Source organism: Dipodomys spectabilis, unplaced genomic scaffold, assembly GCF_019054845.1.
Source record: "Dipodomys spectabilis isolate Male_0828 unplaced genomic scaffold, ASM1905484v1 ptg000178l, whole genome shotgun sequence".
Classification (NCBI taxonomy): domain Eukaryota; kingdom Metazoa; phylum Chordata; class Mammalia; order Rodentia; family Heteromyidae; genus Dipodomys; species Dipodomys spectabilis.
The window spans coordinates 2,875,233-2,947,321 of NW_024870855.1; the positions used below are offsets into that span (position 1 = coordinate 2,875,233).

General features: G+C 39.4%; 2 protein-coding genes across 2 annotated transcripts; both read right to left on the reverse strand.

The window, feature by feature from the left end:
* Positions 1 to 25,745: 25,745 nt before the first annotated feature.
* Positions 25,746 to 26,464, reverse strand: LOC122120766 (zinc finger protein 706-like). The gene has a single exon (XM_042695005.1). It carries the CDS (start codon positions 26,286 to 26,288, stop codon positions 26,058 to 26,060), a length of 231 nt encoding a protein of 76 aa, XP_042550939.1. The 5' UTR covers positions 26,289 to 26,464; the 3' UTR covers positions 25,746 to 26,057.
* A 23,411-nt stretch (positions 26,465 to 49,875) lies between these two features.
* On the reverse strand, positions 49,876 to 50,533 carry LOC122120764 (small ubiquitin-related modifier 2-like). Its single transcript, XM_042695004.1, has one exon. It carries the CDS (start codon positions 50,531 to 50,533, stop codon positions 50,246 to 50,248), a length of 288 nt encoding a protein of 95 aa, XP_042550938.1. The 3' UTR covers positions 49,876 to 50,245.
* Positions 50,534 to 72,089: the final 21,556 nt, after the last annotated feature.

Here is a 72,089-nt window from a genome sequence, read left to right on the forward strand (position 1 = left end):
TGCCTGTGCTTAAACCTCATCCTGATCATCCTGCTACTAGAAGGAGATAAGATGAGGAGAAAGATGTATATGTATAATAAGCCAATGAGTCTGTTGAGATATTCTGAGAGTCAAAGGAGTTGTGTGGTTATAAATATATTCGGATGAAATGGGATGCTCCCAAGGATGAGAAAAAATGTTGAATCCAAGAGCTGACACAGGCTGTTTTCCTCTATGTCTTATCTACTAGTGATCCATGTGTTCCATATTACTCTATATGATTGGAATCCAATATGACTGGATAGTCCCATGGGTGAATGGTAATGGTGTGTGGCACATAGTCAACACCCTTTAATAAGAAAGTATATTGAAATGGGAATGAGTCTGATTGAATGTAAAGACCATCAACTTTAGACACATGCCAGGTAACATCTAGCAGTGCATTTCACAACATCTGCATTGGACTGTTGAGCAAAGCAACCTAAGTTTTCTTTTCCAGGGATTTTTTTTGTTTTGTTTTGTTTTTGCTAGTCTAGGGACTTGGACTCAGGGCCTGGGCGCTATCCCTGAGCTTCTTTTGCTCAAGGTTAGCACTCTACCACTTGACCCACAGTGCTGTGTTATTTCCAGCATTTTCTGTGTATGTGGTACTGAGGAATTGAACCTAGGGCTTCATGCATGCTAGGCAGGCCCTTTACCACTACGCCACATTGCCAGCCCATCTTTTTCAGTTCAAAAGGTGTTATATTTTTACCATTCAACAGGTGCTATATGTTAGGAGTCATGATTCTAATAGTAAAACTTTAACTATCATGTTCTGACAAAAATAACAGAACTTAATTCTATAATCCTCTTTATTATATTTCTCCATTCTTCCCCCTCCTCCAAAACCCTAAGCATATCATTGGTTTAATTAAAAACAGTAATAACAAATCCTCTAAATTTGCCCTAGTAGATTTTTTTTTTTTTGGTCATGGAGCTTGAACTCAGAGCCTGGGTATTGTCCCTGAGCTTTTTTGCTCAAGACTAGCATTCTGGCACTTTGAGTCACAGCTCCACTTCCAGTTTTCTCTTGATCCTGGGCTAGCTTCAAACCTCTGTCCTCAGATCTCATCCTCCGAAGTAGCTAGGATTATAGGCATGAGCTACCCATGACCAGCAAGAATTTTATTTTTTTTAAAGTTTTGTCTTAGGGCTTTTCTTTCTTCCTTCCTTTCTCTCCCTGAGATTTGAAAGAATGAAAACATACCTGTCAGGGCCCTTTATTGAACTAATGGCACCTAATTGATTTAGTGTAACAGTGATTAAGTAGTTTCAACTTTTTGTCACTTCTATAGCATGTTTTCTTCAATAAAGTTTAAGTAGTTGTATTCTCCTTATACAGATTTGTTCTAATTCTTGTAGACTCCAGTGAAAAATACAGAAGTTATCTTCCTAAGTAATGATAAAGGTTATGTTCTATGTTACTGTGAATACCTAATTGGGAGTGGCCTAGCATCAGATACATCAACTCTGGGGTCTTGAGTCTGGGTGTTGCAGGCGTGATGAGGGTTGAGATTATTATTTGTGACCCAGCAGTGCCTGGCATGAAGTCAGTGTTCTATAAATAAGTTTTTGATCTTTTATTGTTGACACTATATGGATTAAGCCACTTATTTGTGTAGCTACAAACTTTTTAATCAATGGAGGACTTGACCTTCATGAAATATTGACAGGGTTGATTTCTTTCTTCCTTCCTAACTTCCTTCCTTCCTTCCTTCCTTCCTTCCTTCCTTCCTTTCTTTCTTTCTTTCTTTCTTTCCCTCCCTCCCTCCCTCCCTCCCTCCCTCCCTTGCTCCCTAGCTCCCTTGCTCCCTAGCTCCCTGGCTCCCTGGCTCCCTTGCTCCCTCCCACCCTCACTCCCTCCCTTCCTCCCTCCCTTCCTTCTTTCCTTCCTTCCTTCCTTCTTTCTTTTTTTCTTACTTTCTTTCTTTTTCTTTCTTTCTCCCTCCTTCTCTCTCTCCCTCCCTCCCTCCCATCCTTTCTTCCAAACTTTCTTTCTTTCTTTGTATTTTCTCTTGAAATCATGGGGTATTACTATGTAGCCCAGCCTAGCCTTGAACTTGGGTCATCATGCCCAGCTCAAAAGTTGGTGGTGGCTCTAGGGATCAAACTCAGGCCTCAAGCATGCTATGCAAGGGTTCTACCACTGAGCTACATAGCAAGCTTTAATACAGTTTAAAACCTTCAATACAGTTTTTCAATTCTCCTTATATTCCCAAGGACTCTTTTTCCCCCCTGTAAGATGAACTTATTTAAATTCTGTGTGCCTCCATCTTTCTTATTTGCAAGGTGTCTGTGTAGGGTGCCCTATATTAGATGACAGACTCAGGGTGATGATGCTCTGAAACTTCTTCAAGCTAACATTCAGTAATTCTTTGGTTTTCTACTTAAGCAAGAAGATTGTGGACATTTGTGTCAAACTCTTTGATCTGGAAGCTTAGAACTGGAAGGGCTGAACACTGTGCCCTGAGGGAACTCTTCTATTCTGGTTACTTAATCATTTAGAGTTTCTGTTTTACTTTGATCTTTTAACCCTCCCCTCCAGCATTCCCTCCCCTTCTGTGTAATATTTATTTTAGAATAAAATTATTATTTATTAGAATAATAAAGTTTATTCTGTTTGTTGTGTCTATTTTCCTACTTGAATCTAAGCTTCACAAGGGCAGGGATCTTTGCTAGTTTTGTTCAGTGCCTGGCATTTAGCAGGTAGAGGGTCAAAATATACTCTTGGATAAATAGATGGATCAATTTTTGATATCTAGTAGATGTTTCAATTCATAGGTCAGTTCTGGTTCTTTGAAACCTTTCTTTTTTTTTGTCAATGGCACTATACCATGTTACCAAGAGCAAACTGCTAAAAGAATTAGCAGCTACATCTGAGACTGAAAATTGATGATTTTCAAGGGGATTAAGACAATCACTTGGTTCTAGGCACTTAAACAAGGATAGTACATTCTCATAGAAGGCGAGTGAGGCTTTATCTTCTCAGAACCTTATGAGCCAGACCTAGGAGCCACTGGCTAATTACTTCAAATTACTAAAATTTATTATTAAATTAATAGCTTGTTTTAAATTCATAGTTGGTCTAACATTTTGATATGCTTCTTGTGTCATATTAATTCTATTGGAGCCTCTTTGTTGCTTCCAAAGCCCCAGTTGCTGCATCTAGTGAAATCTCCAGAATTTTCCAGTGTTTTCCAGTGTATCACACTAGCGTCCCTTGTCCTTCTGCCACCCAGCAGAGGTCTCTTCCTGAGTACCTAATAAAGCATCATTGTTTCTACTCCTTAGTCCCTGTTCACATTGCACTAATGTCTTGCCCGTAACCATTTCTACCATGCTATTTGTGAATACTTCTTCATTTGTATATTTATCATTTGCCTTACTTATGATAACCTTTTGGGGATTAGTGAATGAGTCACAAATCACAGCTAGTGCAAAATCTTCTAACCTGTTCTACAAAACTGACCTAATGTTAGTACATGTAACTCTAATGAAGTTTTAAGGGATTTAGAATATTCTGAGATCAAGTCCTTTCTTCTTACCTTTTTTTTTTTCCCGTTTGTTTATTAGTTGTGGGACTTGAACTCAGGGCTTAGGTGCTGTCCCTGAACTTTTGTGCTCATTGCTAGCACTCTACCACTTTGAGCTGTAACAGTACCTTCCAGTTTTCTGGTGGTTAGTTGGACATAAGAGTCTCACAGACTTTCCTGCCTGGCCTGGCTTTGACCACAATCCTCATATCTCAGCCACCTGAGTAGCTAGGATTACAGGTATAAGCTACTGGCACCTGGCTCTTCTTACATTTTAAGAGTATTATTCTTTAAAGTCACATGATAATTATACTATATGTAATAATAGTGGGTTCAAATGAAGTATATTTACTTAGAAAAATAGAAAATTGACAGTTGAATAGGTCGTGTATGAATTGACATGTAGTTGAATATGTTTAATGTAACTTAATCCATGGGATCAGACACTAGTGACTGGGTGATTGCTCCAGGAAGGCATACAGATGTCTTTAGCTGGTGCTCATCTCTTGTTCTCCAGTGTTCATCACATCCAAATGTCTTGTAGACATTTGCTTAACACTTTCCTGTTGTGGTCTGACTGCTTTTCCAGCCACTAGATGTGTGAGAATTTATGTTTTAACCTTCCCTGCAGACAAATTAGGCTTTTTTTTTAACTTCAAAGAATATTTCTTGTTTGGTGCACCTTTCTAAGTAAATCAGCTTTTTGTGAGTTATCAAAAGAGAGATTTTTACATGGCTTTTCCATTTTTCAGGCCGAATAAAGAACTTAATGAGATACCAAAGATACTATTTTGCTCATTTGCTTTCCAAAACATGAACTGTTTTTTTTTTTCTTGCTCCATATTGTAAGACAAGTTAACATCTTCCCTCTCCTAATTTTTCCACAATTCCAGGTTTTTTTTGGCTGCTTCATCAAATTCACTACACATTTACATTTGGATTTTGACATGTAAATTATTGGGACTATTTGATCACATATAATCTTAATAATGCTCAACAGTGCCATACAACTCACATGTGTATACATGCTGTCAGAATGACAGTCAAAACTGTGCTCCACAGACTTAAGTGAAGGGATGGGCAAGGTATTCCCGTGTTGCTGGTTGCTATGCAGTTCCAGGCAATAAACACCTGATATCTTAGTTACAGAGAACAGAGGCCACTCAAGTAAACTTAAAAATCCCCTTAAAATTTAAAGATGTTGGACTTATCTACTAATCTAAATGACAATAACAGGTCTATGTCCTGGCTAGAAAGTCAGGGATCTCCTCTCTAGTTCTCCTTTTCCATGTTTTTCCCTTTTCTCTCACATAGAGCCAGTGTATCTATACCTGAGAGCATTTATATAAGTTTTTGTTTTAGGCACTTGGTAAGCCTTTTTGTTTGTTTGTTGTTGGTCATGGGGCTTGATCTCAAGGCCTGGGCACTCTCCTGGAGCTCTTTTGCTGAAGGCTAGTACTCTACAATTTTGAATCACAGTTCTACTCCTAGTTTTCTAGTAGTTAATTGGAGATAAAAGTCTCATGGACTTTTTTCTGCCTATGCTGGCTTCAAACTGTGATCTTCAGGTCTCAGTCTCCTGAGTAGCTAGGATTATAGACATGAGCCACCAGTGCCTGGCTTAGAACCTATTAAAAAATAATAAATTTAATTCTTAAGAGAGTTTGATTGGCTTAATACAGCCTATAGCTTCATTCCCTGGCTTAGGCAGTTATGTGGGATCGCATGGATAGGAATAGGGAAGAGTCAGGTTGGATATGGTACTTCTGCATTGGTTTGTTTATCATCTATTCTTTCATATGGTCTGTGCTTTTATCTCTTTGTTATTCATTTTGAGAGGTTTCTTTTCTGTTGTAGTTCTTCTTTGGAATTTTTATTTTGGCAATTCTGTTTTATTGTATCTTTATTGTGCCTTTTTCCCAGCACAGACTTTTCCAAAGATGAGGTTGTGGGAAATACCAATTTATCTATGGATCGATCAATATGTAGTAAATGTACAGCTATTTTCTTGAGGGAATTTTTGAAGGCATGAGAATTTTTTGTTCAACCCCAATGTGTTTCAATAGCCTGAGAGATTAGGATGAAAGATGTTGAGATGGGAATATTTATGAATACATCCTTTGACTTTTAGCTTGTGTGTGTACATGGAAGGGATTTTTGTGGTTTATTTTTTTTTTCTCCTGTTCCCTTGTAAGGTTCTGCCTCAATCTACCCTTACCCAAAGAGGAAGGATGATAAGTTAGGCTGGCAATGAATGCCATTCTCTGCTGTGGTTTGGAGTGAAGGGGCCTCCTTCTCCCCTTCTCCCCTCCATCGGTCAAATCACAGTCAGACTGCCATTCGAAACTCCAGTTCATATAGTTGAGAAGTTGACTCTGAAGCTGCTCAATTGAACAGTGACAAGCTTGTTGACCAGCAGCCGTTGCATCCAGGACCTTCTAAGATGAGTTTTATGTACATAACTCATAGCTTTTCTTCATGTGACTTGTATGCCCATCAGTTTAAGAATTCACAGAAGATACCATTAAAGCTATGGAAGCCAAAGAGTGTAGGGACGTGTTCCCTGTTATTAGGCAATCTTCAGTGTCACTGTGATAATAGCGCCTTGTCTAAGGAGGCTGGTAGCTCTGCCAGTACTTTGTGGGCACTGCTATTGTAAACTGAGCTAATGCTGCTGTCAGTAATGGAGGCCCTAGCTGGGCTTGGCCTGGCAGGAGCAGCTCCTCTTGCCTCCTGCTTTGTACCTTTAATTCTCTTTGCATTAGAAAAGCTGGGTCAGGAGTGTGGAGCCAACTGCCTGCACCTGGAGCAGAGTGGCCTGAGTTGTATTCCTGAGATGTCACACTCCACATCTGTTCCTCCACTTGGGGAGATCAGAGCTGGTTCAGGGAGCAAGCACTTCCCTTTGTTTTCTGGAAGCCTTCTCATCAGTGAGTCTGACTCAATGGAATGACGTCTCAGTCTTCATTAGTATGTAGAATACAATGTCCCTTCTAAAGTCAGGCTTTACTATTAATTGATTAATGAGTTGCTTGATTGTATTTATTCAGTAGATATTAGACTTTCTACTGAGTGATCAGTGCTGTGCTAAGCTCTGTGGAGGTATATAAAGTAAATAGATGTCTTTGAGTGGTTGGTGTTGAAAGCAGTGTGGGATATTAGGCAGCACTGAGTGCTGACATGTCCAGCTGACCACAGAAAGGACTGCACTCTGTGGGACAGATCTCACTCTGTGGAGCTGTGGGGAGGGATGCTTGTCACAAAACCTCTCAGAAGATGAAACAGACACACATACAGAGAAGGAATGGCAAATAGATAGCTGTTCTGTGTGTTACTCTTGGCTCCTTCCAGAACTCCTTGCGGGCTTTTTGTAAAATGTACCCTGAATCTTCAGTAGTGGCTCTAATGCAGTATTGTTAAAATGTAGAGTAGAACTTTTTCACCTGATAGCTTCTTTTTTTGTTATGTGCAAAGCTATTAGATAAACATGACAGGTGCATTTAGACAGGAAACTGCTAGGAGAGTAACCTGCATGTAGAGGAAATCTCTGCTTTCCTCTCCCTATGCCCCCTCCTCCCAGTACTGGGGTCTGAACAATACTCTACCACTTGAGTCATATTTCCAGTTCAAGTCTTTTGCTGGTTAATTGTAGATGGAGTCTCATAGACTTTCTGCCCCATCAGGCTGTGAATGGACCTCAGTCCTTCAGATCTCAGCCTCCTGTGTCAATAGAATTATTGACATGAGGCACTGGTGCCTGATTGTGACTCAGTGATGTGTTTTGACTTTGGACCACAGAAATTTGAATTGCACTGATTGGAAAAAGCTGGGCACTCCATGGTGTAGCTACTCAGAGTGTTGCTCTGCTGGCTTTGTGGTTTTAAAGGAAGCTACCAGTTTTCTGGAGCCTAAAAGAAGAGGAAGCAGCAGTCAGGTCTGCTGGAATGGACAGGCGCTAGAACATTCTTCACCTGATTAGTCTGGCAAGAAAGCAATAGTTTCTGTGAGGTGCAAAGAGATGTGTGGGGTGCATGCAGCAAATAAGAGTGGAAAATCAGACCAAAGGGAAGTTTCAAGGCAGCTTGTAAATACATTTGGGCTGAGGTGAGCAAGGTCTGCTGGAACATTTTTTACTAAGTTCCTTAGCTGTGTAGTAGGGACTACCAAGTACTGTAGAATAAAGAACAAAAATGTATAGGATCTGAGATTTACTCTAGGTCTTCCTGTTACAGTAAACCTTAAAAATAAATGAGGCTTTCGTCTGGCTTCAGGGACTGGCCTTTGTCTTGTTTATCTCATCAGGGATGGCAGAGTCACTCTTTTCACTCTTTTGGGCACTTCCCGTGCTGTGAGCAAAAAGAGGGTCAGGGAAATGTCTCTTTCTCAAGCCTTTGGATGTTGGACTAACCAGAACCACCAAATATTCAGCACCTTTAAACAAACAAGCAGCCCTCTTGTACCTTGTAGCTCTCAAAGCCTCTCTGTCTGCATGACTTTAACACAAGGAAATGGGAAGTAGAGGCAGCTGGTTGCCAACCTGCTTCACTGGAACATGAGCCCTGGGGAAGAACTGCCTCTGAGAGAGAGCTGTCTGGGCAAACCTGAGACAGCCTTAAGAGAAGCCGAAGTAAGAAAGTACACACACCCAGGAAAACATTGAAGGGCTCTGTCTTGAAATGTGAATGTATCACAGGAATATTTAAGAAAATCAGATTGATTGATGGAGGTTGTTTCTGCTGCGTAAAGGCTTTAATAAATACTTTAATAAACACTGAAGGAGGTGGCGGCAAAGTTCATTGCAAGAACTTAATACTACAGAACAAAAGCAGACTGGATAGAAGTAAATTAGAGCCTGGGAGGGCCCAGGGAAGCCCTCTGTGAATTCTGTCTCATTGCATGAAATGATCTGTTTTCTTTATCTTGTTTTCTTTTTTTTACTTTATACTTTTTACTTTTTTTTTTTTTTTTAAAGTGATCTATTTTCTTGAAGCTACAAGCCCAACTGGTCCAGTTTGTTTTCAGATTTGGAAGCAAATACTTGTGCAAGGAACTGCTGGCTGGACAGCATCTCCATCTGGAATATCATTTAAGAATTTGGCCTAATTTCAAGTGATTTATGTTTAGTAAACAAGATTATCTTCAGCTTCCCATTGTGAAGTAGCAAATGGTTTGGGGTTTAGTTGCTGCTTTTCAGCCTCCTTTAATTGCTTCTTCAAGGTAATACTGCATTAATCTCCCATAATTCTCTCCAGTGTTGATTTGCAACCCTGGCTTCTAAAGCAAGAAATGGGAACTTTGGTTGATGGAAGAATGGCTGAAACCTTAATAGGCTTGTTGTAGATTCCCCAGACTATAGCTGCTGAGAGAAGGCTGAGAAGGAAGAAAGAACTTTTGCTGACTTGAAAGTTAGCATTTTAGTTTCCTTTTTTTTGTAATATAAGACAGATGATCATTTATTTTATGAGTATATGAAATAAAAGAACTCTCTAGGTAGTTGTTTTGATTGCTTATGATTTTTCATGTTTTAAGAGTTTAATTTCTGCCCAATGGAGACAAACATTTCTGAAATTATAGGTGTCCAATGAACAATTACATTTCTTTTTTTATAACATAAGGATATATTATTATGATCACTAAACACTGGCATTTATTAAAGCCTGAATAACTTTTTAATGTGTTTCTGCATTTGAATAGTTTGTGGAGGTTCTAGAATAAAGGTTTTTTATTATTATTATTAGGTCTGACTTTATAAGAAATAAACTTTTTTCTGCAAAGAAATGATCACTTCATTCTTCAGGGCTGACAAAAAACATTACTGAAGTATTTCAGGGCCCAGCATTTATAAAAAGCTGTGTACTGTGTATTTGATGTTCTGTGCAGATGAAAATAGCTGCTTGCATATGGCTGCTGAGTTTGTATGCGGTACCTGCCACCATTCCTGTGGAGTCTTGAGTTGAAAGTCTCTTTCTCCACTTTCTCCACTTCTTCCTTAACATTTTAAGTTTTGTGTCTGATAGTGCAAACTAAGCAAAAGATAAAGTATAGAGAAGGTCACTCTGTCTCTCAGATTTTATCAGCAGTTTCGAGTCTCATTCTTAAAGTGTTCATGATACCTTGGCAACCAGCCATGCACTTGTCATTTTGTCTCCTTAAGTCTAGTCTTGTGAAGAACAGATTGACCAGTATTTTTAATCACTTGGCTAAAAGCTTTCATTTCCAATATCAACTGAAGAACTTAAACTGATGTTCAAGTGTGGATGGAGCTCGTGTGCAGTGGAAGTTGTGAGCACCATCAGGAATGCACTGAGGGGAGAGAAGAGCTGAGATTTTAGGCTCTTGTGGAAGATGTATGATTTGGGAAACCATCTGTACATAGGAAAATGGAGCAGTGCTTCAGTGATGTCATTGTGTGAAGTGGGTATGAAGTTGATTTGATTCATAGTAACAGTTTCTTTTGGTATACTTTTTTATGTATTTGAATATGCTACCTATTCTTGTAGGTCACTAGAATCTGTGTTAGAAAATTGGAAGTCTACAGAAAATCAGTTGAAGACTTAGACTTCTGTAGTATAGTATATACAGGACAGAAGAGGGACGGGAGTCCATTAGCTAAAGCATTGGGGGCATGGGAGAGGGCAGATACTGCTTATGAAAGAGCAGCAGAATCTGTGGTGGACATACAGAGGAAAGAAGGTTTAAACAAGGGAGATGGAGAGGTGTTTAGGATGGGAGTTTACTTGAGAAAACATTTGTTGCTGGAGAATAAAACCTGTGAGCATCTTGGGGACTAGAAGGTCAGGTTTCTCAACAGATCATTCAGGATAGTATTGTTGATGCTGCAGAGCAAGAGGTGTATGTGGGGGTGTATGTGAGGGGTAAGGGGTGTATGGCACTCATTCCTGTGACTGCAAGGAGGATAAAAGTGGAAAAGCATGTAAGGAGCTGTATTAGCCTGTAGGGAAACTGGAGTTTATGTGTCTCTGAAGGGAGTGGGAAATAGTAGCAATTGGAACTTGGTACTTAATTGGATCATCTAGTTGAATCAAATTAGAGTATCCTAACAGGCCCATCTCATTCTTCTGAGTCATCCTGACCTGCAGACTTTGGGTACAGGATCTACTTTGTGTTGTGTACTGAGTGGCACTGACCTGGAAGAACTTGGAAGATGTGACATTAGAGCCCCTCCTGTTTACTTCAGGCTTCTTCCTGAGATGCCTGTAGCGTCACATTGTTCACTGTCAGAACCTACTTTGCTGGGTCTGAGCTGTAGGATCTGGATTTTTCTTGATGTTCTTTCCAGCTACTATGTTACTTATTCAGTCTGTCATTCTCTTACTTTTCTAGAAAACCAAAGGTAATTTGCTAAAAACCTATTCATTCTTCTGTGCAGGATTCATATATAACCCTTTCCTTGTTCTATGATTGCATTCATCAAAAGACTCTAATATGACAGCTCAAAGAACTAATGGCACTTTTGGAATGATTTTGGGTAACTATGAAGATAGAGACATTTAAGAGGATTCATGATATACATACTTTACTCATGGGACGTATCTAATGCATGTGACTAAAAGAAGAAGACCCAGAACTGACCGTTGAAATGCGATGATCCCACTCCTGCAAGAATATGATGCAGGCAATGTGAGTCTGCTGCTTGCAGGGCGATTTGATTTCCTCCCAGAATGTGAGCATTTGGGGTTTAAACAGTGTGTCCATAAAAGGCAAGCCAGCCACTTCCTCTGGTGTTTACCAGAACAGACAATAGCTTTTTGCAAGGCAGGCAAACTGTTTATCTACAGTTTACCTAGAGATGGCTGTCTTATGGTACTCTGTGAGGAACTTGAAATTTTTTTCTTCTGGTCCTGGGCCTTGAACTCTGGGCCTGTGCACTGTCCCTAAGCTCTTTTTGCTCATGGCTAGCACTGAGCTACGACACCAAATCTGGCTTTTTCTGTGCATGTTTGTAGATAAGTCTTATGGGCAGGGATATTCCTGCCCAGGCTGGCTTTGAATTGTGATTCTCAGATCTCAACCTCCTGAGTAGCTAGGACTATAGGTGTGAGCCACCAACCACCAACCTCAGAAATTGAGAATTTTTAATTGAAAATTTTATAGTTTTCACTATAGACCTGTGTGGCTTAATGACACTGATATATGTAGAAAATGCATTTTTAGGTGATGCTTTCTTTATGGACTTACACAACCCTAGTTGCTGTGGCCTACACACACTAGACCATGTAGTACATCATTATACCAGAATTATAACAGTTATAAACAAATATAACAGTGATAAAGTTGTGTATGTGAGCATTGAAGAGAGAAATAAACATATGGTGTAAAAGATAGGAAGTTGCCATGGGGTGTTAGTGAGTGATTGGGCACCAGTGGAAGTGAAGGCATTACTGTGTGCCCTTGCATACTTCACAGTTTTAAATACTTTTGGGCTCTTTGTAAGAGCCCTTACTTTAAGATGCATACATGTTATATAGCTGTCTCCTTGTCCTACAGTTTTTTGTTGAAAAAAGATCTTCCATTTTTCTTGTATCTTTTTTCTCGTTAAGAACAAAGACACAGTACATGTCACAACTCAGGCCTTCTCCACCGAGCAGGATATCAACGTCATAGTAATAGTGCAATTGCTAGGTCAAATAAGAGAGATGTAATTGCTCCTAAGAAGAATTTTATAGAAAATGACGATCTCTACAGCTTGTCCTGCTGCAGGGCTTCAGGGTCATGAATGTAAGGAGCTCTTCCTCTGATAACTGTACCTTCTTCCCAAAGGACCTGCACGACAGGTTTTAACTTAATTCTGATTATTATTATTTTTTTAATTCTGGAGAGTTCTGCCTCCCAAATGTTGGGGTTGCAGATATACTCTACCATGTCAAGCCTTTTTTAAAAAAGGAGTTCACTCTAAATAATGATAAAACTAGTGTGGTAAATAAGTCAGTAGCCTAGTTGCTCATTGAAATCAAGCATTCTGTACCATGCTCTGTTTTGATACCACTGGCAGCTACAAGTAAGTTTGTATGCACCATCTTGCCACACATTACCCTGCACTCACTGTAAGATGTTGTGATGGTTACAGTTATGCTAGACAACTGGCATGTTTTAGCTCCATTATAATCTTATAGCACCACTGTTGTATGTGCTGTCTCTTGTATGGTACATGACTATAGTGGTTTGACTAGATTCTATCCCAGTGCCCTGAATCGTTAGGTCTGATTTCACTGTGCTGTTGGTTGAAGGGGTAACCCTTTTAGCACCCCTGCTAGCTACTTGAGATTGGGGTTTTGTGTTAGCATTATCGGAGGAGCTCAGAAAACGTTTTTGGTGAATGAAATAATAAATACAAATAACTTCCCCTGACAGAGTTCTCTGTCTGCTTTGGTTCAGAAGAGATGGGCAAAAAAGTATGAGACTTCATCTGAAAAATAGCTAAAGCAAAAAAAAAGAGACTATTTAGAGTGTGGCTCAAAGAGGCAAAGCACCTTCCTAGCAAATGTGAGATCTTGAGTTCAAACCCTAGAACCAGTCAACCATCCAACCAGCCACATCTGTGCAGGTACACCTGTTCTGTGCTTCACAGTATTGCCATGCCAGTTACTGAAGACTGTGTTCCTTGCAGGGTGTTTGCATGACAGGGCAAGGTTAGGTAGAGGTAATTACCCCTAAAGTTTGTTTGTTTTTCATATTACATTTTCAGGGTGAGTAGCTGGCCTCATCCAGTTTGAAAGCTGCTCTGTGTGATGTTCAGATCCTCATTATAGACACTAGAGTGATTTGAGTGCCCATACTTTGTGAACTTTTGTGTGTGTGTGTGTGTGTGTGTGTGTGTGTGTGTGTGTGAAAATATCTTACAGAGAGGTTACAATTACATGAGCAAGGTAATGAGTACATTTCTTATCAAGCATTGTTGCCTCCTCCTTTGTTTCACCTTCACATCCCTTCCTATCACCTCCCCCCTGTTTTTTGATGTAATGTCTTGTACATCTCATTGTTGCAGTGGGTCCACCTGTATCCCTATTTAAACACTTTGTGAACTTTTGTGATTTTCTTTTAATGTTCCACTGAACTTTTGATTGTTGTGTTGGTCAGCACTTGGTCCTTGTGATAAAATTCTTAAGACAATCATCTTGGAAGAGAAAAGATTTATCTTGGCTCATGGTTGATTATACGGGCTTCTGTCTAGAATCAACTGACTCTGTTGTTTCTGAGCCTGTGGTGAGACAGAACATCATAGTGAGTGACTCACTGTTTACTGCTGCAAGGAAGCAGGAAGAGAGAGAGTGAGTGAGAGGGGGTGGTGAGGAGAAGTGTGCAATATATAGGCTCCAAGACATACCCTCAAGGACCTGTTCTTTTCAACTAGCTCCCACCTCCTGGATTTCCATCACCTCCCAATCTCCCACTAAGTTATGAACCCATCAGTGGCTTTATCAGAGCTGCATTTTGACTCGGTGCATTGGTAACTAAGCCTTCAACAGATCTCTTCCATAACAGTTATGTTGTAGTAGAATCACAGAAGTGGAGGGACTCCTACAAGTAATTGAATGCAGTGTTTTTTGAAATCTTTTTTTCCCTGTGAAGGAACAGTTGTAATAACACATGTAAATCAGAGAGAAAGTAACCTTTTGATTCAAGGAGGAATAGAAGTGAAGGGCCAAAGCCTCTATCACTTCTCTACTTCTGTTCACTCCAGCACTTGAGACACTCAGGGCTCTGGGAATTCAATTCAAACTGCAGCTCTGAAGTGATGTGTGGATTACAGAGTGTTACAACCTCATGGCACAAATTGGCTGGTTATTGCTTCTTGAGAGCAAAAATTTGAAATGAAACCACTGCAACTTCTGCAGCTGTCTGTATTGTGACTTGACAACAGACACTACCAGGCATCAGAAACATGTTGAATGTTTGTCCCAGCCAACATGCACTATAGATACTACAGGTAAGAGGAGACTTAGATGATGGGGTAGAACCATACAACTCGATGAGTGGCCTATGGCTGACACCATGCATGAAGATGCTTAAGAGGGTGTTGGTATTCATGAGTAGTAGCATCAACACCTCTAAAACTCAGCATCCTAGCTCTTGGTATTACCCTAGAAACTTGGAGGGTGGAGCCCAAGTACAACAATTCATACTCAATAATTCCTAAGTGATTCTGTTGCATTCAAAGCTTGAGAACCTCTGTATGTGTTAATCCACTGATTGTGCCAAGAGTTGATCTCAGATGCCTTATCTTACCTTCTTCCTACAGCATGCTCCATGCATAGCTACAGAAATGAAATATTTTTTTTCAGTTTTACATGAAATCTCAAGAAGTTTTAGCTTCAAAACAAATTTCCTGTCTTAGACTTCCAATTTTATCACTACCCCAAAGCCCCTTCTGTGTGGAAAATTCTGAAACAGCCATTGGGTGTGTATACACATATATTTTTTAAAATGTTATCTTAGTTGAAACCTTGATTATTTATCAAAATAAGTTATTTGTTGCTTGACCTATAAGAGTCTTATTTATCTGAATACTGCCAAAGGTACCTGGGAAATAAAGATCTTCTGCTTCATGTCTTCATAAAGGATCTGATAGATTTCTTAAGTGCAGAACCCCTGTAATTGCAAACATCTTATCTAGAGGACTTTGTTATCATTATAAGTCTGCTTCTTTTTCCTGGGCCTTTATGATTAACTAGGCTGAGATTCAACAGGTTGTAACCTGAGATCTCAAGAACTATCCCTGATAGGAGAAAAATAAGCTTTCAGGCCTTGTGTTCAATCCCCAGCACTACTATAAAAACATAAGCAAACAAAGCTCACATGCCAAAACAAAACAGAATACACACTACCCCCCTCCCCCCTCCCCCCCCCCACACAGTATAGATATACTTTTCTGGATAGAGTTACAGGTTTTCATTAGATTCTAGAAGTATTGCTTGTCCTCTCTCTCTCTCTTTTCAAGCTGGTTAACCATTGTTTTAGGATAGTTTAAACAAGTTTTCACAGGATTTGCAGCCATTAGATGGGAAGAGCTCTCAGTTCAGATATGTCAGTCCTGTAGTCTATTGAGTGAAATAGAGCAAGATTAGCTCTATAGTGGTACAGTCTTGTTATTCTGACTTTGGTGTTTGGAAGGATGAACCCTTGTTCTTGTCATAAACAATAATGCATTTAGACTGTGCTTCTTGTTTATGAAGTAATTTCAGATAGAATATCTACTGGAAATTTGATCTTATGTTCTGAGGATGCTCACATGGTAGAGCACGTGCCTAGCATGTGCAAAGCTCTGGGTTCAATCCCCAGTACCATGAAGAAAATTCTTTCTTAAGGGGCATAAAGAACAGGTGCATATTGTCCCTTTTGGGGGGTAATTATAGGGAGGTTGAGAGCAAAGAGGGAAATGGTGTGACTAGGCTCATTCATCACCTAATAGCTATGGACTCACCCAGTAGGCTTCTGCTCTAGTTGCTCATAAATGTGCTTGAGGTTAGGGGAATAGCTTAATGCTTGAATATAAGCTTAGCAAGTGCAAAGCCCTGAGCTGTATCCTTTTTTTTTTTTCTTTTGGGTCCAGTCATGGGGCCTGAACTCTGGGCCTGGGCGCTGTCCCTTAGCTCTTCAGCTCAAGGCTAGCGCTCTACCACTTGAGCCACAGCGCCACTTCCAGCTTTTTTTTTTTTTTTTTGCTTATGTGGTCCTGAGGAATTGAACCGAGGGCCTTGAGTATGCAAGGCAAGCGCTCTACCACTGAGCCACCTTCCCAGCCCTGAGCTATATCCTTGAGCACTAAAAAATTAAGGAAAAAAACCTAGATAGATTATTTCCTAGCACATGAAGTTACTATTATCTCTAAAGGAAGCAGATAATGTTAAAATGGTGGATTTCTTTTGTGCTCTTTTTTATTTCATTACTTTAAAAGAAATCAAGCTTTATAGATAAAGATAGTATTTCCTCACTTCTGGCTCTTCTTCCTTTGTCCTCCACACAGACCTTACAGAATGCTGTATCATGCTGTTTTTTTGTTTTTGTTTTAGCACGTGGGTCAGGATATGGCAAACCAGTGGCTGCTGGTTGTATCATCTCATTTTCATGAGCTTGTTCTTTGGGTTACAAAGACTACTGCCCTTGTACAGATCACAAAGTCTTAAAAACTGTGCATGAGAGTTTGCTGTGGAGCAGTAGCAAATGTAAGATAAATTGAGAAGCAAAGGGGAAAACTATGCTAAGAGCTTCTCACAGATGAATTCCCATCATAGAGCACAGGACTTTCTCCACTTGACAAATGAACTTCAGAATTGTGTTTTGCATTTTTAAATAACGTGCAGTAGAGTAATTCCTTTGTGCTCAAGCCAGAGGCCTCGGCCTCAGTTTATTCTACTTATGCTTCTTGCTTGATGGTGTAGGGAAGAAAGCTGAGTATGTAGTCATTGCATTTACTTTTATTTTGCAAACGTGTTGGGTCTGTGACTCCATCAGTAGAGAAGTGCTATGTGTTAAGGCATGCTGGCGTATAAAAAGTGTTTGTGAAAAGGCTTGGGGCCAGAGGATTTTCCAAAAGGAATATTGTGCTTATTAGAACATGACTTATAAAGATCGTTGTTTTGACTTGAATTGCTTTTTCACTCCAGCAAGGTCACTGAAAAGAACATCAAGATGTCAGTCATTTATTTTGATTCCCTGCCATCAAGTGAGTAGACAAGGTTGTAACTTTCTGTGAGGAATGTGCATATTAATGCTGTTCAGGCATTGTTTTTGGCAGGTGGGTATAAAATATCTGTATTGGCTTTAGGGTTTGTGCATTTGTGATGTGTGGAACAGCAAAGAGAATAAAGGAAGAAGGTTCCTGGCCTCCTCCTCACAGTCTGTCAGTGGAGCCCAGGGGATCATGGGAAAACTCTGTGTTCTTCTAATCAGTGTTATGCTTTTAGACTAGATAATTGATAGTTATATCTTTGCCCTTGCATCCTTGTACTCAAGTTTTCATTTTCCTTTCTTTGGCCTGGGGCCACATTGCGTTTTGGTTCCAAGATTTTAATTTGTGGGGCGCCGACAGTTGGTATGATGTTAACTAATTGCCTCAAATGTTGGCTGATGTGGACTTGACCTTTCAAAGTTGAAGCAAGATGCCAAAAATCACAGTTTTACCGAAATGCAGTTTTTTGTTGCTTCAGTCTCAGGGATTTAAAGCTCCATGTCTGGTGATCAGGAGTGTACATGGGCATTCTGTTCAGGGACTTCAGGGCCCCACAGTATCCCAGCTCCCCGTGATGGTATCTTGGGAACAGAATTCTTTAGTAACTCAAGGATTTAGAGGGACCCTGAAGCAAAGCAGGGCTCTGGATTCCCCTGAAGTTCCTATCAATTCTGGTTCTTTCCTGGAATCATTTTTAAAATTTAACTTTAGTCTATTCTACTGCTCCTACCATAAGAAAACAAAACCAAAACAGTGCTCTAAATCTTTGTTTTCTGAGGTTGGATCAATGTGATATAGAGTTGATTTGCATCTAAGTAAATAAAGTAATCCTTGTCTCACTATAGGCCAAGGCAGGAGGGGAATGAGGTTGGTTTGGGAAATTCAGTGAGACACTGCTGTATTATTACTATTATTATTTTTGCTTGTTAAAAGCAAGGTGTTTTTGCATGTTGGAGTGACTCTGTCAAGCCTATTTTTCCTGGAAGTATTGTATTATCATCATTGCATAATAAACTCCAAATATACTTGCTTACTAAAGCCTATCTCACAATGAACCCAGTTCATTTTTGTTGGAAAATGGAAAAAGCTCAAACCTAATAAGAGTGCACTTCCTGTCTTCTTTGCCTTGAAATTTCCGGACACACACACACAGGCACGTGTACACATATATACACCCTTTTCTCTGTCTTGTTCTCCTTTTTTCTCTTTCTCTCTTTACTAAAATCTCTTTCATATTTATAAATGATTACCTTAATGCCTTTTATTGTACTGGTAAATGAAAGATTATAAAGATCTCTAGAATTGTTCAGAATTAAGTAAAGGAGAATGGTATTGCTAAGAAGTATAAATTGCTTTCCTGTATTCATCTGTGTCTTATTCAGGTGAGCTTTCCTTCCGTGCTGATTTTTTTTTCTTTTTTTTTTTTATTGTAAAGCTACTATACAGAGGGTTACAGTTACATGAGTGAGGTTATGAGTACACTTCCTCTTGAACATTGTTACCCCCTCCATTGTTTTCCCCCTACCATCCCCTCCCTCCCTCCCTTCCCCGAGGTTCTTTTTTTTTTTTTTTTTTTTTTTGATTGTGATTAAATGATTACATAATTTCAAAGTCACAAGTTCATTCTAACTTCCCTGGAGCAAATTGTCTCCCACAGTCTGTAATATATAACAGTGTTCACATGTTATATACCATATTTGTGATCAGCAGCATGAGGATATTTAGTAGTGGTTCAACCAGATGAGCGGGAGTTCTTTGTTTCTTAAGTCCTGTTAGTTTTGTCATATCACCTAACCTTTTGGATTTAGCATCCACTTATCAGGGAGACCATGCACCGTTTGTCTCTTCGTTCTTGGCTTACCTCGCTCAACATGATTCCTTCTAGCTCCATCCATTTCCCTGCAAATGCCATTATTTTGTCATTTCTAATGGCTGCATAATATTCCATTGTGTATAGATACCACAATTTTTGGATCCATTCATCTGTGGTGGGGCATCTGGGTTGTTTCCATATCCTAGCTATTGCGAACAGTGCTGCAATAAACATGGAGGTGCACGTGTCCTTGTATATTGGTTCCTGTTGTTCAGGGTAGATGCCTAGAAGTGGTATGACTGGGTCGTAAGGGAGGTCAATCTTTAGCTTTCTAAGGACCCTCCAGACTGCTTTCCAAAGTGGTTGTATAAGTGTACATTCCCACCAGCAGTGTAATAGGGTTCCTCTTTCTCCACATCCCCTCCAGCATTTGTCGTTCGTGCTGATTTTTTTTAACTCTAAGACTCTAGCCTCCTTGTTAAAAAGTTGCTACTGCTTTCCAAACTCACTCCCTTCGTCACTGTAAGGCATTTCCATATTGGTACCACTGCCATTTTCCTACCTAATTTTATAAAGTATGTTACCTTTAAAATGTTACTTAAAAAATCCTTTAATGTCTCTTCCTTGGCCCATGAAATGTTAAAGTTGACTTCAGTTGACTTCACTTTAATAATCTTGTTTTATTAAAATCTTGCAACATTTTAGTCAAGTGCTAGAATTTAATTTTCATAGCTAAATTTAAAACCTTAGACCTGAGTTTTATTTCACTACTTTGTGTGCAGAGCTTAAAGGGCAAGCTGGTTATACATTATGGTTTTTATATAGAAAGTTCTTTTTTTTTTTTTTTGGGTCTGGTCGTGGGGCCTGAACTCTGGGCCTGGGCGCTGTCTCTTAGCTCTTCAGCTCAAGGCTAGTGCTCTACCACTTGAGCCACAGCGCCACTTCCGGCTTTTTTCTTTTTGCTTATGTGCTGCTGAGGAATCGAACCCAGGGCCTCAAGCATGCAAGGCAAGCGCTCTACCACTGAGCCACCTTCCCAGCCCTCCTCACCTTCTTGATAGCCAAGAAAATAAAGAGAACAATCAACAGAGCTGAGATTTGTCCAGTGTGCTGGAATTTGCTTCCCTGGCATGAAAGCTTGTTTGTGGCTTGCAAAGTAATGCTATATACCATTGTGAAGGACAGGTGTTTACTCTGCCTTGGACCAAGGTGAGAATTTGAGAAGCTCAAATCAGGCTCTGCATTGGAGGTGTTTTGGCACTTGACCAGTCCGTCAGTTTTGCTACCTATTATTGAAACCAACGAGTAAGTGATGGCGATGTAATTTCACAACTTACAATACAGCTCTAAAGCCTCCTTTTTTTTGGTTGATATATTTTAAGCAGCTGAAGATATTTTCCATAAATTTTACTGTCTTCCATTTACCTTTGAATGGAAGCCAATGAGAAGAAATATTTAGAAGGTTATAAGCAGTGATCAAGTAGACTGGTGGAAAGGGCCTTTTGTGGCTTTTCTCAAGTGTGTGCTGGGGGAAGGATTAGTGTAATTTGATAGTGAAATGTTGGAAAAGGGTATTATTTACTGTTTGGAAATAATGCAAATGGGCCATGCTTTTTAAATCCAAAGTTGAAAACAGTTATGCCTCACTGGCTCAATTTTTGCTCATTATTGCTTTACACTGATGGAGTTAAATACAACACACTGCTATACTGGATCAGCCCACAGTTCTAAAATAGAGTTCGAATAAATTACAGATTCTGTTCATTATCATATGTGAAGGTTTGTGAAATTTTGTTTTTAGACTCAACTTGGTTTGAGGACAGAACCTATCCAAGTGATAAAAGAGGAAAAGGGCATAAAGAATACCTACTTGTAACTTCCCTGTTCAAACAAAAAGCCATCTCAGAATTGAAAGAGCTAAGGGTTTTGTCAAAGTTAGGTCCTTGTTTTCTGTACTGGCTGGAATATGGCTTGTCCCCCCGGGGAGGATGTATGTCTGCCAAGGGCTGTAGACACACATTAATTGGTCATTCAACCACAGTATCTAATTTTATCTTTGAGACACCTATAGATGAAGGTCAGTGGTTCATGTTGCTTGCTGTGAAGATCATAGGGTGGTGAGAGCAGAGAGAGAACTTAATATGATGACCATAATTTCCATGTAATTCTTTGGAGGCCATTTATGGATCTTTTTGGCTCACCTTATATAGGGACCTATACAATTTTCCTCTTGACTTGGTCAGTGTTGTTATTGACTTATGCTTTAATATTTATAAGATCATCTGACCTGAAGTCACTTGTCATTTGTTTTAACAGTTAAGGGTAAGGAATTGAAAGTTGGATTGGAGTTCCAGTCTCAGCTCTGCCACTGTGGGATCTTAGCTCTTTACTCACTTTCAGCTTCTGTTTTGTTGTTTTTATAATGGTGGTCATTCATTCATTCATTCATTCAACAGATACTGAGTACTTTCTATGAGCCTGGCCTTTTGTTGGTACTGGGAAACAATCAACCAGCAAAACAGGCACACATCCTTCTTCTTTTGTAGCTTCCATTTGATTGGGGAAAATGGAAGAGAATAGAGGTAATGCCTGTATATTCCACCAGGTATATGCTGGATGGTGGGGGTGCTGCAACCAAAATAGAATGATGTCAGGAGTAGAGAGTGGCGAGACTGGAGTGAGTCTTCTTTTGTACATGGGGTAGGGCAGGAAAGGCTTCTGTGATGAGGTCATGTGTAAGCTGAGTCATACAAAGGGTAGGGGGACTTAAGGGAGTAGGGATCAGTGTATGACAGACATTTCACATTCTTCCAGTGTCTCTGGCAGTGGTAGAGAGTGCACAGCAGAGCAGGTGTTACAGGGTAGCCAGCTTCTAGGGCTGCTTAGAATACTTAAAATACATGCTAATTAAAAGTATAAATCCCCACAGCCAAGTGAGGTTTATTTCAGGAATGCAAGCATTCAGTAGTGTGAACTTATTTGATATTACTTATTTTATTAAATATTAATAGAAATATTTAAATATTCTATTAAATCGTAGAAAAAAGTGACCATTTGTATAGTAAAGGCATTTGATAAAATTCAATATATTATTGATATAAAGAATCCTTTGAAATATGACAGGAAAATGTTCTAGCAACTAAGTTATGGTCATCTCAACCCCAAAACAATCTCAGGTAAAAAAAAAAAAAGTTGGTACATTGCTATTAAAGTTAAACGAAAAGCGGGGGAGCCTGGGAAGTTGGCTCAGTGGTAGAGTGTTTGCCTGGCATGCATGAGGCCCTGGGTTTGATTCCTCAGCTCCACATAAGCAGAAAAAGTTGCAAGTGGCTCTGTGACTCAAGTGGTAGAGTGCTAGCCTAGAGCTGAAGAACAGCGCCCATGCCCAGAGTTCAAGCCCCTGGACTGACAAATAAAAGTTAAACAAAAAGGATATGCAGTATTTTCATTATTTATTAATGGTGTTCTGGAATCACAAGGCAATGCAACTAGACAAGAGAAAGAGAAAATTTTAAAAACATAGAAATTAGAAAAGATAAATGAATTTTTTTTCAAATATTGGGATACAGGATAAAATAAACAAGCGAATGAAGTGAGAAACTAATGATTACGATTAAGATAAATTTACAAATGTTCCTAGATGGCAGTGTGTCAATGTTCATATATACTAACAATAACAACACATTAGCAGTCTTAATTGAAGAAAAGACCATTGACAAAAAAGGATAAAATACTAAAGAACAAACTGAAGAAATATATGTACTGTATGTGATGTGAAGATATTTAGAAATTCTTCTGAGGATTACAAAAAGATAGGAGGAACTTAGAAGGACTATCAGATTCTTAGATATATACATGTCCATTATCCCTAAATGTGCATGTTTAGTGTAATAACTCTAGTTTAAAAAAGCAACAGGTAACCAAGCTAATTCTGGGTTCACTTAGGAAAAATAAATAAGCATCAATGACTAAGGCAGTTCTGAAAAGGAACTTTATATATGGAAGCTAGAATTGGTTCATATATTTATAAGTAAATATCTTCTCAGTTTGCAAGTTAATATAATGTATTAATTGAAATAAGAGAGATTTAGGGGAGAATACAAACTGTTATTCCTTGGAAAGGCAGAATCATAGTTCAAAAAAATAAATACTGGGAAACGGGTACTTGAAAAGGGTAATGTAGGGTGAAGGAGAGGAGGGTAGATGAATGAAGAGAAGTGGTGGAGAATTCAGTCACAAATTCAGTGTATAACCTACAAAGGTAAGAAAAGGGAGAAAAGGGAGGGATAAGTGAAGGCGATGAAAGGGGTGGAATTGATCAAGATGCACTGTATTCATGCTTTATAGAATGGCAACTCCTTTGTACAACTACATAAAGATAATAAACAATAGAAGAGCCTGGTAACTCTGATTACAGTCATATCATTATCATTCATGAAAACATTTTGCACAAGGCAGGGACAGAAAGTTGGGAAAAATCCATGGGACTTATTTTCAGAGCTCCTACAAATCCATAACAAAGAGTCCAACACTGCTGTAGATAAAGGGACAAAGTATGCAAGTAAGTAGTCTACTAGGGGACAATAACTATGGCTTTTAAACATGGAAAGATGCTTACCGACTCATTGTATGAGATAGTTCCTACACCTGCAACCTCCCTGAGATACCAGTCATCACAGTTAGAAGAGCAAAGAGTTAACAACTCTTGTTACCTTTTCTTGGTTGTTTTGTACCAATGCAAAATGACACAGTCTCCTTAGGTGGCAGTTTGACAAAATCTATAATATGAAAAATCCCATGTTTCTTCAGCTAGTAGTTTAAATTTATAAATTTATAAATTTATCCTAGAAAAATATGCATCCATATATTCTATGAAAGATCTTTTATATACATATTTATTGGAACTCCTTATAGTAGTGTTTACAATGGTAAAAGACTGGGAACAGCCTAAATGTTTTCCAGGATATTAGATAAAAACATGTGTCACAGCTGTACATTAGAAAGGATTCAGTCATTGAAGAGATAGATGAATATGTATCAGTGTGTAAACATTATCAGTATATGTCATTCATGAAAAATGTGAGATGCAAAGTAGTGTGTATGTTTATTCGTGGCCCAATGATTCATATAAAATGTTTCTTTAAGTGAACAGATACGTCTTTTGGAGAGGATAAGATATACCTAACCTTTACACACACACGCACACACACACACACACAATTTAGCATATGTCTTGCACTTAGCCCTCATTATATACTAGTGGTAGTTATTATTTTCATTGTAATCACAGGATTCCTTTGTCTGCTGAGTTGATTTTTAACAGTTGATGTGGAAGAGAAGCCTATTTGCCCTGTAAATACTGATTAATAATTGTCATACTTCAGTAATTTGTTAATAATGTAATATACATTGCCTGAAGTGTGTGTCTTGGTGGATCTCAGTACAAGTTCTGCACACCAATAATGTCAAGTAACACTGGAACACACAGGGATAAACAAAACTAAGCTGCTTTTTCATGAGCCTTCTTTGAGATAAGACATTTAATAAATGTGCTTTCTGAGGACTCAGGAGAATATAGTTCTTTCAAAATTGGCAATGAACTTTAGACAGGGACTACTTTTTAAGGAGAAACGTCTTATGAACAGTTGCTCCATAGTAAAATATTGCCACTTTAACACCTGGGTTTAGTTGTGTTCACCTTTATTATTCTTTTTAATAAATCAGTATTCTTGACTCATCCCTAATATATGTATGGTCTCTGCTCGTTTTCTCTCATCTGTAACCTGCTCCAACTCATTAATTTGTTCCCTAGTGGAGATTCTTCCAGAGTCATCTGAATTGCACTAGGTTTCTTGGGTATAAAAGAGAAAGAATTTTGTATTACTAACATGAAATCTCAGGAATTAATTGAATGGAAGTTGACTAAGCCTCATTTGATTCAGCTTTCCCCAAAGCTTTAAAAGGTTTGCTTGTCAGTAGGAAGAAGAAAGTCCGGGTGGGATGTTGAAACTTTATTAGCTTGTTGTTCAGATGGTGGCATCGCTGTGGGAGTTAGGAGACAAGGCTCTTATCTCTGTCCCCTTCCATTTTCCATCTGCTGGCTTTGACTAGGTCAGGCAGCCCACCTGTGCTTCAGTTTCATCTTCTGTAAAAGTCAGGCATTAGATTTCAGTGATCAGTTCAGTTCTGTCCATTTTCTGACTCCAAGGTATTATTAGCGTGTCTAATGGAGTCAGTAAAGATTGGGAGCCTGAGTAGAATATTTTGTTCTACTCTGCAAGTTTCCACATGTGAATATAATAAAAATATCACCTGCTCCAGTTCGGCCCTCAAGGAGAAGGAAATTACTCAATAATTAGCTCATAGTCAGCTTTCTGTATTTGAAAACTTGTGGAATTGTTTGACACATCTCTCATTGTTGGTTAATTATCTTCCAGGTAATCCCTAGATATGTCTCAGGTCACTGTGCTATAGACAAATCTCACCTCCTGTGTAGAGGCTGCTTCACTGGTTGCTCTGATGGAGGGAGGGACCCAGGCTGCACATGATGGTCAGATAGATCCCGTTCTCCCCCCCCCCCCCCCCCCCCCCCCCCCCCGCAGTGATCATTTGGTGATTTTTGCTGTGGCTGTGGTTTTTAAAAAATGCACTCCTATCTCTCAGCAGATTTCTTTTTTTTTTTTTGTGATGTAAAATCAAAGTACTACTTTATTAAATGAGTTATTTTACACAATATGAACATCAATATAATTACATTGTAAAAAAAATTTTTTTAACAAGGATGAACTGATTTTCAGATTTCCAAATCAGAGTCAACTGTACATTTACACAGAATTGTCTTTGCATGAAGCTCAAAAGGGAACAGCATAAAAATGAGTGTTTCTGTAGCCCCTTTATTTTTGCTGATCAACAGTTTGTTAGAAAAGCAGCTGCAGGTTTGTTACCTAAGGTCTGAGACAGTAGAAGAATCAAGGTGTCATGAATTCACCTGTAAACAACTTTATGCCTGAACATCAGCCAATTCTGGAGGAAGTGGAGTCTTAGGATGCTTGCTCTCAAAGTGCTGCTTGAAGGTCTTAGGGTCTGGCATTTGTGTCCTACAGACTGTGCAGGTGTATATTAAGGCAGCTTTGGCAGCAGCCTTTTGATCATGTCCTTGTTTCTTCTTTTGTCCAGCCTGCTCTTTGGCATTTTTCTGCTGAGACTGAATCTTCTGCTGTCCACGAGCCATATCCGGGCCGGGACAGTCCTGCGTCTGAGAGGCCGCGCAGCTCCAGAGGGCCGCGGAAGACACGGAGGGAAGGAAGCTGGAGGGCGCCCAGAAACGCTTCGGCGGCCTCCTCCACCCGCCAAGGAAGGGAAAGAGGACAGCCGGGAGCACAACAGCCCCTGCCGCGTACACCCGCCGCCGCGACCCTCTCAGCAGATTTCTAAACTTCTCACAGTTGAGGTCTAATTCAGTGAATTTATGCCATCTGGAAATGAGCTTTAAATTTTGTTCCTCTATTGAAATTAGGGCTGTGACATAGCTATTAAAAGGAATGACTGTGAGAGTGAATTTGCTTTTATTATGTGGAGGTAGAATGTTTTGTTAGAAAGAAAGCACTTGCCTGGGGAGAGATCCGAGTGTGACTGAGTTGTTAACTGTCACCATCTCCTCTTTTTAGCAGGAGACAGATTTTGTTTTTAAATGAGAGGACAACCAAGAGCATTATCAAGACCCAGTGAATTTCAGTTTACTTGATTTCCATTTACCCTTGCTTCTCATGTCATTCTGTGTATTACTGTCAAAAGATCAACTTCTTTTGAAGCCAGGAAGCAATGCTGCTGGCGGAATCCTGATGGTAAAATACAAGTGGTTCTCAGTGTATCCGTTACTGATACACAGTGGTGCCTTTTACCTAAGTAAGAGCACATATGTGTGAATGCCTAAACATGTAGAGCGCACAAGCAGAGATATGATCATAGACACTGAACTAGGGGGATGTTTTTCTCATGAATTAGGGATGCCTATTCATTATTCATGAATTGCAGAGTGAGGAAAGGCTTGAAATCACCTGGAAAGCATCTGGAGGCAATCTGTAATTTTTAAGCGGCAACAGAAGAGCCTACATCTATCCAGGACACGACAATAAAACTGTTCATGCAGGATTATGAAATAGCAGTAGAATTCTGTTACTTGCACAACATGTTGTGATTAAATGCCTAGAGGTTTGATTATGAGGTGATAACTGCCTGGTCCCACGCTGTTGATAAGCGATTAATTGATTATAGAGAACGGTGATTTGGGTATATTGAGGAAATTTTAATATGAAAAATTTGTTTATCTGCATTGAGATGTTATCCTTTTCATAGGTCACGCTTTTCATGTCATTATTGCCACTACTGAGCCCAATTTTGAAAATCAAGGTCACACTCTGCCTCTTCCCTCCTTTCTTTTTTTTTTTTTTTCCTTTCATGAGAGGTTTGTTATAATCAAAGGTATTTACTCTAAGCTTTTGGAGCCATCTGTAGGTTGAGCACAGTTGTGTGTTGAACCTCTTTTAGTGAGTTTTGGGAACCTATTTTTTTATTTTCCTCTGCTACTGGGATTTGAACTCGGGGCCTAAGGCTGGTGAGGCTGGTGCTCTACTGCTTGAGCCCCACTTCCAGTCCTACTTTTTTCTGGTTATTTTGGAGATGAAACCTAGAGAACTTTTCTGCCTTAGCTGTTATCAAAGTTGATCTCCAGATTTCAGCCTCTTGAGTAGCTAGGATAATAGCCACTAGTTTGAGGCATAGGGAGCCATCTTTTATTATGTTAGAGAACAATTATGACATCAGTGAGTAACTCACTGATTGGATCTTAATAGATAAAGCTATTGAAAAGACTCTTACTTGAACTGCTTACCATACCTTATCTAGAGAAGGGGATTATTTTACCTAATATTTATACCAGTATTACATTAAGATCATAACAGTTAATACAAAACAGCAAAGAGGGGAACACGAGTTTTACAGAGTTGCCAATAGTGTGATGCTCCTAAAATGTCCCTAGACACCAATGGCTGAAAGTTCTATTTTTTGCCTTTCATGACAGTCTACTTTGGGCCTCCTACAATCAGGCATATCTGGCACCATAAATTTCACCACATAATAAGTGCATGGTTTCCTCTATTGTTAAACAGAAAAATGTGAGTTGAAAGAGAAGCGAGCTGGCAAATTACCCTACATGTGAGAAACACAGAGAATAAAAGCTAGAAGTATCAGGATAGCAATAAAAAGCTTCCAAAATAACTAACCCCAAATGCTAAGAGGTTCAGAAGGCAAAAGCTAATGCAAATACTAAGCAAAAACATAAGAAGCCATCACTCAACATCACAACAGGTAGGAGCTACAGAAAGTTTTCAAGAAAGAACATCTTTTTGAAAGAATAATAAATGCTATGGTAATTAAGAAGTTAGAAACCAAAGCAGTCAAATAAATCTATCACAATCGCATAATTTGCTTAAGTGCAATTTTACCAGCTATTAGAAAAATTTATGAGTTTATAATATAATGGTTAAGGTCATTCTGATGTGGATTTATTTTTATTTTTTTTATTCTCTTCTGAAAGAACCATGTAATTACTTACACTTGGAAACTGGAAGAACTCTTTGTTACTTTTTGCTATTCAGCAAGGTTTTTCACTTTTGGCTCCCATTCAGATTTCTAAATAAATATTTGTTTATTTATTTTCCCTTTTTAATGATGAAGATAAATGCAATTGAGGATAACTTGCTCAATGTAAAAACAATGGTAAATGGAAGGGAAAAAATAGAGAAATGTAGATTGGGTTTTACAGGTTCTTAACAATTGTGAGACCTTTAATTTCTTACTTTCTATAGATTTTGTAAGTATTCTGGGAGTTTCTGGAAGAGACAAATGTTGGAGAAATCTTTTCCAGTCCTCTGGAGAGTGAAGTAAGCAATCACAACCCAGCAGTGGGCTACAGAAGGAACAGAGGAATTACAGGCATGTCTCCTTGCTTGTTATGGTTGATGTGGATCATGGCTATGTGTTCAGTAATTTTCAACAACAGACTTTCTGAAAGCAAACTTAATTGAACTTACAATCTAGATGAACATTATCCTGTTCCTTTACTCCATGTATTTTAAAAATATTTGTTTGTGCTGGGTGCCAATGGCTCATGCCTGTAATCCTAACTACTCAGGAGGCTGAGAGCTGAGGACTGATTGCACTTCCAGTACTTGAGGAAAATCACTAGAGTAATTGGAATAGTTTTAGACTAGTTAAACTGTTGGAGAGAGACTTCATAATAGTACTTGCGTCTTTCGGTTACTCAGAGTTCATAAAAATATAGCCATATGACCAGTGTTACAAGCACTACCTTTAGCTTCTCTGTAGTTGGGAATTCATGTGCCCAAAGAGTATCCCTGTCATTCTGCACTCAAGGCAAATCCAATTCTAATTATTCAGGGTGGAAGATAGGGACTGAACTATCTAGGACCCTGAGGACAAACGGTTTGAGGTTAGGATTTGTTCGAGGGTATTCTGTGTTATGGAGAAAGTATAGAATTATCACAATAAAACAGCTAGGGCTTTGGAACTTAGTATGCCCAGAGATACTTGCCCTCAACTAAATGGAACCTGTAGAAAGAAAAAGAATTAGCATTTTTCTATCTGTAAGATTTCAGTTAAAACGTTCACTTATTTTCTCAAAGACAAACAAGGGACAGATGCAGAGAAACTGAATTGGCTCAGCCTCGTATCAGGACACGAATATGAAGTTAATGCAGTAAAACAAATGTGTTCAGAGTAACAGTCATTGAAATTCTCTAACTGTACTGAAAACGTGAGCCAATATCAACCATGTAATGACTGCATCAAGACAGGGAAATGACCCAACTCCACACTTGCTGGTGCACACACGCTGGGCTATTTTTAGTTGTGCTAGCAGGCTGTGGACTGAAAACAAAATTGTGGGTTGTTCAGGGCATTAATAATAAATTGAGTGGCCACAAGAAAACTCTCTTTTCCTACTCAGTGGCCAGCACTGAATAATTTGGAGTTTCTAAAAATGTAAAAGTGTTTGATAATCTTCTGAGCCGTAGACCATCAGCAAACCAATTCTGTTTGCTTAAAGCTAGACTTGAAGAGATTCAGTAGTCAGACTTGAAAAGGCTCTTTTGAAAAAGTAGGACAGATTATGCTACTCAAGAGAATGATAGTCTGCCAAGACTTGGTCAGCGACTTTTATTTAAAGCTGTTTCACCACATGGTTTTCTGAGAATGCTAAGGATCAGGTCAGAGTCTAGCACATATGCATTAATAAATCATGTTCTTGGACTAGAGCAGGTGTTAACCTGTATTTTGGGGGTAGAATTCAAATGGGGTGGGAATGAAAGAAGAGAATTGACCTGGGTGGTAATTTGGTAAGAAGGGCTATTTGGTTTTTTTCATTTTTAAAAAAAGGATAGTTAATAAAATATTATGACTGCAAAGCTCTGCTGAGTTTTCTATGGCCTTTGTCTGGGAACTTTTGGCAATACATTTTTTTTAAAAAAGGACATGCATACCTTTAAAATGCTGAATTTCAGGATCCCCAGAGAGAGAGAGAGAGAGAGAGATTATATTATTTTGGAAGTGATTTAGAACTGTGGTAATATTGGGCTGGGATGTAGCTTAATGGCAGAGCGCTTGCCTAGCAAGAACGATGTCCTGGGTTTAATCTCTAGTATCTAGAAAAGACACTCCCCCAACAAAAACAACCCAAACAGTTAAACAGAAACCAAAACAGAACTGTAGTCATTATTTATAAACCAGTGTATATCCTGTGACAAAGGGCACATCTTCCATCTTTATAAATGAGAAACCAAATATGACATCCCATATTAGTTTTAAGGCAAAAAAAGAGACTTCTATGATGTTAGGTGGGAAATATGTGGGTTCAGCTGATGTTTCCTACCCAGAGTAGCAGGGCTTCAGTCAGTGGTATTTGCAACTAGATACATCTGATTATTTATGAGAGGTAAGTAGTGAGTGGGAAACTAGAAATTAAGAAAAAGTTTAAAAAGTTATAACATCTTATGTGTTTTATAACCCCAGATTATTACTTCATTTCATCTAATAGGAAGTTTATTAATGTCAATGTATTAGAATTTGAATACATTAAACTGTTAGTATGTGCCACTGGGCTTGGTTTTGATTTCCTATATGTTTTTGGAAAATAGTATTAAGTGGGCAAGAGCTATTTGTGATCTTTTATTATTATTTATTTTTTGCAGTTGGGGATTGAGCCCTGCACATGCCAGGCAGCAAATGCTCTACCACTCAACTACAAACTCAGCTCTATCATTTTTTTTAAATCTATGCTAACCTATAGTAAAGTCCCACTGCTCCTTCCTATATGAGTATAAAAATATTTTGTGAACCACAGTTTTGCGTCAGGGAGAGGTGGAGACCTTCACAGGGATGGAGGGCATCAGGAACTGAAAGAGCAGTGTAGGCTAGAGCTTATCAGAGAGTGGTGGTATGTATTATTTAAACAGAATCAGCTGCCTATCCTGGAACAGGAGTATTAGGAACTTAAGAGATTTTTTTGTTTTTTGTTTTTTTTTGTTCAGTTTGAGGTGAAGTATTCAGAAGACAGAATATAGAGATACAAACCTAGGAGGTTTTTTGATGAGGACCGGAGTAGATAGAATAGGAAAGCTGGGCAATTAAGTGGGCCTCTCCAAGGCAGATGTACAAAAAGGCTGGGAAGAGGCAGAGATGGAACCAGGGAAATAAAGCTGGGTCTGTTTAACAGTATTATATGACTTTACATGGCTCGGTGTACTGAATAACTCTGTTTTTAGACTATCTCATAGGGGTACAGCATGTACAAGTGAAAAATAGCCTCTTGAGGACTTAGGATCTAGGAAAGACAAAGCAGGCACAGGAATTTAGGAAAGATTGTCTTACAGTTCATTGATGATCAGTGTATCAAGTTCTGAGCAATGTCTAGTATTGACTCTCCCGCCTTTGGGGCGGGATCTGGCCCATCTAGAGACTCCTCATCAGGGCACAAGAATGAAAAGTAAGCAATGGCTCTGGGCTGGAGCTGCTCATGAAAAGATGAGGAGTAAGAAAGAGCAAGCTGCCTTCTACACACTGTCTAAGTGAACAACAGTACACCATCCATCTACAGCTTTTGATTGAACCAAAACTTCATTGTATTTGTATACAAAGGCTCTTGGACTCAAGATTTGACTTTTTCTTTTTAAGCTTTAAGTAGTGTAAAAGGAGTTGCCATTCAATAATGTAGTTTATGGATATAATGCATCTTGATTAGTGTTACAGAAGGTTTGACTTTTTTTTAACTAGTAAAGCTTGGAATGATTGGGCTTTCTCAAAGTTAGTAATTTGAATTGCAACCCACGGAATGTGGGACCAGGTAAGGTTGATCTCTTAGAATTGGCATGACAGAGGCCACAGAGCAAATAAGCAAAGAGTGGGTACATCCATTTCCCCATTGGGTAGCCCATGACCAGCTTAACCAGCCATCCCTAAAACCTAGTCATCACTTTGACACACGATTGTTAGTAAAGCTTTCACTCCGAGGCAAATCTACGAAGCTTTTCAAGCTTTATTGGGGGGTCTAGATAAACAAATTCTTTCATGAAAGTAGTAGGCATTTTTTTTTACAGAGGTGGGGAGAATACAAAGAACTCTTAGTAGAGAGCTAACCATGTACAGATGAATACTTTATAAATATTACTCAAAGAGAGTAAATGAGCTGGGAAACAAATAGCATCACTAGAAGCATTTAGTAAAGTCTTTACCTTCATGGGGCACTTAGCCAGGCATGGTACAAAAGACATCAGCAGATGTGACTTCTGCCCTTGGAGACTGAGGGCACCATTTGTGAGTGCATTCTTGTGTGAAATGTGAAATTTACCTCCGTTGTCATTCTCAACGGACAAACAAGTCAGTAGTGGTTGGGGCAAGAAAAAAGGTAGCCAACAGAAGTCTGGCACATGGTTAGAAGGCACCCAGTGCCTCCATTCTCACTCCATGTTTATTTTTTCCCCCCAGAGCTGCTAGAAAAGCACCTAAATACTGTACTTTTTATTTTATTTTTACAGCTACCCACTTTATGTATCTCTGCTTGAAATGTTATGCTCTGGGTTGGAAACATCAGTCAGGTCTGGGATAATTTACCTTTCTTTAGGGTACAGGAGCCTTTTAGAAGCCAATGCTTCCATTACAACAGAAAACTATTATTAAAGCCTGACTTGGCCTAGCAAGGCCGGGAACTAGAAGACAAGTCTGCACCAACAGTTCCAACGCAAGAGTTCTTTTTGGTCAGGTCCTGCACTGTAGGATGTGTCTCTTTTAAAGCACACACACCATATTTACCCAGTTCATTGAAAATGCATTCCGTAAACTCAGACATGTGTCTGTCCATGTGAAATGCAAGCTGATTATAAATGAGTTGCAATCGGTTTAGCTCAGCAAAATCAAAATAGCACCTAGGGCAGGTTTGGGTACTCTGAGGGTCCATGTCAACCTAACCAGCAGTGAGCCCACAGCATATCCTGTCCATCAGACCATGTCTGGTATCTAGGTTTTGCTTTCAGTTACAGATGAGGTATAGGTATAGGTATGAGATGAGGTATAGGTGGCAGTCTGTCAAATATACATCTGTAATCCAAACATCTGTGGCATATTAAATCAAATAATTGTTTAGCAGTAGCAGCAAGCCCTGCCTTTGGATATGGATATGATTGTCAAAAGGAAATTTTTTCCTGATGAGCTGCCAGGTCTGACTGTGCCATCTTCAATGAAACCAACACTACATGCATATTTTATTTCAGACCAACTGTGACTGGGCCTTTTTTTTTTTTTTAACAGCTTTTGTTGCATATCTTATTTGCTAAATCCTACCATAAGGGCTGTAAGCAGTGACACCACTGCATGTATTTAGTTAAAAAAAAAAGAAAACATACATTTTTGTTTGTGTGTGTGTGTGTGTGTGTGTGTGTGTGTGTGTGAGTTTTGGGGCTTAAATTGAGGACTTGGATGCTGACCCTGTGCTTTTGTGCTTAAGGCTCCACTTCCAGCTTGTTTTTTTTTTTTGGGGGGGGGGTGTTTAATTGGAAATTGCAAGTCTCACAGACTTTGCTGCCTAAATTGGCTTTGAACCAGCAATCTTCAGATTTCAGCCTCCTAAGTAGCTAGGATTACAGGAATGAGACACCGAAGCCCAGCAAAACATAACACTTTTATAGTTTCTGTTATATAAATCTTTTCATATCAGTAAATATTTCTTTCATGCCATGTTTTCAACACTGGATCATGAAAATTTTATCACTATAGATGTCAGACATCAAGTTGAACACATTTTCCAGCAGACCTTGTCTTGTAATCTCAGTTCTAACATTGTTCTATACTTGACTTTTCACATTTCTCTCTATAGGTCCACCATTCTCTTTATCCGTTAATCCAACTTAATTTTTGATATGTTTCAAAGTAAATTGAAGATATCATGAAATATCCTCCAGGCACTTAAGCATACATATCATTAACTAAAATTAAAAACTTGTTGTGGCTTTTTAAAAAAATCTAGAATGTGTACTCAATGAAATACATATATCTTTGAAATATGTAAGTGCTGAGTTTTAACGATGACATATACCTACCTATATAACCCAAAGTCCATCAAAATGTACATAATACATCACCATAGGAGGTTCTCACAGATGGTCCCTACCTCCTCTCTAGCAGAGCCAACCTCTCTTCTATTTCGCCATCATAGTTTAAGTTTGCTTGATGTTTGATTTCATATAAAAAGAATCATATAGAATAAAGCCATAGTAATCAAAACAGCTTGGTATTGGCATAAGAACAGACCTCAGGACCAATGGAATAGAATTGAAAACCCAGAAATGAACCTACAGACCTATAGCCATCTAATCTTCGATAAGGCAGCTAAAACAATAGAATGGAAGAAAGACAGCCTCTTCAGTAAATGGTGCTGGCAAAATTGGTCAACTACATGTAAAAAACTAAAGCTAGATCCTTATATATCACTCTGCACCAGAATCAACTCCAAATGGATCAAAGACCTCAAAGTCAAAGCAGACACCTTGAAAACATTACAGGATGGAATAGGAGAAACCCTACGTCTCCTTGGCTCAGGCCGAAATTTTCTGAATAGAGACCCGGAAACACAACAAATCAAAGAAAGGTTGGACAAATGGGATTGCATGAAGTTGCAGAGCTTCTGCATGGCAAAGGACATAGCTAGCAAGATCAATAGAAAGCCCACGGATTGGGAGAAGATCTTCACTAGCCATACAACAGACAAGGGTCTCATATCTAAAATATACTTGGAACTCAAAAATTAAACCCCCCAACAACAAATCCTCAAAGAAACAACTGCCCAATAAATAAGTGGGCTAAAGACTTAAAGAGAAACTTCTCTGAAGAAGAAAGAAGGATGGCCATAGACACATGAAGAAATGCTCAACCTCCCTAGCCATAAAAGAAATGCAAATCAAAACAACATTGAGATATCACCTCACTCCAGTTAGAACAGCAAAAATCAAGAACTCTAACAACAACAGATGCTGGAGGGGATGTGGACAGAAAGGAACCTTACTTCATTGTTGGTGGAAATGTAAACTTGTTCAACCACTTTGCAAAGCAGTATGGAGGTTCCTCAAAAGACTTCACATAGAACTCCCCTATGACCCAGCAATCCCACTTTTGGGCATTTACCCAAATGTTTACAAACAAGACCACACTAAAGCTACCAGCACAACTATGTTTATTGCAGCATTCTTTACCATAGCTAAGATCTGGAACCAACCCAGATGCCCCTCAGTAGATGAATGGATCAAGAAAATGTGGTATATATACACAATGGAATTCTATGCCTCCATCAGAAAGAATGACATTGCCCCATTTGTTAGGAAATGGAAAAACTTGGAAAAAATTATATTAAGTGAAGTAAGCCAGGCCCAAAGAAACAGGTCCCATGGTTTCCCTTATTTGCAATATCTAGTATATGTATGAGTCAAGCGGAAAAGGTCAGATAATGTGATGTCAGGAAAATGAACCCTTAGATATGTATTTTAATGTTTTTTTTTCTTTCATGCATGTGTTTCTAACCCATTTATAAGATTATCTCTTTGTTGCTTTGTATGTCCCTCCCCCACAGTATAACCCCTGCTTTCACTATATTTGATGTCAGTATAACTTGTGGAGGAGATGGGGAAAAACCAGTTGTTTAAGGACCTGTTGCAACAATGAGAAGTACAAGTTCTCATGTCCAAAATGAGCTTTACAACGTTGGTGCAGGGGGGGAAGGGGGGAAGGAGAAAGGAGAAGGATTGGGATGGGGGGGGAGGGGGGAGGCTGGGAAGGGATGTGAAGGGTAAACAAAGGAGGAGGCTGCAATGCTTGGTAAGAAATGTACGCATTATCCTGCCCATGTAATTGTAACCCCTCTGTACAGTATGTTCACAAATAAAATTAAATTTAAAAAAAAAAAAAGGGCTGAGAAGTTGGCTCAGTGGTAGAGTGCTTGCCTTGCATGCCTGAGGCCCTGCGTTCGATTCCTCAGCACCACATAAGCAAAAAGAAAAAAGCCGGAAGTGGCGCTGTGGCTCAAGTGGTAGAGTGCTAGCCTTGAGCTGAAGAGCTGAGGGACAGCGCTCAGGCCGAGTTCAGGCCCCACGACCGGACCCAAAAAAAAAAAAAAAAAAAAAGAATCATATAGAATAAAGTTGGCAGTGATGTCTCATGCCTGTAATCCTAGCTACTCAGGAAGCTGAGATCTAAGGATCATGGTTCAAAGCTAGCCCAGGCAGGAAAGTCTGTGGGATTCTTTATCTCCAATAAACTACTAAAAAAGCCAGAAATGGAGCTGTGATTCCAATGGTAAAGTGCCAACCTTTACTGGTTAAAAAAATCATACACACACTAACTCTGGGCCTGGGCGCTGTCCCTCAGCTCTTCAACTCAAGGCTAGTGCTTTACCACTTGAGCCACAGCACCACTTCCGGCTTTCTCTGTTTATTTGATGCTGATGAATCAAACCCAGGGCCTCATACATGCAAGGCAAGCACTCTACCACTGAGCCACCTTCCCAGACCCATACACAGACTTTTTTATGTAGAGTTTCTTTGATCCAGCATATTTTTTTGTACTAAACCCAGTTGTCCTATGTTGACACAGTTTGTATAGATATACCACAGTTTCCCTATATGGACATATGGATATTTTCAGTTTTCCATATTGTGAATAATCCTGCTGTAACATTTTTGTAGGTATATACACATATGTGTGTATGTAGATACATGTTTATACACAGATATATTTCCTTTTCTTTGTGTGTCAGTGGTGGGGCTTGAACTCTGGGCCTGGGCGCTGTCCCTCAGCTCTTCACCTCAAAGCGAGTGTTCTACCACTTGCGCTACAATACCACTTCTGATTTTCTAGTGGTTTATTGGAAATAAGAGTCTCACAGACTTTCCTGCCGGGCTGGCTTAGAACTGTGATCCTCAGATCTCAGCCTCCTGAGTAGCTAGGATTACAGGTGTGAGACACCAGTCCTGTCTATACATATATTTTCTGTTTCTTTTGTGTAAATACATAGAAGTATAATGGCTTGGTCATGTGGTGGATGTGTGTTTACCTTTGTAAGAAACTGCCAGGTATATTTCCAAAGTGGTTGTGTGCTTATATTCTTACATTAATAATATATGGGAATTCCTGTTGCTCTATATCCTTGGGTTGTCAGTCTTTTTAATTTTGGTCATTCTTGTTGATATGTAGTAGCATTAGGAGCTGTTTTGAATGTCATCCTTCACAAAGGATGACACTTTTAATATTGGATAAAGTTGTTGATTTTTTTGTTTTGTTTTGGGTCCGGTTGTGGGGCCTGAACTCTGGGCCTGGACGCTGTCCCTCAGCTCTTCAGCTCAAGGCTAGCGCTCTACCAGCTGAACCACAGCGCCACTTTCGGCTTTTCTCTTTTTGCTTATGTGGTGCTGAGGAATCGAACCCAGGGCCTCAGGCATGCAAGGCAAGCGCTCTACCACTGAGCCACCTTCCCAGCCCCAGGTTGTTGATTTTTTTGTTGTTATTGTTGTTGTTGCTCTACTTTGGTTTGAACTCAAGATCTTATGCTTGATAGGAAGGCTCTTCTACCACCTAAGTCACACTCACAGCCCATTTTGCTTTAGTTACTTTTTTAGTAAGGTCTCATGAGTTTACTCAGGTTGGCCTGGATTGTGATCCTCTTACTTCTGTCTCGTACACAGGTGGGATCACAGGCATATGCCACATGCCAGTGATTTGAGATGGAATCTCACTAACATTTTGGCAAAGTGGCCTTGTACTGCAGTCTTTTCTATCTCTGTTTCCCAAATAGCTGAAAATATTATATCTGGAAACCAGTCCTTTGTCATATACATGTTTTGTAGCTCTTTAGTCTCATTTTGTGACTTGCTTATTCTTTTCCTTAACTATGTTTTTGAGGAGAATTAAAATTTAATAGTCATACCTACTATCTTTCTTCTTCTGCCTGAGAAATCTTTGCCCTTTCCCTATTATGGCAATCTTCTTCATTGTTTTACACTAAAGCTGTCTGGCTTCAGCTTTTACAGTTGTAGCTCTGTGACTTGTCAAGTCTGTTTTGGGGAGTGGTGTGAGGTAGGAGTCCAGGTTAATATGTCTCCATATGAATATACAGTTATTCTGCCATCATTTGTAAAAAATTTTTCTTCCATTGGATTGTGCCAGATCTTTTGTCGAAGGTCATGACTACTGTATATGTGGGTGTCTGTTTCTGGGGCACTCTGTTCTGTTGCACTTTGATTTCTAGTAATGTACCTTTTTAACAGTTGGGTATTGTGTAGGTTTTCATAAGTCATATGAATCACTTTCCCATTCTTGGCCATACTGAAATTTATGATTTTTTTTATTACATAGCAATATTATAAGTAAGTGTTACATCTTTGATATATAAGTCTTGGTGACAAAAATAATGTTAACTAAATTCAAGGCAATTATACACTACAAGGGCAATGTTACTGTTTGCCTTTACAAAGTACATAATATGATTTTTATTTGCTATTGATAAGAGAGTATAGTGCATGAGTAATATGATTAGTACCCATGGAGTTCTTGGTAGTGAGAAAGAGAAAACTCACTTTGCTTCTGGGTATGTAAACTTGCTTTTTTTTTTTTTTGGTCGCTAGTGGGCCTTGAACTCTGGGCTTGGGTGCTGTCCCTGTGCTCTTCAGCTCAATGCGAGCACTCTACTGCTTGCACCACAGCGCCACTTCCAGTTTTCTAGTGGTTTATTGGAGATAAGAGTCTCAGGGACTTTCCTGCCCGGGCTGGCTTTGAACCGTGATCCTCAGATCTCAGCCTCCTGGGTAGCTAGGATTACAGGTATGAGCCACCAGTGCTGGCTTTGGGTGTGTAAACTTTCTATCCCTGTAATGAAATATTGAAGAAAATTAAGTTGTAAGAGAAAAAGTTTAGTTTAACTGATAGTTTTGGAGGTCCTAATGCAAGATAGGTTGGGGTCTACTGCTTTGGGCATCTGGCAGGATAGCGTATGACAGAGTAAATCGCCCCATTAGAAGCCAGGAAACCAAACCAGAGAGGAATTGGGAGACCAGAGTCCCATTGTCCTTTTGGAGAGCACATTCTTAATGATCTGTGGACCTCCCACCAGACACCACCTCTTAAAAAGGTTCTATCACCTACCATTTACCTTGCCTTTGGGACCTTTTGGGACACTTATCCAAGCAGAACAGTTTCTGTTGTCTATTATACAGACAGAGTTGAGACTGTTAGAGAAGTATAAAAATGAACACTTCTTAAGAACTTTCCTAGAACCTACTGATCTTCCTGAGTCTCATATTTTATTTATTTTTATTTTTTGTCAGTTGTGGGGCTTGAACTCTTTGCGTGGGTGCTGTCCCTGCACTCTTCAGCTCAAAGCGAGCGCTCTACCGCTTGAGCCACAGCATCACTTCTGGTTTTCTAGTGGTTTATTGGAGATAAGAGTCTCACGGACTTTCCTGCCTGGGCTGGCTTTGAACCAAGATCCTCAGATCTCAGCCTCCTGAGTATCTAGGGTTACAGGTGTGAGCCATCGGCGCCCGGCGGTGAGTCTCATATTTTAAACATGTATTTGAACACATGACAACAGATTTAAGATGAGAAGCAGGTATTTGACCAATTGTCTGCAGGTGATCACTCTATAATGGAAATAGAAAAGCAATCATAACTTGTGTACTGTCAGATATGAGAAGTTGTACTAAGCTCTTTTATATGGTAATCAGAAGGACATTTAGTTGAGTAGATGACCCTGAAGTATATGCTTTTATTTTATTTGAGTGTATATAAAATCATAGTTTACTGTGCAAAGTGTTTGTAAACAGCTTCTTTATGTGACCATTTACCCACTTAGAAGAACAATTTTCAGTGGAAAGGCTGTGAGCTTTTTAATATTTAAATATTTCTGAGCTTTTTTTTTTTTTTGGAGAAGATGGGTTTTAATGGAGAAGCTGTTATTTTGGTTGACTATTTGATTGTTTTTTTCACAGTCTCTTCGCTATGAACAATAAAATAATTGTATATCATGACCATTTAAGAGAGTTCCTTGTAGTTACCATAATAAAAATGAATATCTGTGCTGGAGGGACTACTCTGCTGGTAAACTACAGTTTTCATAAATTATTTAGCCATCTCCACAATCTAATCAAGGTCTGATAGTTGCAACTTGTGGTGAGATATTTGCAAAGCGGGAAGACTGAGACCACTGGGACCCAAAACATATCAGAGGATCCTGTATAAAAATGGATTTTTTAGATTTTCACATATACCTTTTTTTCTGGTCAGTTGTGGGGTTGAACTCAAGGCCTGGGCACTGTCTCTGAGCTCTTTTCTCAAAACTAGTGCTCTATCACTTTGAGCTACAGCTCTACTTGATTGGAGATAAGGTCTTACAGACTTTTTTGCCAGGGCCAGCTTTGAACTGCAATCCTCAGATCTTAGCCTCCTGAGCACCTGGGATTCTAGGCATGAGCCCTTACATATGCCTTTTATTTGTCAGTAAATTAGAGAATTTCTTTCTGGGCCATGTCAGTTATTTTTAACAAAGTAAAAACTCTTTTTCTGAAATTTTATCCAACGATGCTTATGAATAAACTATAGTATGTCAAAGCCACTCGCCCTCCTTCCCTCTCTGTCCTCTCTTGACTGTGAACAACACAGAAAACCACAATGTGAATGCAAATCCATTTACCTTCAATCCAGCCCCAATGCTGACTCCATTGTTCCGGCAGACCAGTTACTGGATCACTGTGAATACAAGACAGGGAGGAGACACTCTATCCCAGATCCAACTGGATTAAATCATAGGATGGTTTCTGATAGAATTATTGTATTGGCGCTAACATTTTGAGGTCCGATCCAGCCCTGGATTGAACTTAATCCCTTATCCTTGATGAAAACATTTCTCCCTTCCCGGGGAAGTGGCTGGACATCCTCCTTGGTTCTCTGTCCAGGAATTTCGCTGTGGGAAGTTAATGGAGGGCTAACCAGGTTGGAGAGAAAATGGTTACAGCTGCTTGCCGACTGCCATATATTCCAGTGTTCAATTGTTCAGAGTCCTCCTAGTCCCCTAATGCAAATGAAATGAGCCAGAAATGGGCCAAAATATATCACAGGTAGGTGGCCAATCTAGGGATTGGATCAAGTTCCTACTCCTGGGTTGGTTAGGTTATGTCCCATATGACTAGCAGGTAGACAGAGGGAAGAGAAGGAGAGAGAAAATAATTGTCGAAGTCTGCCCCCAAGCAGTGGCTGGGAATATTACCAGCATCTCTGGGAAGGGGCTTTGGGCAGGGCACATGCCACACTCTGTGAAGAGTGTATTCTCACCGGATGCCAGGAGATAGGAGTCCTTATCCTTGTTTTGAAACAGAGGAAATTGGGGCCATAAAAGGTTAAATACTTTGCCTCAAGCTATGGATGTAATAGGAGTAGAGCTACATTTAAGGAGAGATTTATTTGACTCTAGTAGGCCCTAACTTGTCCTTAAATGATGAGAGGGGGCCATGATGAAGCATCGCGATACTGCTACCCCTTTCCTGTAAGATTTCAGAACTGTTTTTCCTGGTACTTGATAACCAAGAGAGCTTTTCAATTTTCCATCTCTAGGAAAGGACCATCTTAGAAAATACAGAGTTTTCAATGATTGAGAAGTGCCTTAGAGTGCCTACCATTCTTGATTAGGTATAGTGGAATTAAGGACTAGATAGCGGACTTCATGGGGGGACACTGGTGAGCACTCCTGAGTAGGTTCCTTCAGTCTTCCTCAGGTTCTGTGCACCATTCTCTTACTCACTTAGGAGACCCCTGGGGTTCTTCCCAGCTTGTGAAGACCTACAACCAGGGGGTGGCATGGCTGCTGACACAGAGCAGGAGCCAGTACCTTTCCTCAGATGGACACCTAGATGAATCCGCTTCCCCAGGCCACTCTTTGCCACTCCTCTTCCTTTACTTAGGTCTTACCAGCCCTGGGAGAGATAGGACGACTGTTCTGATGCCAGTCTGGCTTTCTCTAGTGGCTTAATGTGAAACTTGCATGATTCTGTTTTTGATCTTGCCAGTTGTGCTCTGGGGACATGTTTGCAACTGGAAACTCCTTTATTTTCCTATCCATTTAAAATATTACCTCTTTGGCGGCATGGTAGTGATTAACGATACAGATTTTGGAGGTAGACAGACCTGGAATCAGCTCTCTACTGTGATATGTTGTGCTCTCTCAGCCTGGTTGGCAGGTTACTGTGTTTCTCTAGTTTGGGGTATATAAAAGAGTACTTAGTATGGCATGTGGCACAAGGTAATGACTTAAGAAAAGTCAAATATTGCTAAAATGATGACGATGACAATGAAGACAATGATGAGAATGATGAAAATAATTGTATTCTTTCTCAGCCCTGTTAATATTCCTTATTTCCAAAGGGGGAGCTCTTAACTTTGATCTGAGCATTGTGGTAATGGAGAGGAGCTTTAGTATTAGCACTTTTTGTTTATATTCTGTTGTCATCCTAGGGTTCGAAGCATTTCAAGTATTGTAAAGCAAATTTTGTATGCAGATAATTATCATGCTTCTAATGTAGTTGGGAGATGAGGTGTTTTAATTAATGATGTGCCAGACACCCTTTCAAATAGGGTGTAGTATGACTGTTAAGGCCTTTATCTACTTGGTCATAATTAGGGACATTTGGAATGCACCAGCATAATGTCTGCTGATTTGATGTCTGCTGATTTGCACACTTTCATTAAGCAATCAGGATTGAATGACCCAGTGGCCAGGCTTCTTTGGGGATCAGGTTCCAATTTTGTTTGTAGACAAGGTGGCTGTTCTTTTTGTTCTCTCCAGCCCTCTGTTTTCACAACCTTTACTCACATTCTCTGCTTACCTACAATGCCACTGCTGTGCTTTTTGTTTGTTTCATTTTTCATTTTGAGGCCATTAGTTTTTTTTTCTTTTTAAAATTATTATTGTTTTCGAGGTGATATACAGCAGGTTGCCTTTACATATTCAAGTAATAAGTCCATTTCCTTCCTTTTGCATAGTATCATCGGTTCCCTCCTTCTCTCCCATTCCTACCCTCCCATCTCTGCCCATGAGTTGTGTGGTTCATTTTCATCAATGTCCATTGCAGCCAGTGGGCTGTGCTGCTGCAGTTTTTTTTTTTAACCCGTTTTCCACCGATTCTGTAAGGCCTTTAGTATTGTAGACTCCCTTGCCTTCTGAATCAGTTTGGCAGGAGGATTATGAATTTGAAGCCAGCTGGATTGTAACAAAAACAAAGTTCATAAATCAAGAGGGCCAGAGGCATGCCTGAAATGGTAGAACATTTGCCTAGGGGGCTTGAGGCCAGGAGTTCAATCCCCGTAATACCACAAAAGGAAATGAAAAAGAAGAGAATAAGGCAAAAAAAAAAAAAAAAAAAAAAAAGCCAAGGATTCTGGGGAAAAACCCCATAGGAATGTTTAGGATATATGTAAGGAATTAAGGAATATATAAGAAAGTTGCTAAATGGAACATGTCAATTTTGCTTCCTAGTAATCTATAAGAGAGGAACATGGAGACTGTGGATGTGTGGCATTGCATAAGTCAGTGCTATTATTTGATTATTATTCAACAAAAGCAAAGGCTTTTTCTTTTTTCTTTTCCTCTTCTCCTTTTTTTTTTTTTTATTGTCAGTTGTGGGGCTTGAACTCTGGGCCTGGGCGCTGTCCCTCAGCTCTTCAATTTAAGGCTAGTACTCTTCTACTTGAGCCACAGTGCCACTTCCAGTTTTCTGGTGGTTTATTGGAGACAGAGTCTCACGGACTTTCCTGCCCAGGGTGGCTTTGAACTGTGATCTTCAGATTTCAGCCTCCTGAGTAGCTAGGATTACTAGCAAAGGCTTTTTCAAAATGTGACTGCATAACAGTTATACCATTTTTGTTAAGTATCTTGCTTAAGCAGCTTCCCTTTTCTGTCTGAGGATTATAACCACTGTGTTAAATATCTTAACTTTGACTTTTGCTTGCTATTAATGAAGACTATGTGTTTACTAATCCATATCTTATGTTGCAGATTCTTTATACATCATGTGGATCACAAAGGTAGTACCTCAGATATGCATGCACTTTTTTTTATCTTGGTCATGGGCTTAAACTCTGGGCTTGGGCGTTGTACTCTTCAGCTTAAGGCGAGTGCTCTACTGCTTGAGCCACAGCACCACTTCCAGTTTTCTAGTGATTTGTTGGAGGTAAGAGTCTCACGGACTTTCCTGTGAGGCTGGCTTTGAACTGCGATCCTCAGGTCTCAGTCTTCTGAGTAGCTAGGATTATAGGCATGAGCCACTGGCGCCTGGTTGCATGTGCATTTTTTGAGCAGTGCTGGGAATGGAGCCCAGGCCTTTGATGTATGCTGCACAGGTTCTAAAGACACGGTTATAATTCCTTTTCCACTCCCTTGACTCCTTCCTTGCAAATGTCTAGTGCTGCTGTGGGGGCCCCTTGGAGGAATACTGCTATCTGTTCCTTAAGTAAGGGATACTTTGAGAGTGTATTGGTTTCTTCGTCTACACTTATATCCTGACACTGGGTGACATTCTGATTCCTGAGCTGGGTCAGAGAGGCAGGTGGTAGTTGTGGCTTTCTGAGTTAGGGGAGTGAAAGGAGAGAACAGGAGAACACAATGTACTTCAGCTTTTTTTCATTCTTTGTGGTGAGAGGCAGAGTTTTTTGGGGGGGTGTGAGAATAACCCTCTTTTCTTGTTGGAAAGGACATGTTGGCATTTTGGCCTTGGTGATGCTTTTGCATTGACTGTCAGATGGTAATTGCTGCCTTGAAGGGGTGGAGAGAGATTAGGCCACCCACAGCAGGCCTGGATGGGATGCAAGGGCCATCTGTGGTGACAGATAGGATGCATTTCCTTTACCTCACTGGATCAGTATTGTGATTGCCAATTATGTAGGCATCTAGAAAAATTAGTTTTGAAAATCTCTAAAGTATGCCTGCAGACCTGTTTACCAATCCACTGTAATTATTTATTGATCATGTGCCATGTGACCAGGTCTGGCCAGCCTCTGCTTAGCTAGAATAGTGAAATTTGGCCTAGAGTTTTCTCCCTGTTATTCTGTTTGTGATTTAGGTTATTAGGGGAAGCCCACTTACTCTGAAATCAAGACAGATCGCCTGTGGGAGTTGTGAGTGGGAATTCACCTGTTTTCTCTGTCGTTGTGGAGACGGCACTGCACCGCTACCTTCGGCAGTGGATTATGCACAATCAACGGTGATGAATGCATAAGCATTTTTTTTTTTTGGGTCCGGTCGTGGGGCCTGAACTCTGGGCCTGGGCACTCTCCCTTAGCTCTTCAGCTCAAGGCTAGTGCTCTACCACTTGAGCCATAGCTCCACTTCCGGCTTTTTGCTTATGTGGTGCTAAGGAATCGAACCCAGGGCCTCAGGCATGCAAGGCAAGCGCTCTACCACTGAGCCACCTTCCCAGCCCCTGCATGAGCATTTTTAATTAGTCTCCGTGCCCTCTGTCTAATGCAATCAGAAACTGTATCAGAGCAGAGATTTATAATCAGTCATTCATCATTTTCTGTGGTAGACGCAAACCCATTTGCTGTTAGCCTGAAACTTAAAATATCTGCTAAGGAATTATTATGTAACAGATATTTGTAAACCATGTGTATTTTGAGCAAGGAGACTCAAATTGCACATTGCTTTGATTGGGTGTAATTGGGAGAACTGAGGTATCTCTATGTTCCTATTGCTCATAGAAAATCACTGACAGACTAGATTGTGTTAGAGAAAGAGACTGAGGCTCAAGTGAAGGAACTCTGAATTCTAGGCTCAGCTGGGTCTACCCCAGTTTCCTCAGTTGTAACACGTAAAGAGGATTGAAATAGCTATTGTTGACATCCTTGTTACATTATCTTGATCTTATGTCACTTGTCATTAGGAGTACTAACAGCAGCCTGCATTTTCAGACCATTTAATATGATCTGGGCATTGGGCCACACACCCTGTCACATGGCATGTGTACAAAGCCACATGGTTGTGTCAGGGCCCCTCATTCTCTTATGAGGCAGTTCCAATAACCTAGGCTAGGCTTGAACTTACAATTAGAATGCTGGAAATTAACAGGTATGCCACCATGTTTGACTGTCTTTTTATTTTCTTCACAGAGGCTTATGTGGAGCAAAAGTTTTAATTGTGATGAATTTCAGTTTATCTGAATTGTGATGAATTTCAGTTTATTTTTTCTTTAATGGATTGTGCTTTTGATGTCATGTCTAAGAACTCTACCTGACTTGTATGGACTGCTGACCTGCTGTTGAGACTTACTAATGTTGGTCTTAATTTCATAACTTGAGGTAATTGTGTAGGAATTGGGTTGAAATGTCCTTAGCTTAACTAACAAGTAGATGGTTGTCTTGTTGGGCAAAAGGTTTTAACTGAGTTAGGAGCAGTGAACCTTGAGAGGTTTGTGTTTTATTGTTCACAAGTTTGCATAGGCCATGTAATACTGAGTAGGAACTTCTTAACCAGATTGCCTGACTTCATCTAGCTCTTCTTCTTATGAGCTGAAAAAGAACAGTCATGTTTCTTAATCTCTCTCTCCTTCAATGTTTTCATTAGTAAAATAGGGATAATATTACTTCCTACTTTACAGAGTTGTTCCAAGATTTAAGTAATTATAGTTAAAGTGTTTGAAGCAGGGTCTGGTACCCTGTCATTTTGGGAACTCATTGAGGTACAGGTTCTTGGCTCTCCACTGCCAGATTTACTGAATCCGAATCAGAAGGGAAAGGGACCCATGAATGTGTGTTTCAGTAATCTTCCATTGTCCTTCCAAGGGTTGCTGAAGGTTTTAAACAGCTACCTTAGGCCTGTGATCATATCTGTGTGTCCATGGTTTTTCATGGTCTCAAGTGGGTACTTCTGCCATCGAAAATACTTCCTCTCTTAAGACCACTTCTGATGTGGCCAAGATTAACTAGCTTCTCTACAGAATTGAGTTATAGTAGAGCTGTATATCCAACTGGTTCAGTTGCAGACCCATGTGTATCAGACAGGATGAGACCATAGGAAGTGATGGGATTGAGGACAAACTGAGGCATGGCAGCCATACCCAAAGGTCTCCAAATGATAAGCATAGTAATGAAAACCAAGTCTCTGGGTTCACTGTTCTGGCTACCAGTTTGTGTTTGGTCTTATCAAGTGGCATCTTTTTGGGTCAGGAGACCAAGAGGAGAATCTATTTGTGAGTCTCTCTGTGTCAGTGTTCTTGTGATCACGCTGCTCAAGTCTAATAATTCTCCTACTTGTCTGTATATTATTTGCAGTGTAAGTACTGTGAATTAAGCTCTGGGGATAACCAGAGATATTTGTGAATAATTTTGGGGCAAAAAAGAAGGATTCTACAGCATATCTTCCCCATGGGGTGCTGCAAAAAGACACAGACATTCCTACCCTGAGAGACTTAACTCACATTTCCTCTAAACAAGTACAACCTTGTTTGAAGATACCCTTTGAAATTAGAGGATGCCTAGAACACACTGGCTTCTTTGTACAGTACGGTGGTAGTTCTCTTGCCCAATCAGAGTGGTTCCCTAGACTGCCAGTGGTTCTGTGCTCTCTGAGAAACATCTTGACTTAGACCCATTCCCCATTGAGTGTTCTGACCATGCCCAGTGAGTTCTCAAAGCCTCAAACATCTCTCGCTGCCAAGCAATGTGAGTTGTTATAGTAATACACCATTTTATTACATAACCTATAAATGGATGTTTTTCTCTGAATTCTTTGGATGGAGTGTTGTCAAGTTGCTATAAGACGTTGCAACAACTTAGACACGGAAGAAAGAGCTCTAAATGACTGGAAAAGATTGATTCTTTTTTTTTTGGTCAGTTGTGGGGTTTGAACTCAGGATCTGGGCACTCTCCCTGAGATTTTTTATTCAAGCTTGTGCTCTACCACTTGGTATTCTGGTGGTTAATTAGAGACTCGGGTCTCATGGATTTTCCTGTCCAGGTTGGCTCTGAACTGTGATCCTCAAATCTCAGTAGCTGGATTACAGGTGTCAGCCACTGGTGCCTGGCAAGAAAGACATTTAAAATATGGAAAGATTCTATACTGAGATTGATTCACATCAAACTTTTAAAAAAAAATCAAATAGCTCATATAGGAAATTGTAGAGTTTATTTTATGAGTGTTGTTTGTGCAAGAAAGATAACTTTGAATTTCATATGTGGAGAAATAGCTTTGGCCCACGTGAAAATATTGGCAAGGAAATTTTCTTTTTATGCTTTATGATAAAATACTTAAAATATATATACACATTTTATATTTCTTTGTCTTAGATAACATAGGCCTTTAACCTACCATCATTCATGTTAATTGCAAAAGAATCTCAGCAGTTGTTTCTTTTTTTTTTTTTTCCAGTCATGGGGCCTAAACTCTGGGCCTGGGCGCTGTCCCTCAGTTCTTCAGCTCAAGGCAAGGGCACTACCACTGGAGCCACAACGCCACTTCCGGCTTTTTCTGCTTATGTGGTGCTGAGGAATCGAACCCAGGGCCTCATGCATGCGAGGCAAGCACTCTACCACTGAGCCACCTTCGCAGCCCTAAGCAGTTTTTAAAAAATCATTTTTTGTATATATTTTTTATTGTAAAGATACTGTACAGAAGGGTTATGGTTACATGAGTAAGGTAATGAGTACATTTCCTATCGAGCATTGTTACCCCCTCCTTCGTTTTTTCTCCTACCATCCCTTCCCTACCCCCCCCACCCGCCCCGCCCGGCCCCGAACTTGCAAAGTTTATTTTCAACATAGAGTCTTGTACATCTCATAGTTAACAATGGGTCAACCTGTATCCTTATTTCAGCATTTTGTTATTTCCCTTCCCCTCCTCAAATTAGATTTTTTTTGTAATCATTGAGCTGAATGCTAAGAAAGCTGAACAGTTGACCCAAATGTGAGTAATTATAATTCAGTAGAATGGTTATGGTAAAATCAACATTTTGTTTTTGTTTTTTTTTTTCATTTTAAACAAGTTTATTTAAACAACAAGACTCTTGACTTGAAGGGTAAACTATCTAGGATTTTTTTTAAAGAGTAATTTACCCCTACTTAAAGACAGATTGCCCTACATGTAACAGCTATGTACAAAAAAGTTATAAAATTGTCCTTGGTTTTACAATGATAAATGAAAACATTAAAATTCTCCAATCAAACAAGGTATGCAGTGAGAGCAAAATAACTTACTGAAATATAAAGCTAAAAGCTGAATGAGCATGCCACAAATGGAGAAGGGGGATATTTTCACAGGACCAGTATTTTTCCCCATCCCATCTCCATTTGATGTCAATCAAAATATACCATTGGCCATTTAGTTTAAAAGAAAAGAAAAAGAAAATAGAAAAGCAATATGCTTGTGCACATACACCAGTTACTTCATGTACAATAAAGGAATGGGGAAGGAGAAAATGAAAGAATAGAGAAAACTATACTGTAGTAGTCAGGATGTGGTGGAACAAATTGCAGTTTTCTAATTAAGAATTATTCTTGGTCTATAAGAACAAAGTTCTGGAGCAAAGTAGCAGGTTCCCTTTTTTAGTAGACAGCTCCTCTCTGCTGCTGGAACACATCAATTGTATCTCCATCCTCCATTTCCAACTGTGCAGGTGTGTCTGTGTCATTGATTGGCTGCCCATCAAATCGGAATCTGACCTGCCTCATTGACAAACCCTGTCGTTCACAGTAGGCTTTCATTAGTTTACTAAGTGGTGTATGCCTCTTCATCTTAAACTGCACCACAGAACCATCCTGCCCCGCCACCTTCAAATTAATATGATCTTTGTTCTCAGTCTTGACTCCTTCCTTGGGCTTTTCATCTGCCATCGCGAGCGCCAGTCTCCTCAGATGCCGCTTCACAAAAGAGGTCCCCGGTCCTTACTGAATGAGCACACAGGCAGCACCACAGTGGCTGGAGGAGGTGGCAGCAGTGGACGAGGGGGAGGGCGCGTGCACGTCCTGCGCTCCCTCCCCCAACCCTGCATGCACGAGCACGAGCCTCCGAGGCCTCCTATTGGCTCCCAGCTCACGGGAGCGCGCAATGCTTACATAACCACCCCCACCCCCTGCCCCGTGCTGCCACCGCCTGGGCCAGGCGCCCGCTGTTTTTGTTTTCTCTCTCCATGAAAGATTTCTCATATAAACCCATGCCTATTATTCAGTATTAGGAGATACAAGATGATTCATTTCTCATGGTCAAGAGTATCAAGGTGATTCATTTATCAAATTCAAAAGTATCCAAAAGCCATAACACTGGGATAATAAGCTACCATAATTTCAGATGAAGTCGTAGTTTTTTAAAATAATGAAAGGTTTAGTGAATAGAAGATGTGATCAGTGCACTGCTCTATGCCCACTATACCCAGAGTTGGCCTTGATTTCCTGGGTCTGCTTAGGCATTCCTGTTCCACCCAGGCTTCCAGACCCCAGTTTCCACATCTACTTACCTCCTAACTGCTGTGCTTCCCTGAAGGGAGAAATGGTAAGACACAAGACAATTTGTACGAATAACTATATAAAACTTTCTTTACACTCTTGACTTTGCCCTGAATCCATGAGAGAGACAGTGAAGTTGTCTTCTCCCTAAAGAAGGGTGTTTGTGTGAACTACCCCCAAAGCACCAGTGAGTCAGCGGCTCTGTGTGATCAGCCGACTGTTAGGTGGAGGTTAATGTCACTCCCCTTCCCCTGCCCCCCACAAGGTTGTTGCTGTTCCTTTCCCATTAATATTTATTTATTTTTAACACACCTGTCTGGTTTCTAGACTTTCTCTTGCATTAGCAATGAAAGACTAGATAATTCCTTTTTACCGGCACAGAGTAAATGCCCTGGTGTATTTGTTGACTGAATGAAGTAGTTTGCCAGTCTCAACAGATTTGTATGTGCTAATAACCCTGAGTGGAGAGCAGTACTGTCAGCTCTGTTAATAAAGCATTAAGCAGAAAGTGGGAATGTGAACACAGGGATAATATAGCGCAATTGCTGGCTGCAGCTGGTAATTGGAGTTTAGCCACTGCGCATACATTTATACAGCCCTTCGTGTTTCTTCCTTTTTTCTACCCTGAGAGCTCATTCTTTTGAGTTTCACGTCTGTGTCATCTCCATCCAATAATATTCATTAAGCTCCTCCATCCTGAGTACTGGCAGGGGTTGCCCCTTTTAATGAATGCGAATGTGCAGGTTGAAGGATAGGGCTTTTATGGGACATGGCTTTGTCCTGGAAGGAGTCATCCTGAGTGGATATGAGTTTGGCACACTGTTTTCCTCAGTTCAGTGTGCTAATTAGATCAATCACATATTTTTGTTGGCAGGCTCAGCTGCCTCTTTCAAACAAGAGGTAAATCAGTAGGCCTTTGTACTAGGAGATGTTATCCAACTCTGTGTCAGTGTTAGCCATTAGTGTGGACTTTATATTGGTTCTGTAAATGGCCACTTTACACAATGGGTGTTTATGCCCTCTCTGTTCATCACTTTTGTCTCTTACTGCAGTCTGCCTTTCACTCACTAGGCCTTACTTCATTTGTGATGCTCTGCTTGCGACCACCATTGGTTTAGGTTCCAAAATGTCCTAAAATTAAGTTAATTGCATAAAAAGTTGGATGAAATTTACCATGAGTGGATTATGAGATACCACCAGCATGTACCGTAGCCCTGTTTTGCTCCCACTATTTTATTTGTAGTTTTTCTTAATCTTCCTTTGAAAGTGGTTTTGATTGGCTCAATTTTGTGTGCTCTTTGTTGTCACTTGCCTGGTCCCTCATCAACACAGCACCTGCTTCATCTATAATATCTACATATTGTCATTCTCTGCCTCTGTCTTTTCTTTCTTTGTTTTCCTACAGCCAGCGCAGCCTATGTTTACCTACTGGGGCTCATTTCTTTAAATTCATACTTTGTCCTACAGCTTTGTTCAGAGTTCTTTATGAACTTCTAATTGCTTAAGGAATTAGAGTTTAATTCCCTTGATTAGATTTCATTACCAGTTGGACACCCTCTGTCAGTGGTATTTCCTGTACTTTTCAAGAGGAACTCCTGTGTTCAGGTGAGAATGTTTACTAATCCCTGCAGGAAGGCACCATGGTAGAAGCCTGGGAACTAGAGTCAAACTTGCTGGGATCAAGTAGTAATTTGGCCCTCTTTGCTCATCTGTAAGTTGGGTGTGATAGGCCATTGTGTGGATCTTATACATAGTAAGAATTAGCAAAAGGGTGAAATATGTTGCTACCTAAAACCCCTTTTGATTATGTTAGCACTTATATACTGTACCTACTGTGTATATTTAGGCACATATTGTCCTTCAGTCTCTTCTCATGAACTCATTTATTCATCAGAATAACTCGACACAGAAAGATGGCAGCCACATTTTATAGATGAGAAAACTGAAACATCCCATATGGCAGGTAAAGTGGTAGGGCTAAGATTTGAATATAGGAAATCTGCCTTTAAAACCTGTGGATTAAGTACTAGTCTTTCTATCCAGATTCTGTTTGTGTGATAAGGACCTGTCAGATGAACCCCTTTAGGACTCTTTCATTCCCCATCCTAGCCCACGCTGATATTCTTCCATCTGAATGCCTAATGTATTTAGTAGATAGAACAAGTTGGTGATTGCCAAAACTTTCATTGTTTTATATCCTTGAGTCTTATATTTATACTAATACTTCCTTTGACTATAATTTTTGCATAGTGTCATAGAGAATCTGAAATATCAAGAGACCAAATAAGAAAATATATCTATATCTCAAAATAACCACTATTCACAGATTATCTAACCTCCTAGTCTTATTTATGAATACTGTGCATATGTAGATAACAATGTAGAACATATATAATACATAATTATGATCATGCAATTTGTTTAGTGTTTCATCTTGCTTTTTATAATTAATATTATAACATGAGAATTTTCCTGTGTCATTAAATATTATCAGTTGTTGTAGAGAATGTGATAACTTAAATGCTTATTTAGTTTGAATACAGTGGTCATAGTGCTTCTGATTTTCAAGTGACTACACTACAGACATTTCTATGGTGAAATATGTCAAAAGTTGTGACCTTAAAAAGACTTGTGGTAAATATGCAAAATTACCTTTCAAAGATAGCACCAACTTCTTTCTTTCTGTATTGTGGGAGATGAGTGTTTCTCAGCATTAATTGCCCTCCCATATTTTGATATACCTTTGCTAATGAGATAGGTGCACCCAACCCAAAGGACTTCAAAGTAGTAAGACTCAAAGTCTTTATAGTCCATGAGCACTTATGTAATTGATTTTCAATAGTGGATGAGAAACTTTCTAGAATTTTAGGATCTGAAAGCTGTGGAAATTATTTACAATATCCCCATTACTTTTTTTTTTTATTGTTTTGTACTGCTGGAGTTGGAACCCAGGGCCTTACAATACTAGACAGGTACTCTACCACTGAGCTTATGTATCTCATTCCCAGCTTAATGGTTTTTGGTTTTGTTTTGTCGGTAGTAGGGCTTGAACTTTGGGCTTGGGTGCTGTCCCTGCGCTCTTCAGTTCAAGGAGAGCGCTGTACTGCTTGAGCCACAGCGCCACTTCCGGTTTTCTAGTGGTTTATTGGAGATAAGAGTCTCATGGACTTTCCGGCCAGGCTGGCTTTGAACCGTGATCCTCAGATCTCAGCCTCCTGAGTAGCTAGGATTACAGGCATGAGCCACCAGCGCCCAACTCCCAGCTTAAATGTTTTGAAGGTAAAGAAAGTGAGACAGAGAGGTCTGGTAACTGTACAAAATCATATAGCTGGTTAGGAATAGAACCTTAAATTTCCAGTCTTAAACTCACTGATTTTTTTCATTAGGTCACATTGTTTCATGTTTACCTTCATCCATCCACATACCTCCACCTATCTTCATTTATAGTAAAACTCATCTGGGAAGATTTGGAGTTACAGCCTATGACCATAGAACAAAATAATTATGTTGGGCTAAGACAAAGGGATTCTGATTGCTGTCACCTGATAGTCCACATCTGACACTATTTAAAGGTCTCCTTTTCTCACTGGAACTAGTTGACCTCAGATCACCAGGAAAGAATGTGATGATGGGGATCTGAAATATGGCTGGCCCCTCATAGACAGAGGCCTCAGCCCCTGGGAGGGTTGCCAAGTGCTTGTGAATAGGATCCCTTAGGATTGTGGGTTTAGGTGACAGTTACAATCTGCTGCTGAGAAAAGCTGAGGTGTCTAGCTAATTTATGGAGATGGGCTCAACTTGACTTAGTCTTCCCCGGGAGAATTCTCAGAGCCTTCCTCTTCCAACAGCCCTTCTCTCCAGGTTTAGAGGATGCAAGTCCACACTGCCCTTTCTATGTTTCACACTTGCCCAAGGAGCACATGGCCCCCAGGAAGTTCTGTGTAGGGTGGATTAATTTTTTGCTTACCAATGATGTGGAATGAAAAGTAAATATCATGGCTTGTGCTAATATGGAGATGATTAAGTCATCAAAGTGTAGCAGTATTGAGGCTTGAAACCACACATTTAATTCCTGACTCTCCTTTATTGCCAGTAGGATTTACTATAAAGTTATCAAGGTAAAATACTTCCTTAAGCAGTGTCAGAATAACATATATTTTACCATCTCTCTTTAACCAAGAACAAAAGATGTCATCAATTAAATAAATTTGGATGAAATATACCAATAAAGTACATAATAAAAAAGGAAGCCTGCTTTGAAGATCTCTCCCTTTGGAGAAAGATAACTACTGTGACACTTAGACTTTTGTATGAGAAGCTTAGAAAGTTACCTTTAGCCAGACTAGGGTGCATACATTTGTAAATCCAGCAGTGAGTCAGGAGGAATCTTGACTTTGAGGCCAGCATAGGCTACAAATTGAGAACCTGTCTCAAAAGAACAAAAGAAAGAATGAAAGAAAGACTGTGCACGGCTAGTAATTACCATGTATTTTGGTGATGTGCCACAGTTATTTAAAGATAAGGAAACAATAGGTATGACTGGGCTTAAATTTTTGGCATAATAACCATTTCATTAAAAAATTAAAATGTGGTTCAGTGGTAGAGTGCTTGCCTTGCATGCATGTGGGCCTGGGTTCGCTTCCTCAGTACCACAAAAGCAGAAAAAGCCAGAAGTGGTGCTGTGACTCAAGTGGTAGAGCACTAGCCTTGAGCTGAAGAGCTGAGGGACAGCGCCCAGGCCCAGAGTTCAGGCCCCACGACAGACAAAAAGTAAAAATTAAAATGTTTGCTCATTCATTGAGTCAGATGCTATATCATAATTATGTGTTAGTCAGACTGTGAAGTGGTGAATCAGTGTAGATATTGCCTTTGTGGAATTTGTTGTATTATGGGGCAAAAGGACAACTTTTCCTGGGAATACTTCTGAGTGGTGGAGATTTATGAGCCAAGACCAGAAAAGTGAGAGTCTTAGAACTTTTTGAAAAATATGGCTGCCATGGCCACATCTGAAAATGCCATGTGAAATGGTGTGGTACTACTGCGCTTGGTCATTCACATGGACAGTGAAGGAGGAAAACATTGAAAATTCAGATATTTTTAATACTTGTAAATATTCAAATCTTCAGTTCAAAGACAAAAATGCTTTTTTATTTGTTTATGCAGTGCTGTTGATGGAACCCAGGGTCTTTTTTTGGGGTTGCAGGGGTGTCCAGTCATGGGCCTGAAATCTGGGCCTGGGCGCTGTCCCTCAGCTCTTCAGCTCAAGGCTAGCATTCTACCACTTGAGCCACAGTGCCACTTCTGGAATTTTTTTCCTGCTTATGTGGTGCTGAGGAATCGCACCCAGGGCCTCATGCATGCAAGGCAAGCGTTCTATCACTGAGCCACCTTCCCAGCCCGGAACCCAGGGTCATATGTGCTATCTCAGCTCTTCTGCTCTATTTTAGAGCCTAGACTTTATTTCTGTAGGTAGCTAAGCCTCAGAAGACAGAAATACTCAAGGTTTTAGATTCCAGCCATAAAAACTTTCCCTTTGGTCCCTCTATCATCCACTGTGTATTAGATCTGGCCATTCTCTGCCTTACCACTTGTCCCTTAGTTGAAAACTGCGTATTTGTTATTGCTCTGTGTTGGCAGATCTGATTAGAGTGGTTTATTTCTATTTCAGAAACCAAGAGGAAATAGTGTGACTTGATTTTGTGCAGTGGTGCCATTGATCGGCTCTGTGTTGTCCCCTGAAGAGTTGTCATCGAGGACAGTGGACTATCAGTCTGGTGCTATGTGAGAAGTGACAGAAATGTCTGCAGCTGCAGGCTCTTTCTGAAACAGTCCAGATACACCTCTCTGCTGTCCTGTGGAATGGCAGCTTAAGCGGAGGGCCATCTATGGAGCAGGTCACAGGCTCCCAAGCAGTTAGGCTTCATCTGTGAGGTCATTGAATTTTCCAGTGCTCTTTGAGTTTTCATAGACATTTTTTTTTCTGGAGTAAAATATGATAAAAGCAGTCAATTGACACCTGATAGAAAGTTTTGATACCCATCATTTTTAATGTCTACAGCATTAAAATTAGTTATTAGTAGTTGTATCAGCACTGGGACCGAGGAATTGCGAATCTGTAGCCCAAGTTCTCTGTGCTGCACCATAATGATTACTGCTTTGAAAGCATCAGAGAGATATTAACAAATCAGCTACTTTCCTAGAAACACACTACCCTTTAAATAAAATGTAGCATAGGACACATACTTTTTTTTAAACTTAAGAATAGCCTTTTTGTAAAGGGAGCTGAGAAAACTGCTCTTGTAGGAGCAAAATTCTCTCCTTTTCTGCCTTACTTCCTACCCTTTATGATTAGAATACTTGGCAAAATCTTTGCTGGGGATCAAATCTAGGGCCTCATGCATGTGTTTTACCACTGAGCTCTACCCCACTCCTGAAGAGAGTTTATTTTTAAAAAAGCAAGTGGCTGAATTAATTTATCTTTCTTGTTCTCTAGGTTGTTGATATTTATTTTTAATTTAATTCAGTCACCTACTAGCTTAGCATGAAGGATAACTGCTCTTCAAATGGTAATATAAATACACAGATGCTTCCTGTATCTAATACGAAAAGCTCTTGTTAATGCTTAAGGTTGGTCTAGGAATCATAATTGTAAAGGATTGACTATTAGAAAATATTTATTGAAGTTACAAAGTTTATTGAAGCTGCCTGGGGGTGTTTTGGTTTGTCTAGAAGAGGTAGTGATATTTCCCTCTTTCAAGACTGATACTATTTATTTATTTATTCATTTTGTCATTTGTGGGTGGGGTTTGAACTCTGGGCCTGGGCACTGTCCCTCAGCTCTTCAGCTCAAGACTAGTGCTCTACCACTTGAGCCACAGCGCCACTTCCAGCTTTTTCTGTTTATGTGGTGCTGAGGAATTGAATCCAGGGCCTCATGCATGTGAGGTAAGCACTCTACCACTGAGCCACCTTCCCAGCCCCAAGACTGGTAGTATTTAAAAGAATACTTTTGTCAATAGTTTTTCCCTCAAGGTCTTTAATAACCACAGCAACAGTGGTAGTAGTCTCCATGTCCTCTTTTTTTTTTCTCAGTTCATGTCTCTCAGCTTTATTTTTTTTAATTTAATTTTATTGTCAAGGTGATGTACAGAGGGGTTACAGTTACATATGTAAGGTAGTGAGTACATTTCTTGTCGAACATTGTTATCCCCTCCCTCATTTTTCTCCTCCTTTCCCTCCCTCCCAGTGCCCCCATCAAATTGTAAAGCTAATTTCCAGCATATTGCTTTGTGAATATCGCTGTAGCATTGGTTCACCTTTGTCTCACCATTTTGTTGTTCCCCTTCCCTTCTCTAATTGAGACAAACATATACAATACACAGGGTACCAAAACCAAATATAGTGACAATAGGGATAAGCCATAGGGGAGGAAAAAAAGAAATAATGAAAGAGCAAAGAAATAACTTCACATAATACATTAAAAAATGACAACAAGGAAAAACTTCTTGTTCCCATATCTTGGAGTTTATTTCGCTTAGCATCATCTTGTATGGTCATATGTACATAGCTATTGAGCTATTATGATCCTCTTCTAGGACTATCCTAGACATGTACTAATTATTACAACTGAGGGAAACCATGGAGTCTATGTTTCCTTGGGTCTGGCTTACTTTGCTTAATATGATTTTTTTCCAGATCCTCTCCATGTCCTCTTGAGAGGTAGATTCAGGCTGGGCATTTGAATGAAGGTGTTTGCTAGGTTTAGGTTTGCTCTCTTGAATCTGTATCAGCCTGGGGCTTGTGTAGTGCATGCTGATGGGCTTCCAAGTCTTACCCACTGCCTGGGATGGCCCTCCAGGGAGTCAGGGATTGCCCCTCAGAGGGGGGAGAGGGGATCACATTCACCCCTACTCAAAGAGAGGGTGCACTATTGGGCAAAGTGGCTCTCTTCAGTAGAGAGCAGTTTCTGGCAATGGTTGTCAACCAGCCATTTTTACAGCTGGCAGAATAAGTCTTTAAGTCCTGAGGGAACTGAGAATACATTTAAGCATCTATTACGATGCTTTAATTCTTGAAATTCAGTAAAATGGGTAAGGGAAGGTGGAAAGAAGGTCATCAGATAATTTCTGTGTGATAAATTCAGTCCTAACGTAGACAGATACTTAGTTATACAAGATATAAACCATTGACAAATCTACTTTTCCTGAGAGAACAAGAGAGAGAGGAGGAGGAAGAAGATGAGAAGGAGGAGGAGGAGGAAGTAGAGGAGGAGAGGAGGAGGAAGTAGAAGAGGAGGAGGAGGAGAAGGAAGCAGAAGAGGAGGAAGAGAAGGAAGTGGAAGAGGAGGAGGAGAAGAGAAAACTTGGTACATAACTCTAAAGACAAAACTACTGTTCTTATACAATTATATATTGTACAATTATATAGTATTTGCCCTGTTGGTGATCTGATTTATTCTAGTCTTAAATTCCAAACCCTGCTAAGTTACAGATCTTTCATTTGAATACAGAAGCATGTGCTTTGTATTTTAATTATATCATGAAAAGTCTGGGGCCATGCTGCATGGAGAATATGAACAATAATCTAAAAGAAATTTCATAAAACCAAGAGCTAAATTGTGGAATCTGATTCATGGCAGGTATATATGTGTATGGTGAGTTGGGGTGCAGAGGTTGGTGTGATTAATGACTTTATTTTGGACTTAAAAATAGTATACTATCTTGTATTTTATAAACAATTACAGAAAAGCACATATAGTTACACTTTAAGTTGCTAATTTAAGTGCATACAGGAAATAACAGAATATGAACCGTGGCTCCTCACTTTATTGAACAATTGCCTTATCAAAGAAGACATTTAAAAATATTTTGAGTCAACATCTGGTATAGTGTATGACTCAAGAGGTGTGTGTGTATGTGTGTGTGCATGCGTGCACCCGCGTGTATGTTTCTGCTCTGATGGGATAAACAAAGAAGATTGTGGTCCAGTCTTCTCCCACCCCCTCTCCCCTTTAAAAAAGGCATTTTTTTTCAGTGTTGTGTTTTTTTTTTAATTTTGGAAACTAGGTAAATAATTTTGCTAAAATTATACTGGACATGTTCTATTTCTACCTCGAATTTTACCTGCTTTGACTTTTCGTGACAACTTGTTAGGACTGTCCATATGACTGGAATGGATAGGACAATGTATTTTAGCTAATGCAGGTGGAATTAGATCTGAAAATGTCAGTTAAATACATCTAGGTCCTTTTGATACTTTTGCAGTCATTTACTGAGTATGTTATCATTATGCTCAGCAGATACTTTCATATTGCCTAGTTATAGTGAGAGCACATAGCTAATTTGAACATTTTTGCTTTCTAAAAACTTTCATTATATGGTTATTCTATTTAATGACTTTGAAAAGATTCTTTCTCCAGAGAGGGAGCCAAACTAGAATTAATTACTTTTCTGGATAGCATGTTCTGCTTTGTGCTCTTCCCCTACCCCCCTTCCCCCCCATCACACAAGCTAGATTTAAGAGAAGACTCACCGGGGTTTCTGTTCAGACAGTTCCTTGTTTGATTCCTCCAGAGGCACAGCCTCTTTGATCTCCTCCTTGAGTAGCTCTCTGGTCTTTAATTCTGTGAGGTGTTTGCGTCTCACTATGATGGATGTTTCACTGACCCCAGTAAATGGAAGAAAATTTTCTCCCAGCCTTTAAATGTATTGCTTTCCTTGTTCTTTCAAAAACACACTCTTCTTGGATAAGAACATTTTAGAAACATTTGGCATCAAGTCAACAGAATTGTGGCCTTTAATGGAATTTGAGGCACTCAGGAGTGGTTTGATTGGTAAGAAACCATTTTTGTTTCTTTCTTCTCAATTATTCTCCTCTTGCCCAATAATAAAAATAACACTCTTCCTCTTCTTTCCCATCCTCTGATTTTTTTTTGAAACAAGAGTATCTGATTTCACTGAATTTTGCACTTTGGTTTTTGTTGTTCCTTTCCTTTATTTCCTTGAAGGGGGAGGAAAGATTCAGTGGTGTACAGAGATATAAATTATGAGGAAAATAGGAGTTAAACCCAACTGAGATTTGGGGACTGAATCTACGAATTATGGTGATACCATAGAGAGTCTGATCCGTGATTCAGAAACATATTAGTCATTTTGATAGATTGTTGATTTGACTAATTGCCCTAAAGCTTGCTGGCTGACTGAATTACTTAAGTCAACTAGTAATTTTGATCAAATCAGCGAGTAATTATAGGTTTGTGAGGGCAATAAATACAGAATACTGAGTTTGTTACACTACAGATATTATTGTGATTTAATTAGATAAAATGTAATTCTGGCAGCCCATTTACCTTTTTCTTATTCTGTAGCTTGCATTCACAGAATACATGACTGAAGAGACTATGGCAGTTTTTGAGGGAATAATTTTACTTACTTAACAAACAATATTTAGGCGTGTGAGGTATTCCTTGGTGCTAAATAAGTACTCTTATATAATATCCACATTTTGGAAGCCTTAGAAACAACTGTGGCTTGAGTTATAAACAAAAATTTTCTCTGTATTTCTCAAGAAAGAACCTGGAAATGAGCTGGAAGTTTTTACTGCAAATTCTCCGTCAATTTTTTTAAATATTAGCATAATCAGGAGTACCTAAAACTCAGAGACTTACATTTGTTTGGATCTTATTTTTTTATTATCATTTCCCTTACTTTTGAAAAAATGTTTCAGAGAGTATAATGTTTATAACTGAATTTCTAATTGGCAGTGTTTATATGCTATATTTGTAGGTATAAACTGAAAATATTTTAGAAACAGACTTGTTAACTTAATGGAAAAAAATCTGTCTTTAATTTTACTTGGGTTGTCTCTTGGATGGCTTACCCGCATTTGATTCCTTTTATATATAATCCTTTATAAAAACAGGAAATATAATGTACATAGACTTTTGTGCACATTTTGGTATATATGGAAACAAGGTCCAGCGTTGTGAAGTCATTTCACTCACTGCATAAGTCCTTGTCTCCCCCACTTCTGTACCTCCTAAATCAAACACTAAAGCTCACTTACAGCTCAAGTAATTTGTGTATTTGAACATACACATTGTTTTTTTATAGACTGACCCACATACTTTCTGCTTTGTTGAACTTTTAACTCCTTCTCAACTTAATGAGAAATATTTTGATTTCTTGCTTGCTGAGGGATGTGAGGTCGTAATTTTGAGAATTTTCATGCCTTGCCTTATGCACTAATGTCAGAATGTATTCTCCAGAGAAGTTGAAGTTCTCTTCTAATGTTAATTCTCTAGAGCATAGGATGGAGATGGATTATTATGGATGTATGTGTTAATATTACATGCATTTTTTAAATAAAAGAAAGCAAAGTAGCCAGGTTCCTCTTGTTTTCCAACTTTCTTCACGATGCCTTTGATTTGAAGTTAATTAGCTCCGAGGGATGTTTTTAAGGGGGATGGAGGAATCCTCATCTTCTCTTGCTCATTGTTTTTTACATGAAGCATCACTTCTAGGGAGAAATAATGTCCAATGCAAAGTTTATCTGAAGCAAAACAACCTAGAACATTGTTTTTGATTTTCCTTTCCTGGCTTTTGTTTTCTCTTTCCCCCTTCTCTATACAAAAGACACTGTATCATCTCCCTTTTTGGAGGCTGTATGGTGGGTGGGGATGGCAGCACCCAGGCAACAAGCCATTCTTTCTGAGATAGAGGAGTTAGTTACTAGAAGTAATAGAAGTAATTTCACCTTTGAGTTCAATCTCTTAGTAGAGCAGGACAGGAGGCCCAAATTCTGAACTCCCAAGCAGAAATGAGAGTCTCCTGTACTGCTTAATAGCAAATGACTCAGAACTTTTTCTGTTGTCTATTCTCTGAAAAGGCATAAATTAATGAATGCAGGTGTGGTACAGTGTGCACATCTCTGTGCACAGGGACAAGGGTGTACCTCCCTCATTGAGGACTAGCACTGCTCCATTCAGTGGCAAGCGACCTCTTGCTCTCTTCAGCTTTCAGAAATACTCAAAATGATGCCTGCAGCAAAATGAAGTTTTCAAGAAACATATCTGCTGTTAATGAGTATACTCTCTCTCTCTCTCTCTATGTATATATATATATATATATATATACATATACACACACACACACACACACACACACACACACATATTTTGGTCGGTTGTGGGACTTGAACTCTGGGCCTAGGTGCTGTCCCTCAGCTCTTCAGCTCAAGGTGAGTGCTCTACCGCTTGCACCACAGCACCACTTCTGGTTTTCTAGTGGTTTATTGAAGATAAGAGTCTCACAGACTTTCCTGCCTGGGCTGGCTTTGAACCGCGATCCTCAGATCTCAGCCTCCTGAGTAGCTAGGATTATAGGTGTGAGCCACCATTGCCTGGCTTGAGTATACTATTTTTTAGGAGAAAAATTAACTTAGTTATAAATATGTAATGATCTTTGATTTTTAGTGTATATCTTGGTCTGAAAAAGTAGATTATAGTTTATACGAAAGAGCCCTCTAAGAAAAGCCAAATTAAACAAGTTGGGAAGTGTGGAAGGCTAGTCAAGTATAACTATGGTTCAGGATGCTTCTTTTGGATATAACACTTCCTGTAGTTTGCTGTGCTTACTTTGACTGATTTTGATTTTTCTTAAAAAGACATCCTAGAAAAAAATTACCAAGAACCTTAGGTGACCATTAGAAATGGTCTTGAAGGAAGGGGCTTTTGAGCCTTCTCTGAACATAATTGTAGACCCACAAAAAAGGTTTCCTTTTTTTTTTTAATTGTGAAAATACTGTACATAGGGGTTACAATTACATGGGCAAGATAATGACTACATTTCTTATCAAGCATTGTAGCCTCCTCCTTTGTTTACCCTTCCCATCCCTTCCCAGCCTCCCCGTGTCCCCCCACCCAATCCTCCCCCCCCACAAAAAAGTTTTGCAAAACATTAACTTTATAAATTAATAGAGCAATGAACTCCTTAGGCTGAAGGTAAATTATGTATATTTAATTCCATAAGTATGAATTTGCAGTTGTATTAAAATAATGATTAAAAATAGAGGTTCTTAAAAACAAGTCTTCTACTCTTCTGAATACCTTACCCTTTCCTGCCATGTCTCTTTTCTTTTTGGTCAGTTGTAGTTCTTGAACTTGGGACCTAGGCACTGTTCCTGAGCATTTTTTGCTCAAGGCTATCATTCTACCACATTGAGCCATAGCACTGCTAGCGGCTAATTGGAGATGAGAGTCTCATAGACTTTACTTCCACGTCTGGCCTTGAACCATTATCTTCAGAACTCAGCCTCTTGAATAGCTAGGATTACAGGTGTGAGCCACCAGCACCCAGCTAGGACTAACTCATTTTTTTTTTTTTGGTTGGTTGTAGGGCCTGAACTCTGGGTCTGGGCGCTGTCCCTCAGCTCTTCAGCTCAAGGCTAGTGCTCTACCACTTGAGCCACAGGGCCACTTACAGCTTTTTCTGCTTATATGGTGCTGAAGAATCGAAACTAGGGCCTCATGCATGGCAAGCACTCTACCACTGAGCCACCTTCCCAGCCCGGGACTACCTCTTTTTAAAAACACAAAAAATTGTGATGTAGTATTAGAAATGGCATATAATTTATATATCCAAGCTGCCATTGATGAATATGTAGGATGTGTAGTTGCTGACTATTTAAACAGTGCTAAAATGATATCTCTGGAGTAAGAGAGGTTACAGGACAGTCTCAGACAGACCTCTTATCTATGATTTCATTTTCTCTATCAGTAGCAAGACTTTTGTTGTCATAAAACTCATAAAACCTCACAATTCTCTGCAATAATAGTTTTAGTATCAGAACTGGCTGTTAGCCTGTGTTTTTGGACTCCTAAATGTTTTTTTTACCTGAGTGCATCTTTGAAATGGCTTTTAAAATTTTTTGAAGTAGTGCATCTGATATGCTATTTTCCTAAATAATCTTAAAAATGAATTCTAAAACAAATTTCAAGTATGACTTTACATATTAATTTTGATTTATCTTTCTCCACTATGCTGCTAACCATTCAGTTGGATATAACTAGCTGATACCCTGCTCATATGAAACTTAGCTATAAAACATGGTAGGATTACTTCAGGGCCTTATTAACAGTATTTTGCAGCCTTGTTACTGTTCTGAAGCATGCATTTATCAAAGCCTGGAGCCATTTAGAAGGTGTATATTGAGAGAGTTTTCTTCATGCACATAAGTTATTGGGAGAACACAAGACTGTTTCACTGAGATACTAGACATTGTACAACAGATAGGCCAGGTCAGACTCTTGTATGTTGAGGGCACACAGAAGGATCAAGTGAATCAGGTGCCATTAGATGCATGCTTTATTTCCATAGTTAGTTCAGCATTTATCACTCAATTCTGTGAAAGAGGAAAAAGAACATTGAACCTAAGGGTTAGAGCATAGGAGGATTTAGGATCAGTAAGATTTTTGTGAGGCTGTGAGAAGAATTTGAGGTAGTTTGACTCAAAATGAACCCCCTCTCCGACTGCTATTAGTTGTAATTGAGGACATACGGTTCTCCTCTCTTTGGGTGTTCCTAATATTTGAAGAGTTTTCACCCTTAGAGTGAATTTTACATGATAAGCACATTACAGTAATAGAATTTTTAATGTATTTAGGAGCAAACAATTCAAGGCATTCCAGTATGCATTTTAAAACAATGAGCTTTTATATTGACAGTTGCTCAGGAAAGGAAAAAAACCTCACTCATGAAATGACATTTGAGCGGTTGATTTCTATGCAGTGGATTCCTTGAGGGAAATGTGCTTTAATAGTAAAGAAAGAATACAGATGGAATCTCATTTATAACTAGAATTCTTACAAGGATTTTTATACAAAGGCTATTATCCTTCTTTAATGATTATCTGATTAACTCTCCCCAGTTGGTATAATAGTTGCAATAAAGTACAAGAAATAATGACTTGAGCTGGAAGAGACCTAAGAAATGATGATTTAGTCCTAACTGCTTACCTAAGTGGGTTCCAGATAGAGAGCCCCATTTGTTTGCTGAAGATCTCACAGCTCTGAGAGCTAGAATTAGAGTCAGTCCCAATGTTCTGTCTTTGAGTTCAAAGCTCAAGTTCACATGCTCTAGTGTTATATATTTAAACATCCAGGTTTGGAAAACTTAGATACTACCTCATAGCCCATACCCTTTAGTCTTTGCTTCAAACTCACCTAAATTCTTTGGCCATTTCTTCAAATCAACAAGAGAACTATCAGGACAGATGAAGAAGTGGGAAAGGGGTCCCAGTGTCTTCCTGTCAAGTTCCAGGTATTACTTCTGATTTGGTAACTCTCTGTGAAAAGACCCAGCTTTGCTCTCCTTTTCCCCTGGGCCTCTCCTACCTGTTCCCTGGACCCCACCTTTTCTCTCTCTTTGTTCCATCAACCTTCTTTGTCAAATTGTTTATGCTCTTGGATTCTCTCCAGTAGGCCTTCAAATATGACTTGTTTTCCTTTAATAAAGATTTCCTTTGGCACAACTCTTTCCATTAAGGATGTTTTTAAAATAATAATTTGTTATTATTTTCAAATACATAGAAGACTAGAAGGATAGTAGGACATTTAGAAGGATGGATGGAGGATAATATTGTAACTAAATGCCAAAATGTTTATTATCTAAGTCCTGTTTTCTAGTGGGAGTGTGGTATGTTAAAATAGAATTCTTTGGTAGTTCACAGAAGAAATGTGATTTTGACACATGTATAACTTTCTTACATGCTACAGCTTTCCAAGAATGTGAAATTAGACTGTCTGGGAATGAATTTGAAGAAAGCTTTACATTGGAAAGGGGTGTGCTTGACAGCTCTAGAATTCAAACTTGTGTGATTGTATTGTAAATTTTATACTTATGTGATATGGAAGCATGTATTTTTCTACATAGTAGGTTTAAATGTTTTTTCAAAAAAGGACAAATAAAAACACATGATTCTTATATTGGTTATTTCATCTTCAACAATATTTAAAAGAATATTTTCTTTGGTGATTAAAGGAAGATATTTCTCTTTATAATATTAGTAAAATACGAATGTGAGCAGTCAGTAGTGTCCTCAGAAACAGTATGGGCAGTTTAGTTTTTGTAGTGTAGGATCTGTGCTGAAATATCCAGTTGTCATACATCTTATTTTGACAAGCCATCTTTTCCCTGCCCTCTCACCCCCCATCAAAAAATTCAGTAATAGTAACCATACCTTAAAACCATGTGCCATCACTGTTGTAAACGGAGTCCTTTGCGTAATTTTTACTGTCTGTGGTTTGTTTTAAACAAGAAAAAGATCACTTCTTAAGGTCTAAATGGTCTGTAGAGCTTTCTCTAAGGCATGAAATTTAAAGCACTGGGTTGGATCTTTGCTGAGAGTGGCAAGCTTCATTGTAAACCGTCAGCATCATATACACTAGCTTGAGAGCGGTGGGCAAGACAAGTGTCTGCTACTCCATGATCCTGGCCTAGGCATACATTCTGTTGACTGCCCCTTCTGCCTGTCCCAGCTTGTTGCTTGATTTCTTCCCGTTCTTCACTTGGTTCTTGTGATCTGAGTTTAATAAAATGCTTGCAATGGCTGCAGAAAGAGAAAAAAGTAAAGGTTGATAAGAGGAAAATGCAGTCAATGTAGTGCTGGTGCTGGAGGAACTATGGTGCTGAAGGAACTATGCATCTTAATCCACCTCTTCTGGTGGGTGGTAGGATTACTTCAGTTTATATTGTTCCGGGAATGGGGCAGTATTTGAATACTCTAATGCAGAAGCAAGAGAGAGGGAATAGAAAGAAATGCCTGGCTTTCTGGCATCTGGGTGTGTTAGGTACAATTTTCACTGCTTTGATCTTGCATAGTTTTTCCTTTCTCAAGCTTAGCTCACCTGACTTGTCTTATTTTTCCTTTCTTTGCCAGGCTTGCTTGCTTGCTTGCCAGGCTTGCTTGCTTGCTTGCTTGCTTGCTTGCTTGCTTGCTTCCTTCCTTCCTTCCTTCCTTCCTTCCTTTCCCAATCCTGGGGCTTGAACTCTAGGTCTGGTCATTGTCCCTGAGCTCCTTTTTGCTCAAAGCTAGCTCTATCACTTGAGCCCCAGCAGTATTTCCAACTTTTTCTGTGATTAACTGGTTTTTCCTGCCCAAGTTGGCTTTGAACCACGATCCTCAGATCTCAGTCTCCTGAATAGCTAGGATTACAGGTGTGAGCCACAACACCTGGCCCAGGTTTTCTTTATACTATGTTCTCTGTATAAATTATACATTTTGAATCCTCAGGTGTCTGTCTCTAAAGTGCAATTGGATAAGCATTTTGGTCTAAAAAAAAGTGATATGAATTGTTTCTTTGTAGAAAAGATAGAAATTCCTTAAGAAAATAGGGCCAGGAGTTGTATTATAGTCAGGAGAATGAAGAGTCTAACTTCCTAAGAAGGGGTACTGGATTGGGAAACTACCGACTTAACAATCTGTTTACATCAAAAGTATTCATGACATTGGCTAAGGTATCAATCCTATTTCAACTGCATTCTCTCTTCTCAAGATCATTTATAAATTCTTTCTGAGACCTAACTTAAAGGGTTTTAGGAAGCATCTTTAAAAAGGGTTTGATTTGGAGCCAATTGGGTGTACATGTTCCTCTCCTCCCTTTGAAGAGAATCTTAGAATCCTGGGTCTGCAAAGAATCTCAAGAAGTTCTTTAAGTTTCCAATCTCTGGGATAAACCCGAATACTTTGATTTTCCTCATTATTATCATTACATTGTCTCAATAAAAGGGGCTAGCATGTTCTCAGAAATAGAATATTTCAATAATAAAATACATACATACGTATATATCTATACAAGTCATTTTCTTCTAGTATGTGATTTCTGTAACCTTTCTCAGAGACATTTCTTTCTATGTGCCTTAGTCCTCTCCTGTTTTCTTTAAATTTAGTTTTTCAAAATTATTAATTCTTACAAGTTTTCTGTTCTTATGTCCTAGAAATCCTTTTATCTTGAATAGTTCCTACCCTAATGCAGGAGAGGGCTTGTTTTGAATGCTCCTCAACTATTTCCATGTTTAACTCTACTCCCCACAAAGAGCTTCACCTGTAAGTTGACCCAGACTCAACACGTCAGGTTCCCTTCCACACATTTTGTTCCCAGGGCTCCTGTGGTGTCCTCCTGTCACCACCCACTTGAACATAGATGCCCCTGTTTTGGCCCATGTCTGCAAATTTTTATCACAGATTTGTTTTTCAGCTCTGGTCATTGTGAGTCCTTTTTTCTGAACTTCCTCCAGTCTGTGCACTAAACTCTGCCCAGTGTTTTCCTGGCTGATGAACCTGGGAGATACTGCCTCTATCTTTCTGCTTCTGTCAGAGTACCACATACCTGGGCTGTATTTGGTGTTTGCTCATGACTCCTCTTTTTCTCCTGCCAGACTGTGGTAGTAAGGGTTCCTTTATATTTTATCCTCATAATTCACCTTTCATTTGTAGATATACTACCTTGTACTTACACCTCAAAAGCACCAGCTTATTTTGGTAGATCATTTCTTTTTTTTTCCTTGTCAGTCATGGGGCCTGAACTCTGGGCCTGGGTGCTGCCCTTCAGCTCTTCAGCCCAAGGCTAGTGCTCTACCACTTGAGCCACAGCGCCACTTCTGGCTTTTTCTGCTTATATGGTGCTGAGGAATGGAACCCAAGGCCTCATGCATACAAGGCAAGCATTCTACCACTGAGCCACCTTCCCAGCCCTTGGTAGATCATTTCTAACTGACTTATTAAGATTCTATTATTCTTCAAAAAAACTAGAAACTTTCACCTAGTTCAGAACCACAAGTTGAGATGCTTTCAATTTCATCAGAAAGTCATTGATTAAAATTTAAAAAAACCAAACAAACAAAGCCTCAACCACATTGGGCCCAGGAGTCTGACTGTTGTTTTATAATTCTTCTAAATAGTGTTAAGCCATTTTATTTCTGTCAACTCATGGCTCTTTATTACTGTTTTTTAACTCTACAAACATAGTTGATATCATGCTTAATTATGGAAACAGGACTCAAGTGATGCAGTATAATAATGGGGAACTGTGCTTGGTTCTGTGGAAAGAAGAAAATCAACAATTGTTTAATATATGAATAGAATTTCATATTTTAGTAGCATGATAGGAGAAAATAAAAAGACTTGAGGATAAACATCTCCTTTATAATACCTATCTTTGATTTAAACTTAACAGCATCTTACTTAGCACATGAACATAACAAGATATACTTTGTGTTATTGTCATTACAGGTTCTAAAGGTAACCATGAAAACAGAAGAAGCTACATTTCTGATGTGATGCTTGAAAGTTAATGACTGCCTATCACGTTTTTGCGAACATTAAATATGACTTAGAAGCATTGAAGGTTTATGATGTCATCAGTTTCCACAGAAAGCAAACTCTAGTCGGCAGTGAGCCTGCAAGGAGTTGACCCAGAAACATGCATGATTGTGTTTACAAACAACTGGGCACAGATAATGTGTGAGCTCTGCCTTCTCCACTGGCCTCAGAGCCCCACCAGCCTCTGTCACACAGAGCCAGAGTTTTCTACCTGTGTGACAGATAACTCAGTTTTCAGAAACACAAGGAGGGAAACCCATTAGATGGAAACAAAAGCAATGTTCTCTTCTTGCTTTCCTATCATAGATACCCAGTTAAAAAAGATCATTTCCCTCACTGCCCCGCAAAAAAACAAAAAGGAAAAAAACAAACAGTTAGGAAACATGCTTGTTCCCCAGGTAATTTTAGAATAACAGCAATCATTCCTTGAAATGACTTTTACATCACCTTACAAAACTCTTCACCATAGTTATAAGCTCTCCCTTTGGTCCTTTTCCCCTCCTGATCCCATCCAGTCCTTAAACTCTACTAAATACACATTTGTTAAGGATTTACCAAGTATTGTGCTTTCTATCGCTCGATTTCGACAGACCTACAGAGTAGTATTAACTTCCTCATTTCACAGACGAGGGAATGGAAAATTACAGAGGTTAAATAACTTGCTTGAGGTTCTATAACTAGTGAATTACCAAGTGAGCCCTTAGATTTCACTCCCTTGACTCTAAAGCCCTTGTATTTGACCTCAGCACTCTACCATTTTCAGGCTGGTGGCTGCTGTGTAATTTAAGGAAAAATGTCAGGCTATGTCTAAATATCTGTCTTCTTTACAAAGCTGATTTTTAAAAAAATTATTTATTTTGGCTTCTCTGACTCTTCTCTGATCTACTGGTGTAGATAATTAAGGGTTGAGTGTTCAGAAAATTGACTAGCCTTCTCCTTTCCTCAGGGAGTTTATCAGTAGTAAAATAAACAAAATCGGCATTCTTTACTATTTGTTCAACATTACACTCCCAGGTGAGCTGGCAAGTGGCTATTTATGTAACAGTCTTTTAGTGACTACATAGTTCATTCCTGTGTCCAGAAACAACACATGAGTTAAAGCATCAAACCTGTAAATCACAGCAATTTTGGGAGACATCGTTTAAATAAAAAAGGAACAAAATTAATTTGGCTTCTGGGTTGTTCACACTTTGTAGCTTCTTGTCGCCATCTAGGATAAAGCTTCCATGATTTTTTGTGCATTCCCCATTCTCTGAATTTTTGTTGTTCAAATTTTAATGGATTGTCTGTGGACATGGTGGTCACATCTGCAGTAGTAAAGGGAAGAAAGTATTTCAGCACCTTTTCCAGAGCAGTTACCTCTACTTGGTATTTTTTTACAGTATTCTAAAATTGATTCCAGAGTGGAGGGGTGAGCCCTACAGGAAACAGCTGGTAGTGCACTGGGTATAGGAAGATTCAGGAAGGCCTGTATCTCTCTTTTTCATCTCTTTTTCTTCAAAAATTTTCGTATTTTGTGTTTACAATGTACATAGTATAATTATATATTAGTGCGTTGTGTTTATTCATT

Coding starts and splice junctions, on each gene's coding strand:
- LOC122120766 (XM_042695005.1), bottom strand. CDS start 26,288: ATGGCTCGTGGACAGCAGAAGATTCAGTCTCAGCAGAAAAATGCCAAA.
- LOC122120764 (XM_042695004.1), bottom strand. CDS start 50,533: ATGGCAGATGAAAAGCCCAAGGAAGGAGTCAAGACTGAGAACAAAGAT.